At 40.6% G+C, this 72089-nt stretch overlaps 3 protein-coding genes across 3 annotated transcripts; 1 reads left to right on the top strand and 2 right to left on the bottom strand.

The window, feature by feature from the left end:
• Window positions 1–19145: 19145 nt before the first annotated feature.
• Window positions 19146–22331, bottom strand: LOC125314137. The gene is made up of 3 exons (XM_048275619.1): window positions 20927–22331; window positions 20495–20635; window positions 19146–19255 (listed from the first exon to the last, which is right to left on the bottom strand). Exons 1-3 carry the CDS (start codon window positions 22329–22331, stop codon window positions 19146–19148), a joined length of 1656 nt encoding a protein of 551 aa, XP_048131576.1.
• An 8521-nt stretch (window positions 22332–30852) lies between these two features.
• LOC125314136 lies at window positions 30853–33441 on the top strand. Its single transcript, XM_048275618.1, has 3 exons — window positions 30853–32395; window positions 32711–32827; window positions 33068–33441. The coding sequence occupies exons 1-3, from the start codon at window positions 30853–30855 to the stop codon at window positions 33439–33441; spliced, it is 2034 nt and encodes a 677-aa protein (XP_048131575.1).
• Window positions 33442–45894: 12453 nt separating this feature from the next.
• LOC115756697 (myelin transcription factor 1) lies at window positions 45895–46677 on the bottom strand. Its single transcript, XM_030696556.1, has one exon. It carries the CDS (start codon window positions 46660–46662, stop codon window positions 45910–45912), a length of 753 nt encoding a protein of 250 aa, XP_030552416.1. The 5' UTR covers window positions 46663–46677; the 3' UTR covers window positions 45895–45909.
• Window positions 46678–72089: the final 25412 nt, after the last annotated feature.

Genomic DNA, 72089 nt, shown 5'->3' with positions numbered 1-72089 from the left:
CTCTCGAACGGTTAGTAGCCGGAGAGACGAAAACCGATCTGCTTTTTAGATGGTGAGTCCTCGCATGGAGGATAGCCAATCTCTTTTAAATAGGTGAAACCCCTTTGTTACAAGGGTGAACCTCCCCCTCAGACGGTTAGTAGCTGGAGAGACGAAAACCGATCTGCTTTTTAGATGGTGAGTCCCCGCATGGAGGATACCCAATCTCTTTTAAATAGGTGAAACCCCTTTGTTACAAGGGTGAACCTCCCCCTCAGACGGTGAGTAGCTGGAGAGACGAAAACCGATCTGCTTTTTAGATGGTGAGTCCCCGCGTGGAGGATAGCTAATCTCTTTTAAATAGGTGAAACCCCTTTGTTACAAGGGTGAACCTCCCCCTCGAGCGCTTAGTAGCCGGAGAGACGAAAACCGATCTGCTTTTTTAGATGGTGAGTCCCCGCATGGAGGATAGCCAATCTCTTTTAAATAGGTGAAACCCCTTTGTTACAAGGGTGAACCTCCCCCTCAGACGGTGAGTAGCTGGAGAGACGAAAGTCGATCTGCTTTTTAGATGGCGAGTCCCCGCATGGAGGATAGCCAATCCCTTTTAAATAGGTGAAACCCCTTTGTTACAAGGGTGAACCTCCCTTTTAGACGGTGAGTAGCTGGAGAGACGAAAGCCGATCCGCCCCCTCTTTAAATGATGAATCCCCAGTGGATAGTCTAACCCATTTTGAATAGGTGAAACCCCTTTGTTACAAGGGTGAACCTTCCCCACAAATCTTCAAATCACCACTCAACACCGGACGGACGCCGACCATTGCAAAATCGCGCCAAACCGTCCACAGGTAATTTCGTACACTCAATTTTTCAACCTCGGATCAACGAATTTCAAACCACGGACAGGTGAGTTACGGGTAAGTCTCCCTCTTCTTATCTCTCTTTCATATAAATGAGCATGAATTGAAACAATTCCCCACGGAGTTAGAGCTTTAAACTGCGAAGGTAAAGCAATCGAATGTCAAGACTTATTTTCTTTAGATTTTTTCTCCCCGGTAGAGTCGATTAAGGATCCAGGTGTCACCTTGTCTTTGAAAGCAACCTCTAACCGAGATTACTTTCAAAGAGGGGCAAATGTTGACACCCGAATTTTTTAGTCGGTTTTCCTTTAGTTTTATTTTCCAAAATTCACTAAAAATTCACAAAAAAAATTAAAAAAATTAAAAAATCAACATTGGAAGCCTTGGCCAAGCTTAAGGAACCAATTTGGAACAAAAAAATAATTTTTCATATTTTTCGCATTTTTTAATATTTTCGAAAAATAGGAAAATATTAGAAAATTCATGAAAAATACCTTTGGAGGTCACAAAAATACACAAAAATGTCCAATATTTTTCTTTTAATTCCCTTTCAATATTGACCTCAAGAAAAATCAAAAATTAAGTTCAATTTTAGGTGTTCCTTTATAACGCTTAAGGTTGAATTTTCATAAAAAAAATACAAATTGAGTCATTTTATTTGCAATTTTTGCACATTTTAAGTCTAGACATTCAATTGCAGTCCCTTTGAGCTTCAATTTGATTAATTGCACCCTCAATTGCACGAATTGCGCGAATTAGACAAAAATCCCCAAATTATTTGCAATTTAGTCCCTCAATTTGCCAATTTTTGAAATTACTTTTAATTGAGGGACTAACATGGTAAAATTGGATTGGCACCCTATGTTTTCACACATTCTGAATCAATTGGCATAGGTCTCATGGTCCAAATTGATCAAATTGACATCCAATTGAACTATTCCCCAATTTGGGCAAATTGAAAAATTTGGGGTTTTTGTGCAAATTGACAAGAACTTTTGGGCAAAACCACTTTTTTAGATAATATTCAGACCCCTGAGTTCAATTTTGAAGTTTAATTACAAAAATTCCCAGCCAATTTTGTTTAATTTTGAAAATGGTGAGGAATTTATTGTCTGAATCGGTTCGGACCGGTCTGACCGCCGGTCGGACCGGTCGAACCGGTCCAAACAGTATCGTCTTCTTCCTTAAGGCATTTGCGCGCATGAACAGTGTTTGGCCGAGATTCAAAGATCAAATTGACAAGCCAATTGATGGTAATCGGAGCAATTAACTTAGGCGTTTTGTTCCCCCGGATGATATGCGTCGATTGGATCAAGCATCAAGGTCAATGGCCGCCGGAGGAGCTCCGGCGAGCCGATCAAAGTCGCGGCGGCTTGAAAAGTCAACGTGAACAAACCAGGGCTCAATTCGTGCGCATTCTTAGTCGACGGAGGGCCAAACGGACGTTGACGGAATCATAACCGATTCCGTCACCGTCCGGTGACCAAAAGCCACGTGATCAACACGTGAGGACGTCGCCGACTCAAGCTCCCGAACGCGCCTAAATTCAAAAACGAGTATAAAAGGGGATTGAGAAGATTCGAGAAGAGAGGAGGCTCATTTTGGCTCGCGGAACGAACAGAAAAGAGAGAGAAAGGAAGAGAGGTAGAGAGAGAGACTCTCGAGTGCCGTCTTCAACGTAATTTCAGGCCGAAGTTGCGTAACTTGGTCCCAAGCGATTCCGGCCAAATCAAGGCGGCGGATCATCACCGGAAGCTCGCCTGAGCTTGGAGGAGCTGATCGATACAGCTCAATCGGTCTACAACTTCCATAAACGGTAAGTCGAGCTTCGAGCGTTGTTCTTGTGCGATCATGGCATCTCGACTTCCCAAGCATGATTCTCACAATTGATGTGTGCGTTTTTATCCTCATACATCACTAACCACGTTCGCACTTCGTTTACGCATCAATTTTCTCCGAATCGCGCGAGTCAAACCTCCCACACCTCTCGGCCTGGTTGGACTTTGGCCAGGCAAATCTGGTAACTCCGGGCTCAATCGGAGCCCGAGGTGAGTATTCCGAACTCGATTTATGCATGTCTGAAGCTTGGATTTGGTTGTTATGCTCTGTATTTCTTGTTTGAGATCCGGAATGCCGTGACTGTGTGTAGCTCGGTTCTTGTGATTTAGTCTGTAGAAACTTTTGATTTTAAGGTATGTTGATCGGGACGTTAAGGTGATTCGAACGGCGGTGGTTTTGTGTCGATCCGGCGAGATCTCACCGTTAGATCTCGCCGGAGCCTCTTAGCCGTCCATTCGCTCGGCGGCGCGAGGAAGAAGACGAGCCGAGGTGGCGAGTCAACAGGTCAAAGTTCCTAGGTGGCGTCGTGTAGTTGGTCCACGTCATTGCCGACTCGGCCAAGTCGTTGGCGCGAATAGGCCGAGTCAGACCGGATCCAACGGTGGAGATAATAAGTCGTATTTGATCTGGGACCGTTAGATTCGATTTTCTTGTATTTCTACGATATTAAGATAATAGGTAGAAAATCAAAAATACAGAAACGGCGCCGTGTTTAGCTTAGGAGAAGTGTCGTCGTTTAGATTAGAAGGCCCGAATGCGTCGTCGTTTCGTGCGGCGAAGGCTTGAACGGCCCGGATCTAAGCTAGGATTAATCGCAGCCGTATGAGGCACCAAGTGATGCGGCGTCGTTTTTGATTCAGAGAGATAAATGCGACGTCGTTTAGGATAGGCGATATAGATGCGACGTCGTTTCGTTTAGTAGATAGCCGACGGCTGAGATTGATTTACAAATTGATCTCGGCCGTCCGTTATTTTCTTTTATATTCGAATATCAGAAAATCGGTTTTAGAAAAAATCAAAAAATAAATAGATGTATAAATATGCGACGCCGTTTTGTGTAGAGTGAGTCTGAGTTCGGTCAGACCGGGTTGACCGGTCATTGACCGGGTTGACCCGGTCCGGTTTATTAATAAAAAAATAATAAAAAATAAAAAAGAAATTTCCAAAAATCCAAAAAAATTGTAAAAATACTTAGAAAATTCATAAAAATTCCCCGATTTTCATAAAAAATTTCTAAAAATTTCTAGATCGATTCGAGACTCATAAATTCTGGATCGAAAATTTTTGAGACTTCGAGGGTCGATTAATCTCGATCCGGAAAATTTCCAATATTTTTAAAAAAATAAATAAAAATTCCAAAAAATAGAAAATTTAGAAAAATTCAAGAAAATCACAAAAAATGGGAAATGGCCACATTCAACTGGCCAAATCGAAATTTTGTGATTTTCGGATCCCAAACCCCAAAAATGACCATTCTACCCTTCCGGGCCATTCGCCCCAAATTTTTACCCAAATCACTCCGACACCCAAATTTGATTTTTGTATGGGCCGATAGGGCCATTTTAGACATATCAAACCTTGATTGATTGATTTGATCTATTGTAATGATTTTGATTGCGCATTAATTTTTCCGATTGTAATTGATTAGGATAGAAAATTCCCATCCGCATGAAAACTTAGAGTTGTTAGGGCCTACCTCACCCGATATCGCATCTGCATGAATTCCTAGGTTAGAAAAACAATCAACATCGGTAACCGAAAGGGCGTCAAATATGAAATTTGGCGTAACCAAGTCCCCGGACCCAAAATCTCCGGTTTTCGCGGAACCGAACGGTTTCTCCCGACCGCTCGGTAAGGTTTTCCGATCGTACCTTCCAATAAATCGATCGGTGGCGACTCCAAATTGCATGTACATCTCGCACATGCCACCCGACCACACAAGGTCAATTTCGATATTTGATAAATTTTATCCGACATCGCGATTCGAGTAATGGGTCTTGGGAGGGACCCGCGATCCCATAAAAAATATATATAAAAGGGGGATCGGCTCGTTAACCCTCGCCCCCGCCGAGACCGACCGGAGGAGGGTCGCGACACCAAACACATTAGTTTTCGGTTCCAACAAAAGATAGAGCAGAAAAAGGGGTGAATTTTCCAATTTTAATTGCACATCAAGCGCTCAAGATAGTACAAGAACATCAATGCATGTTTTCACGTAAACAACCATGATTATGCAATCAAAAGTTTGAGAATTCGTACCTTTTTACGAGCTAAATTCCAGCACGTGCAGAATGAGAGTAATCGCTCAAAACAACCTCCTTTTAGGCTCGATTCGTCCCCAAAATATCCTGATCAATCTAACATAAGTAGATGCGTGGTTTAACCTTCAAATAATAAAAAAACAAGAGCCAATCAACCTTGATTTGGGGCTGAACAGTGGTGCCAATTGGGATAGGTAGCAAGCTGAATCGGTTGGCGGGAACAACAACTTCAAAGGCTTGGACGGGAAGTTTTAGAAGTCGGATTGTCATACTATCAGCGGCTGGTGATAGATCGTTGAGTGCCGAACATTACGGTACTTGGCACGAGCTGAATGAAGCACAGATGGCGACGCACGGTCAATTGGCACAAAACTGCATTGGCTGAAACTCGGCAAGGCGGGAGTTCGACCAAAGACTCTCTCTCTCTCTCTCTCTCTCTCTCTCTCTCTCTCTCTCTCTCTCTCTCTCTCGTTTTCTCTAAAAAAATTCCATGGATCTCAAAAGTGCCGACCCCCATTAGTGTGAGCAAGGCCTCGTATATATAGAACTTTAGTTCACAAGTCATAATGGGAGTAGGACTCATTGGGGATCGTTGGATTGTCAATCCTAGCTGGAGTAGGATTCGTTGTTGACCATTAGATCATAAGGGTTCACATCCACTAAAACTCTAGCTAGATAAGTTCCCTGATCCGATAAAACTCTTTAAGATAAGAATCCTTAATTGATGAAGCTCCTAAATTTTGAAGTTTGGAAGAGTCCAAATCTCCTAGGACTCTATGCAATTTTTGGCCAAAGGAGGCAAGAAATAACCGAAAATGGCCTCTTTTGTGGGTTTAGAGTGCAATTTTGGGCCTAATTGGATTCTAGTTAATTAAATAGATAATTAACTAGAGGCTTCACTCAATTAAATGTTTGGAATGGGCTAATTTGAAGTTAAAACTAGGTCCACATTATCATAGGAATTCGGCACACCCATGAGCTAGCCTTGACCGAAATTTTCAATCTTATTATGGGCTCATCTCAAATTTTTGGGCTCCAATGAAGGTTTCTCTGAATAATGAACATTTAACTAAGAGCCTTAATTATCAAATTCAACCCGAATAGACAGAATTGAGCTCAAAACTAAATTTCATTGGCCCATTAAAATTCGGCACCTCATCTTGTGATAATTGAGATTCTCAAGTCGAGTCCGGTCTAGTCGCCGTCAAATTAAGCTCAATTGACTCACTCTAAATGCAAGTGACATACATGACTGATAGAAAATAAATATGCAGTGCGTGAAAAGTTATTTTTTTTTTTGAGAATTATGACTAATTCTCATTTTATGCTTAAATAAATGATTTGCTAAAAATCAAAATTTAGGTGTCAACAACCATTAACCATATTACTTTAACATGGGCAGATAGTGGGGTTCCAACCCACGTCTTCTTCTTGGCAAAGAGAAATTTTACCATTTGACTATACTTGCATTTTTTTTTTTTTCGTTCTTGATACCTTGATATGAAATGTCTGGATAATTTTTATCCCTAGCCATGCCAGATACCCTGCTTATGGTAATTATAATTCAATTGACGATTTATGTGAACATTATGATATACTATTATTAATTATATAATTTTCAATTCATATAGAAGTTAAACGTCTAATCGCCCTAAAACAAAGGAAACAATTTGGGGGTAATATTATTTAACAGAGTAAATAAAGTGGTTGGTCATAACAATCTCACGAATTGCTATATCATCTGGTAGTGGACAAAGTGGCAATTTGGTGAATTTAGTGAATTATCGCCAACTTTATGTTTGTTTCATGAGGATAATGGGAAGTACTATCTTGACATGGAACAAATTGCATTTATAAGATAAAGTTCCATGGCTTCCGCAAGTTCGAAATTGATCTTTGAAAAATTGAAATGTAACTACGATATAAGTTTAGAAAATGAGTCGGGTTTAACGGGTACTTATGACTGGAAATTCACATTCGGATTCGTTAGATGAGTTGGGTCCCGATTTAGAATCACTTCCGAGGGCTTAAGCGCACTGGATAACCTCCATAATATTTCAACGCAACGTTTTGCTAATAGAACGTTGGAAATATTATAATGTTCATGGAGTCATACATTCTGATTACATCAGAGTGTATGAGTTCTTTCCTTAATTGTGACTGTACTAATCCACAGGGCTAGATGTAGAGCACATTGCAGTTTTCTTTAGGGAGAAGTTCTTGTTGCAGCTTCTGAATTGGTTGAAGCATGAAAATAAAAAAGCTTTTGCCAAGTTTAATCTTATAAAGGAAACGTCCCTCCATCATCAATCCAAATAACAGCCGTAAATTTATTTCCGTGTTGAGAGGAATGATTAGTTATATTATGATAAGTGACTATCAATTGATGAAAGCTAAGATAAGAAGTATGATTAGCAACATATTATATTAGCCATGTGATCTGAACACAAAACATATATGAGCACAGAAAAGCGTCAGGATGATGAGATTGACTCTCATTCACTTTCTCTGGATTCAGACTCTGGGATTGTTTCTGGAAAATTTGAACTTCATGTCAACAGAAAAGATGAGATGATAGCAATCTGCTTAACTACGCTTTGTCCAAAAGGCACAATATACCCTCGCGCAAAAACTACGATCTCGTAAACTGAATTGCTGCAACGGCTAAGCTCGACATTCCCAACTGTAAACTGAATTCAAATCGAATAGTCACCGGTAATAATCCATTGCAAGATTGGCATACAATACACAAGAAGATGGAAAAGGATGTCATGTGTGGGAGCAGATTGGACAGCTTTCCCGCACTAAGAGAGAGTTGCCCTTTTCTTGAGGCAGCCGGCTTAAAAGCCTTACCGGTCCCTTATCAGTACGCCAAAAGGTTCCACTAGTTTCTTTGAATCTGTTGTAACGTTTGGCAATCATACTTTCCAGAAAGAGAGGCTTATGCCCGAGGATACAAAGTGTAAGACAATCTTTTGGATCTTTAGGATTAGGTGACTTTGTCATGATGATCAAACTAGGACATACAAGATACTTCAAATTTAGAAGACAATTAAGCTGTGCAGGCATAGAACTCTCCAACTATGTATAGGATGAGATGAGTCAATAACAAGTAACAAAAGTAGTATCTGAATTCTGAAGCAAGAATAAATTTCTCATGCAGGCTCTCTTTGTAGCCTCTGACATCCCTGTCGAAAGGGATGAACGGTCACAAAGGATAGAATAGTGAATTTCACTTAAACTGAATGTAAATCGCTTTGGCCAGCTCGCTTAAGAAGGATGTGCTTTTCATTTGTTACTATAAAATTATGCAGAGTGGAGTGAGTTAAACTGTAGGCACCCTTACTAATGATACTGAACCAAATTGATTCAGGCAGTTTAATTACATGACTCTGAATTAGCATTTTTTATTCTTGGAGGGAAAAAAAAAAAAAAACGAAGTGCGGTTGTGAGATTGTACTCAACAATGACTTTAGAAAGGAACAATCATCTAAAAAGGTAGAAAGTTTATGACTATAACCAGACTTGCTCTACATCCTTTTTGTTTTTCAGGTTGTTTTAACATACATGCTTGATATACATTGGAAGCACGTTTCTCAACAACTTAACAACTTAAGCTACTCGAGGAAATAAGTTTATGAAGAACAGTCGTGGTATTTGATAGATGCAGGTGAAAGGTTCAAGTCTTTAGACTCCCTTAGCAACTGTCATTGTGTCATATTGTCCTCCGGTTATGGTTGATATGGTTACAGTAGCATCCTGAGGAGCTTGGATGAGAAGAAACTCTCATGTCCGGTTCAATCTTAAACCAAACAGCTATAGTACACAATTACATTGAGTAAACTAAGCCAGGCAAGGAGAGGACAAGAAGGGAACAGAACTTACTCAAGACATTGAAATCCGCAAAACTTCACAGTTCACACCAATGGCCACTTAAGAGGAGCTAAAAACATGTTTTCTGTTTCCTATCCTCTTTCTACTGCATCAAAGAGTGCTAGGACAAAGAAGGATATATTTGAAGCCTGCCTGATGACCTTTCGAAGTAAACGTCAATCATTAAAGCAAGCAAGAATGTGGTAGGTGCAGAGTAATTCGCATTTACGTATGCAAGCTGAAAGTCGGCTTCTTTAGACTTAAGCAAGCTAGCACAAGAAGGTATTGCAATATACGAAGCCAGTATATGATGGTTAGGTAGTACAAGGAAGCAATTGGAACCATGAGAAAAAGCTATGCAGGAGTAGCATGGCGGAGATACACTCTTCCTTCTGAATTTGAAGTAGGAGGAGTGAAGCTTTCCTAATCGATTTCAATTTAAAGACTTTGATGAAGGTGGTAATTAAACTTCTGGGCTACGAATGAATCCTAAAACCAATACTAACATTTGTTGAAGGTCAACGGAATGAAAGTCGTTCTGGGAGCTGGTGCTCCAGATAAAAAGGTAAGGTATACAACATGAACTTATATTTTTTTCCCCTTCCATAGAGTAGTTAAGTGACGCAACGTTCAGTAAAGATAACAAGCAAATTCTTGCTTAAGAGAGAAATATCGAAAAGTCTGATAATCAATAATAATCTCCCCAAAAATGTCATAAATACACCTTTTATAGGGTGTTAACCCTAATCCTAACCCTACTAGTATTCGAATCATCAAAAATGAAAAATTATAAAAGTGCCACTAAAATAAAATTAAATCCAAAAAGTACTAAAAAAAAATAGAAATCTCCATCTAGACGACCCGAATCGCCAAAATTCATCGTTAGTCACGGCCAAAGGTGTGAGTATTGATCAAGACGCCGTTTCGCTTTAAACCGCCGAATTTGAGTTCGATCCAACGTGATCGACTCGGTTCGCCAATTCTAGCCGCAATACCGTTTCTCCTTCCGGTTGGATTTCTGCCGGTCCAATCGATCTAGAAACGGCTACTAATGTCATCCGCATCATTCTCCTCCACTTGAGAAAAACTCATCCTTGAGTTAGAATCAGAATCCAAGTACATCGGTTCAATGGACTCATGAAACAACAACAAATCAGCAATATTAAAAGTGTTGGATATGCCCATGCTACGTGAAAGGTCTATAACATAAGCATTATGGTTGATTTTCCTGCTGATAGTGTAAGGCCCGTACTTCTTATGTTGCAATTTGCTGTAAGATCCAGTTGGTAACCGCTCCTTACGAAGAAATACCGTGACCCGATCACCTACTCCAAATACCCGCTTTCGTCTGTGTTTATCTGCGGCTACCTTATACTTCTTATTAGCTTCCTCCAGCTTCTATCTAATTTCATGATGCACCTCTATAACCTATTTAGCCATATGATCCGCTGCTACACTCTTGTCTGCTTGCTTAAGCAATTGTACCAAATTCAGAGTATGCTAAGGCGCCTTTGTATACACAACAGAAAAAGGCAACCCGCCAGCAGAACTATGGACTGCATTATTATAAGCAAACTCCGCTTGAGATAAAGCAATATCCCACTGCTTCGACTTGTCTCCACGGATGCTTCGAATTAAGTTGCCCAGAGTTCTATAGACCACCTTTGTTTGTACATCGATCAGCGGGTGTGCTATACTACTAAAATTCAAAGAAGAGTTAAATAGCTTTCATAAAGTCCTCAAACAATGCCCTAGAAATTTACTGTTTTTATCCGAAGTAATAGATTTAAGCACTCCATGCAAGTGAACCACTTCCTTGAAAAATAATCTAGCCACACTTACAACATCAAACGTTTTTCTACAAGGAATGAAGTGTGCCATCTTGAAAAATATGTCTACCACAACAAAAACAGAATCCACGCCTCTTTGGGTTCATGGCAAATCAAGCACAAAATCCATGGACAAATCTTCCCATATATTATCAGGAACAGGTAAAGGCATGTACGGACCTGTATTCTTAGATTGTCCCCTAGCGATCTGACAAACATAACATTTTTGCACATACCTGTTGACGTTTGTACGCAAATGGGGCCAGTAAAATTGCTCTCTAACCGTAGCAATAGTTTTGTCGCGTATCATATGTATAGCTAAACCACCATCATGTAAGTTACGAATTACCTTCTCTTGTAATGATGTCCGAGGAAGGCAAAACCGATCGCCATGCATCAAATATCCATCCCGCACATAAAATTCTTGCACGGGTTGACCAGCGGTACATGACTCCCAAACCAGCCCAAAGTCATCATCATCTACATAACAATCTTTCAGCTGCTTGAACCCCAGAATGTCTTGGCTTAATGTAATCAACAAGCTAGCTCTCCCGCTCAACATATCAGCTACTACATTACGCATACCCGACTTGTGCTTTAATCCGAAAGGAAACTTTTGTAAAAATTGACACCATTACGCATACATATCTTTGCTAATCCTCTTCTGACTACTTAGATATTTCAAAGCTTCATGATTAGAATAAATGATGAATTCTTTCCCAATCAGATAATGCTCGTAAGGTCATTAAAGCCCTCACTACAGAATAAAATTCTTTGTCATAAGTACTCAACTTCTGCCTCACGTCGCCAAGTTTCTCACCGAAATAGCAAACCGGTTTGCGCTCCAGAAATAAAACAGCTCCTATGCCCACGCCACTAGCATCACAGTCTACTTCAAATAGTTTATCAAAATCACGTAAGGCAAGAACATGTGCAGTACATAATTTTTCTTTTAGTATAACAAAATTGTTATATGCTTCTTCCCCCTATACAAATTTACCTTTCTTCATACACTCTGTAATTGGGGTTGCAATAGTACTGAAATTCTTAATAAATCGCCAATAAAAGGTAGCTAACCTATGGAAACTCCTAACTTGAGAAATCGTTTTAGGAGTTGGCCATTCTCTTATTGCTCTTACTTTCGCCTCATCCACCTCTATTCCCTCATCAGTGATAATAAATCCCAAGAATAACAGCCTATTAGTCAGAAAACTGCACTTCTTAAGATTTATATATAGCTTATTAATTTGCAAAGTTGTCAAAACCTCCCTCAAGTGCATCAAGTGATCCTCCTCGGTCTTGTCATAAATCGGGATATCATCAAAATAAACTCCGACAAATTTGCCAATAAAAGATTTTAGAACCCGATTCATAAGCCTCATGAAAGTGCTTGGAGCATTAGAAAGCTCGAACGACATCACCAACCACTCGTACAGCCCTTCTTTTGTCTTGAAAGCCGTCTTCGACTCATCTCCAGGCTGAATACGAATATGATGATATCCGTTCTTCAAATCCAGCTTTGAAAACCACTTAGCTCCATGCAACCTATCTAGCATGTAATCTAATCTCGAAATTGGAAACTTGTAGCCCATAGTTATCTTGTTGATGGCTCTGCTATCTACGCACATCCTCCAACTCTCATCTTTCTTAGAAGTTAACAAAGCAGGAACAACACATGGGCTCATGCTGTTTTGAATGTGCCCCTTTTGCAATAACTCCTCAACCTTCTCTTTCAGCACTTCACTCTCCTTGGGACTCATTCCGTAGTGCGGTAAATTAGGCAGGCTAGCACCGGGAGTTAAGTCTATGTAGTGCTGAATATCGCGCATATGGGGTAACCTATTTGGAATCTGCGTCGGTTCACTAAATTCTCTCAATAAAGGTCTAATTACTTCAGGTTGCTCCCCCACTTGTAATTCAGCCTCTATCTTAATTACTTGTTTCACTACCATCGCGTGAATTTGTTGAGTCTCTTTAATTTCATGTTCAAATTTCCTTATAAGGGTAAGGAAATTATTTCCTGGAGCCTGCTTTCTTTTGTTCTTCGGGGGCAGCAATGTATACTTCACTCCATCCTTCACGAGATTATACCGATTGTTTCTCCCCGAATACCGAACATCTACATCAAATTGCCACGGCCTCCCAAACAACACGTGACATACATCCATGTCTACCACATCACAATACAACTCATCATGATATTTTCCAATGGAGAATGGAATTTTACATTGCTCGACCACCTGAATGCATTCCGCTCCAAATCTAATCCATCCTAACATATATGGGTTAAGATGCTTCTCTACGTATATTCCTAGCTTCTTCACTGCCTCCTTCCCAATAATGTTCTCTATGTTTCCACTATCAATGACCACAAGAAAGATCTTTCCCGCAATGGTGCATCCGGTTGGGAATAATTGATGATGCTGCGAATCATCCTCCCGATTTTGGGCTAACATCATCCTGCGCACCACACACTTTACTTCCTCTTCTTCCTCATCTTCAAAACCTTCTTCGTCATCTTTTGGTTCACAACAATATCCATCTTCCTCCTCTTCTCTCGCTGCCATATTGACTGTCTTTCTCCGAGGGCATGCATTAAATCCGTGCCCAAGCCGATTACACCCGTCACACTTTATCGCCGCTAGTTTAGCATAAGGGTTAAGGTTCGCAGTTTTTTGTGCTTGCGTTCCCTTATCCCTCGGCTCGTTCATAGGGCGCTTTTTTATCGCCTTATCTTCCCGACTTCGCCCTAGGTTATAGCAGTTGTTGAAGCTGCCCTTTTCTATCGAACTATTCGAATCGCTACCTCGATAATTTTCGTAACCTCTTTTTTTTCTCTCTCTTGTCAGTATCAATTCGCTTTCATCGCCATGTTTTTTGCTTCAGATAAATTTCGCAGGAATTGCACTTCAATTTTATCTCATATGAAGGGCTTCAACCCATCGGGATATTTGGCCACCTATTGTCCCTCCGTCTCCGATGCATTATTCCACTCCGCTAATCTTATAAATTCCGCCGTATACTCATGTACAGTCCGGTTGCCTTGCGGGCAACGTTGGTATTACTAGAGCATTATCTGCTCATAATCAAGAGGAAGGAACTCCTGTTTCAAGAACCTCCTCATCCTCCGCCAAGTTTGAACCCTTTCGTTTCCTTCTCGTTCTCTCCTATTTTGCAATCTCTCCCACCGTGCAGACGCACCTCCTTCAATCTACAGGCTACTAGTCTCACCCTTTTCTCACTAGGGGTCTCCATATAATTGAAGAATTTATTTATATCAGCAACCCAATCTAGAAATGCTTCTATTCTCGGACCTCCATTAAAATAAGGGATATCGACTTTTAGTTTAAAGTCGTTACCTTCACGATCATCGTAGCGTTGTTTACCATCTCTTCTATCATGATCGTCGTAACGTCCCCTTCGAATTCATCCATAATGATTTTTGTTTGCATAATCGGCACGTTCTTCATCCAAAAATTCGTTTTCCTCTTCTTCCGAACTATTTGAATAGAGAGGGTTGTTCTGCCTACGGACAGGAACAAGCCTATCGACAGGGTCACCGCGAGCAAAATCTGCACTCGGCCTTCTGCCATGTCGCCGATTCCGGTTCACATCAACGCCGAGACCTTCGAATCGATCTGCTATCTCGTCAAATCGTTGATCCATACGATCCATTAAATGTTGCTCCAAACGTTGCAGCGCGTCATCCCCGAGGATTGGGGCTCCGGTCTCCCGAGCATCGTCATGAAGACCACCGCCGATCGTCATAGGATTTGATACCACCTGACGCAAGATTCAACGAAGATAACAAGCAAATCCTTACTTAAGAGAGAAATCTCGAAAAGTCCGATAATCAATAATAATCTCCCCAAAAACGTCATAAATACACCTTTTATTGGCTGTTAACCCTAATCCTAACCCTACTAGGATTCAAACCATCAAAAACGAAAAATTACAAAAGTGCCACTAAAATAAAATTAAATCCAAAAAATACTAAAAAAAATAGAAATCTCCATCTAGACGACCCCGAATCGCCAAAATCCATCGTTAGTCATGGCTAAAAGCATGGGTATTGATCAAGACGCCTTTTCGCTTCAAATGGCCGAATTTGAGCTCGATGCGACGCCATCGACCCGGTTCGCCGGTTCTAGTCGCAATACCGTTTCGCCTTCCGATCGAATTTATGCCGATCCAATCGATCCAGAAACGCACTACTAATATCATCCGCATCATTAAGTAGTAAAGATGTTCATAACTCATGATGCAAAATCTCATTCATTTCATGCCAGGCCAACTTTAGAGATATCATCCATTGTTTCGTTAGAAGAGTAACGTGCCTGGAGAAAGTAGTTTTGAGCTGTCTATCCATGATAAATGCAACAGCCACCTGAAACGGTGTTATGGATACATCAATTGATTTCGCATCACTTTATAAATAGACATCAGTACATCGTGAACCGATTTTCATACACTTAACATTGGTCTATTGCAGTGTCGTGGCAGCTACACGGGCCACGGAGGGAGGATGGGCCTGATCGCGCTTTTCTTAAGTACTTTTTATCCAGCTCAGCTGAATATTTGTATTTTCAAGCCTGCAACAACTGGTCAAAGCTAAGAAACCATGAATTGAGAGCAAAAGGCCTACGCCAATGACAAAGCATTTGTTTCCAACGCCAGCTTTGAATTCGAAAAGTGACTGTCTTACCATATGCAGCAAACGAAATTCAAACAGACAATGATACTACTAGTGTCAAATGATGCGCATACCTATTGAACAGGGGGAAAATTATAACATCCAAGGCTCACAACTTATTCATGATTAACATAATTACCAACAGCATTCAACATAGTAGAATGCACACCAACTCTCATGTTGCACCAGAATGGCTGTTGACACCTAATTTTGGGCGTTTCCATATTATTATTATTATTATTATTATTATTATTATTCATTAAATAAGAACACGTCTAATTTATTTTCATCTTATTGCAAAATAGAAAAGTGAAAAATATATATAACTACTTAAAAAAAAAAAAAAAAGAAAGAGAAAGGGAGCCAAAAAAAAAAAATAATAAATAAATAAATGAAATGATAAGCTATTGAATATGCATATTTTCTTGTTGTACTATAGAATAAAAAATTCAAAAATCAAATTTTATTTTATTATTTTATTTCGTTCTTTTTAAAAAAAAAAAGAAGAAAAAGAAAAAAGAAAAAAATCAATTCGGGCCAGCTTGATTCGGGTCGAAACCCGAGCCCACGACTTTTTATTTTGTTTTCACGCGTAGCCCACCCACGTGCAGCCCAGTTGGGCAATTCTCTTCCTCAGCCCATTTTCTCCTCAGCCCACCATTTCCTTTTATTTCTCAGCCCATCTCCCTTTCTTATTTTTCTTCAGACCATCTTTGTTTTGTTTCCCCCCACAGCCCACCTCTCTCTTTTATTCTTCTTTCCTTCAGCCATTTCCCATACGTGAATATCTCTACACTCACCCGCACACAGTCACGTCACTTTCATTTTCACCGCACACCTCACGTGGTCTCTCACCAACCCACGTCTCCATCAACCGAATTCTACGCTCGTCCACGCATGCAAGTTTGGGGAAGGAGGCGGAATGAGCATAAAAGAGAGAGAGGAGGGCAGGCCGTTGGTTGGTCCGTTCGACTAAAAAGAGAAGTGGGGGTTCCAAAAAAGAAGAGAAGGCAGCCCGGAGAGTGAGGTTCGGTCAAAAAAAAAAAAAGAGAATGAGAGCTTGAGGGAGGAGGAAGAGACCTCTGTTGAAAACAGAGGTAATCCGCACCAACGAAGGGGAAAGTTTCGCACCACCCATCTGCCGTCGCACCTTCCCACAGTGTCGCTTCGACTTGAGAATAGGTCGTTACTCCCTCGGCCATCTAGTACTCCGTGTTGCACTTGCAAGCTCGCCGGGCCGTGGCTGTTAATTTGTCCGGTCCGGCGAGTTCTCTAGTTAATTCCCATGGCATGTACTCTGCTATAGTTGCTTTTGATAGTCAATCTTAGGCCAGCCCACGCGTTGCTTGTCCCGGTTAATCCCCTATTTTGGGTTCATGAGTTGAGATCATTTTTTTTCGCACACAGGTTCACGCTTGTTCCTCATACTCTACTGATTAGTTAAGTACTTAAGCATTTCTCTAGTTTTTTTTGTCTCGTTCCCGATCACTGTTCGGTTTTCGTCGCCTATTAGTCTGGACTAAAGGAAGAAGAGCGAGACGTATGACCAAGCTCTTGAGGAAACAGAGTGCTTTAGTTTGATTGAAAAAAAAAAAAAAAAAAAAAAAAAAAAAAGTAAAGGGCGCAGTGAACGAAAAGAGTCTTGGGCGACAAGGAGACATCTTGGTGAGACGAGCGCCGAGTGTTGTAGATACGCAAGGGAAGAGGAAAATAAACGAAGAGTTTTTGGGTGAGAAGATATGGACGATGCTTGCAACCACGCGGCGTCAACGGACTGAAGGTGGCGCGTGAGCTTGAACCAATAGTGGTGCAGTGATCGTGGGCTGGCGACGTCGGAAGATCCGTGTCGTGCTCGAGCGAACTTAGGCGACGCGAGTCCGAACTTAGGCGACGCGAGTCCGAACGATGGCGACGCGAGTCCGAACGATGGCGACGCGAGTCCGAACGAAGGCGACGCGAGTCCGAACTTAGGCGATGCGAGTCCGAACAAAGGCGACGCGAATCCGAACTTAGGCGACGCGAGTCCGAACAATGGCGATGCGAGCCCGGGCGACGCGAGGATGAATAGAAGTGATTCGAGCTCGGGCTGCGGCGACGCAAACGTCAACGCTCGGCGACGCCGGCTCGAGTAGAGTCGGTCGGGGTCCAAGAAGTCCGCGGAGTGAGAGCTAGTGACGGTGGCGAGTGGTTCCCGGCGATGCGGCGGCAAGGCGAGCGGCGGAGCTTGGTTGGCGTCGGAAGTGCAGAGTCGCCGTCCCGGTTGCGGAGAGATGGAGCATGCACGGAGGAGACGATGAAGAGTAATAAGGGGGGGCTGATTCACGCTTTTGTTGACTGATTTGGGCTTCTTGGATGGACTGACGAATTGAAGGTTGAAGAGGAGAGTGGGTCAGCGAAAAAGAAAATAAAAGGAAGAGATTTGGGCTGATTCCGATGGGCTGGTGTGGTTGAAATGAAGGCTAGTGGGTGCCGGGCTGGGCTGGCGTAAAAAGAGAGAAGAAGAAGAGGAGCGGATGGGCTGGCCTAGTTGAAGGTTGAAGGAGTGGGCAGGGTGAACGGGCTGAGAAAAAGAAAAGAAGAGTGGATTGGGCTGTCAGAATAAAAAAGGGGGCCTAAGCGGTTAGGCTGAAAATAAAAGGAGAAGGAATTCGGATGGGCTGGCATGAAAGAAAACAGAAAAGCTGCCGGGGCCCGTGCTGGTTTGGGCGTGAAGAGGCTGGGCCAAAGAAAAAAAATGTTGAAGCCCAATTCGGATGAACTAAAGAAGATTGGGCCTGGGATTTCTTTTTTATCCTTCGGGCCCGGTCCTGGGTTTCTCCCGCGGACCGGGCCGGGCCCGACGACCTGATCCAGGTCCGGGTCCGAGGACCCGACCTGCACCCGGTCCCTTATTAAAAAATAATAATAATAATAAATAATAATTAATGAAAAAATAAAAATAAAAATAATAATAAATAAATAAAATAAATAAAAATTCAAAAAAATCAGAAAAATTTCAGAAAATTAAAAAAATGGTTTCTTTGACCTTTTTATCACTAATGTGAATTTTAAGCCTAAAATTGGCGTTGATTGAAGACCGATGTCCAATCCGGTCTGATAAGCTCAATGCTTTTCCGCATTTGGCCTTTTCCTCTATGGGCTTTGGCCTTGCTTTTACTAGGCACTTTGCTTTTTTAGCCCTTTGATTTTCATTTTCCTTTTCTTCTCTTCTTTGCTATTTTCATGAGCTCCCTGGACTCTCGAGACATTTGACATCGATACCGATTTTCTGGTAAATCACATGTCTTGCCCCAATTTGGGGAAATGATCACCACTCTGGTTTAGAAATGAATGATTTCGGGCTCAACTTGGCTAATAAAGGATATTGGTGTTTGGGTAGAGAAAGAAATGCTCTTCTTCATTTTGGAACGCTTCGAGCCTCCATAAAGATTCACCTGAAGTTACCACACAAAAGTTAACGCAAGTGAAGACAATTAAATCTTTCTTACCTTTCTCCGTTTGATTTTCAACTACGATCCCCTGCATTTGCCCCGGTGTGGGGTGGTTCTTGACAGGGGTATTTTGAATTTCTCCTTTCTCGGGCTCAAAGTGGCTAGCAAGGGATATATTGTATATGGGGAAAGAATGAATTGCCTTTCATCACTTCGACCCATGTATACATTGCGAATGGATCCTCTATCCCAAGACACAAATTTTGTTCTCACTTCATTCGGTCTCAGAGTGTATTAGGGGTGTGTTTAGGTGGGGCTTGCCTTTCATCCTAAGCACTCTCGCTTGGCAATCTCAATACCTCCGCTTCATTTGGTAAAAATCATCTCATCAGATGAACTTGGGCTGCAAAGACCAATTGACCCTTTGTGTTCACTCTTCTGAGGATCCGTGCTAACGGAGGATCTTGGGATTTTACGAACTGTCCCATTCCTGAAAATTATCAAAAGAATTTGGTGCATTAGTGTAGTAATTGATGTGGCAAGGGCACTTCTCAAGATGGATGGCGATACAGTTCCTCGCTACTCCGGTCGTCCCGATTTCGTTCCGGGAAAAATGCTCTCCTCCTCTTGCAAAAATAAAAGAGGGGCAAAAAGTTCTTATTATTGCAAAAAATTAAACGAGTGCAAAAAGTTTTTTTTTTTACTTTCTTTTTTTTTTATTTATTTACAAGGGAGCCCCCCCATTTTTACAATGGGGCTCGCTGGGATGCCATCGCCGGGGGTTCGAACCCGGTCGCGTCCGGACCGCCTTCATTCCCCAACCACCAGCCTGCGGCGCTGTTGGCGTCAAATGGGGGTTTCGCTTTTATTTAAGCGATCCCACCGAGGCGGGGCACGGCTTTCCATGCGGCCTCGGGCGTCGGTCACTTGCCGGTTTCCTTTACCTAAGACGCTCCAGATTAAGTTAATCCAGTGATTTGGCTCGGATTCGTTGAGTATCACACCTAAATCTGCAACATAAATATGATATGCATGTATGCATGATATGCATGATGTTTGCAATTACAATGACTCGGATCTACACAGGAAAAGGCCATCGTAGCCTTTAATTTTATTCATGGGAAATACTTCTTCACCATATCGGCATTTACGGGGCTCGACCGGACACGGCCGTCCATCTCGCCTAAAATCAACGCGCCACCAGGGAGGACTTTCTTGATCAGATATGGCCCTTCATAGTTTGGCGTGAACTTGCCTCCCGGGTGCGGTATAAATGCCAATCTCTTCTTCAGCACCAAGTCACCGATCTCGAAAAGCCGAGGACGAACTTTACGATTGAACGACTTTGCCACACGCTTCTGGTAACACCGACCATGACAGATAGCCCGCAGTCTTTTCTCGTCGATCATATTCAACTGTTCATATCTCTGTTGAATCCACTCTGCTTCTGATAGTTTCAATCGTGACAGAATCCCGAGTGATGGAATCTCTGTTTCCACCGGTAGCACCGCTTCCATACCATATACCAACGAGAAAGGAGTTGCCCCGGTTGAAGTGCGGATCGACGTCCGGTATGCCATCGGTGCATAGGGGAGCCGCTCATGCCAATCCCGATAATTCTCTGCTGTCTTGGACAGAATCTTCTTGATATTCTTGTTCGCCGCTTCTACCGCACCATTCATCTGCGGGCGGTAAGGCGAAGAATTCAAATGCTGGACGCGAAATTCACCAAGAACCTCGTCAACCACCTTGTTGTTGAGGTTTGAACCGTTGTCGATGATTATAGCCTCCGGCGCTCCATATCGGGCAAAGATATCTCGACGCAAGAACCCGGCCACGTTCTTCGCCGTGACATTGGCATATGAACTCGCTTCAATCCACTTTGAGAAGTAGTCAATTGCCACAAGTATAAAACGATGTCCGTTTGAAGCTTTGGGATTAATTGGCCCTATGACGTCGATCCCCCACATTGAGAAAGGCCACGCCTCGGACATCCGGTGCAACTCATTGGGAGGAGCAGCGATTCTATCTCCATAGACCCGACACCGATGGCAGGAACGAACATGCTGAATACAATCGGCTTCCAAGGTGAGCCAAGAATATCCCAATCTCATGATCTTCTTACTCAACAAGTGGCCATTCATATGGGGACCACATTCACCCTCATGAATTTCAGTCATCAACTGATTTGCTTCCTTGGCATCAACGCACCTCGGGAGAACGGAGTCATATGACCTCTTGTACAACGTATCGCTGCCGAGGAAAAACTTTGAAGACAGTTTCATCGGATATTTCCTGTCGGTTGCTTCACTGCTCTCGGGAAATTTTCTAGTCTGCAGGTAGACCTTAATATCTTGATACCATGGTTCTCCATCTGCCTCTTCTTCTATTAGCATGGAATAAGCAGAATGCTTCAAGATTTCGATTCTCAATGGCTCGATGTCCGAACCTGCAGTCACTTGGAACATTGAGGATAAGGTGGCCAACGCGTCTGCGAACCGGTTCAGGGCTCTGGGAAGATACTCGAACGCTATCTCATCGAACTCTTCGATTATATCTTCCAGAAACTCGTGATATGGGATTAACTTCGGGTCACGAGTTTTCCACTTGCCTTCCGTCCGAAGGATAATGAGAGCAGAGTCGCCATAAACCTCCGGTCTTCGGATTTCCATCTCCATGGCAGCCTGCAACCCGAGAATGCGGGCCTCGTATTCAGCGATGTTATTGGTGCACGGAAACAATAACTTGGCAGCTATTGGATAGTGCTGGCCATCCGGGGAGATAAGGACCGCCCCTGTGCCGGATCCGGATAAGTTAACGGCTCCGTCGAAGTACATGATCCACCTTTCTGCAGTGACCAATAAAACACGGTCATCAAGAGGGTCTATCTCATCTCCCGCCTGCGGTCCCGCAGCATTCTCTGCTAACATGTCTGCTATTGCTCGAACTTTCACCGACTTCTGTGTCATGGTCTGCACATCGAACTCGGAAATAAGAATTTGCCACTTGGCCAATTTTCCAACCAACGCCGGTTTTTCTAGCAAATAGTTGATGGGATCACATTCGGTGGTTAACATAATCTGATGGTGAAGGGTATACTGCCGCAGCCCATGTAATACCCAAACTAAAGCTACACAAGTCTTCTCGACCTCCGAGTAATTGGTTTTAGAATCGGAGAATTTCTTGCTAAGATAGTATATTGCGCATTCTTTTCCATCCGATGGTCTTTTACGCACCAATACAGCTCCCAAGGACTCCTTGTGGATGGTCGGATAAAGGATTAAAGGTACACCAGGAACAGGCGGAACCGGAACAGGGGAATGGGTCGGATAATGCTGAATTTTCAGGAAAGCGGTCCGACATTCAATATCCCATACAATCTTTGCATTCTTCTTGAGAAGCTTGAAAAATGGCCTGGCGCTCTCTGATAGCTGGGATATGAATCTTGCCACATAGTTCAATCTCCCCAAAGAACCGCGAACTTCCTTCACGGAAGACGGGGGTCGCGGCTCGCATATGGCTTTCACCTTGGACGGATCAATCTCAATGCCCCTACTACTGACCATGAAGCCCAATAATTTCCCGGACCTTGCTCCAAATACGCACTTTGCGGGATTGAGGCGTAATTGGTATTTACGTAGGCGCTCGAATAGCTTGCGGAGAATCGCAACATGGTCTTTGCCTAATCTTGACTTCGCGATCATGTCATCGACGTATACTTCAATTTCATTGTGCATCATATCATGGAACAAGGCCACCATGGCTCTTTGATACGTGGCACCCGCATTTTTCAGACCGAAAGGCATGACTCTATAGCAAAAAGTTCCCCATGGGGTTATAAAAGAAGTTTTGCTTCTATCTTCTTCTTTCATCCGAATCTGGTTATAACCAGAAAAACCATCCATGAAGGAGAAAAGCTCAAACCCAGCCGTACTATCAACTAGCACGTCAATATGCGGGAGCGGGAAGTCATCTTTGGGGCTGGCCTTATTCAGATCACGATAGTTAACGCACACCCCGACTCTCCCGTCTTTCTTCATTACCGGGACGATATTCGCTATCCAATCCGGGTAATGAGCGACTTCAATGAAATCGACTTTCGGGAGCTTCATTACTTCCTCCTCAATCTTTTTAGACAACTCGGGCTTTGTCCTTCTCAACCGTTGTTTCTTCGGCGGTATATCCGGGTTAGTCGGTAGTGCATGCTGCACAATATCCGGATCCAATCCTGGCATGTCGGTGTACGACCAAGCGAATACATCCCGAAACTCTTGAAGAAGGCTGACCAATCTGGCGGCTTCTGTTTCCCGTAACCCCGTCCCGATTTTGGTCTCTCGGATATTATCTTCAGCACCCAAATTCACCGTCACCGTCGGTTCAGTTGTCAACGGCTCTGACTCCTCGTGGCGACTCCATTCGATCTCAATCCCTTTTAGATCATCACTATCGCTGCCCGAGTCCCAAGAATCGTCGCTCGGCGAATCCGAGTCACATGTGCTCTTATTATGAATATGAAGAATGCTATGCCCGAGACACGATGCAGAAAGGTTAATTCATTTCAATGACATATAAACAAAAAGCGAAAAAGTGTGTTTTTGAAAGCAGATTTACAAAAACATTTTTCAAATAGGTAAGCCCCGGGAAATACCCTCATATCATCGGGTCATCCGGATTTTTTTTGAAAAAGCCAAAACTAGGAAGCGTGTGAAAGTCCAGTCCTCAGGCTTATACTTAGGCTCATAATTGCATCGTCATGGGACCGGCAAGATACTTTCACACGTCCTTAATAAACATGTGCTCGTTTTATTTAACTGGGAGCCGCATTACAACATGTACTTCCCCCAAGCCAACGGCTCGAGACCTGGGGGTATCCAAAAAACGGTTAGCACATCAGAAACACAGTCCTTGGCGGGAGCGGGAAAAACATATATACATGACAAAAAACAAACAAACCCATGATCCTACTCGGGAGAGTCGGGAGAACCGCCTGACGACTCCACGTCCTCGGATGCCGGAGGCTCATCCGGAATAATCTTCTGAGAATCGATAGGCTCAACCTTGGGAGTCTGTTCTTCAAAGAAGGCGTCAACATCAGCGGGTGTGATGACGGTGTCGGTACCGTGTTCTTCAAACAGTTGTGCAATCCCTTCTAAGTTAGAGAGGCTTGTGTCATCTAACATTTTGGGCGGACGGGGAAAAAACAACTTGAGGGGATTTCCAATGGGTCAAGCTACGGAACTTTCACCCACCACCGTGCAAGCGGCATTATCCATGCGACCTTCCTGGTTGCCCCGACTTCCTCGACCATAGCGTCTATACCAGGTGGGAGATGGGTAAGGATTAGCTGCATTACGACGCCTACGTCGAAACAGACGAGCCGTGGGGCCGTCGGATCGGTTACGGCTTCCCGAATAACCAAGTCCGAAAGGACCATTATCCGGTTCTACACGAATGGGTTCGGTGATGCCTTGACCATACAATCCCAAACCTTCTCCAGGGATATGTCCGTATTGAAGCAACACTCTGCTAGACATAAGGGCGGGGCCGGATAGCGACGGAGGTTGAGCGACAACATCTTCCGGGACATGTATTGTTGATACCGGTTCGAATGTATGATAACTGGCTTCTTCTTCAGCCCTAGGCGGAATGTATGAGACGACAACTCCCTCGGGAAGTCGCATGTCCATTTCTCCATTAACCGTTATCATTTGACCGTTATCAATAAATCGAACCTTCTGATGGAGGCTTGAGGGGACAGCCCCGGCCATATGAATCCACGGTCTACCCAGCAACATGTTGAAGGAAGATGGAATGTCCAGAACTTGAAACGTCATTGAGAACTTGGAAGGCCCAATTAACACTTCTAGTTTAGCCTCACCGAGGACATTCTTGCTCATACCATCGAAAGCCCTCACGGCTTGATTCGGGCCAGCTTGATTCGGGTCGAAACCCGAGCCCACAGCTTTTTATTTTGTTTTCACGCGTAGCCCACCCACGTGCAGCCCAGTTGGGCAATTCTCTTCCTCAGCCCATTTTCTCCTCAGCCCACCATTTCCTTTTATTTCTCAGCCCATCTCCCTTTCTTATTTTTCTTCAGACCATCTTTGTTTTGTTTCCCCCCACAGCCCACCTCTCTCTTTTATTCTTCTTTCCTTCAGCCATTTCCCATACGTGAATATCTCTACACTCACCTGCACACAATCACGTCACTTTCATTTTCACCGCACACCTCACGTGGTCTCTCACCAACCCACGTCTCCATCAACCGGATTCTACGCTCGTCCACGCATGCAAGTTTGGGGAAGGAGGCAGAATGAGCATAAAAGAGAGAGGAGGGGCAGGCCGTTGGTTGGTCCGTTCGACTAAAAAGAGAAGTGGGGGTTCCAAAAAAGAAGAGAAGGCAGCCCAGAGAGTGAGGTTCGGTCAAAAAAAAAAAAAAGAGAATGAGAGCTTGAGGGAGGAGGAAGAGACCTCTGTTGAAAACGCAGGTAATCCGCACCAACGAAGGGGAAAGTTTCGCACCACCCATCTGCCGTCGCACCTTCCCACAGTGTCGCTTCGACTTGAGAATAGGTCAGTACTCCCTCGGCCATCTAGTACTCTGTGTTGCACTTGCAAGCTCGCCGGGCCGTGGCTGTTAATTTGTCCGGTCCGGCGAGTTCTCTAGTTAATTCCCATGGCATGTACTCTGCTATAGTTGCTTTTGATAGTCAATCTTAGGCCAGCCCACGCGTTGCTTGTCCCGGTTAATCCCCTATTTTGGGTTCATGAGTTGAGATCATTTTTTTTCGCACACGGGTTCACGCTTGTTCCTCATACTCTACTGATTAGTTAAGTACTTAAGCATTTCTCTAGTTTTTTTTGTCTCGTTCCCGATCACTGTTCGGTTTTCGTCGCCTATTAGTCTGGACTAAAGGAAGAAGAGCGAGACGTATGACCAAGCTCTTGAGGAAACAGAGTGCTTTAGTTTGATTGAAAAAAAAAAAAAAAAAAAAAAAAAAAAAGTAAAGGGCGCAGTGAACAGAAAGAGTCTTGGGCGACAAGGAGACATCTTGGTGAGACGAGCGCCGAGTGTTGTAGATACGCAAGGGAAGAGGAAAATAAACGAAGAGTTTTTGGGTGAGAAGATATGGACGATGCTTGCAACCACGCGGCGTCAACGGATCGAAGGTGGCGCGTGAGCTTGAACCAATAGTGGTGCGATGATCGTGGGCTGGCGACGTCGGAAGATCTGTGTCGTGCTCGAGCGAACTTAGGCGACGCGAGTCCGAACTTAGGCGACGCGAGTCCGAACGATGGCGACGCGAGTCCGAACGATGGCGACGCGAGTCCGAACGAAGGCGACGCGAGTCCGAACTTAGGCGATGCGAGTCCGAACAAAGGCGACGCGAATCCGAACTTAGGCGACGCGAGTCCGAACAATGGCGATGCGAGCCCGGGCGACGCGAGGATGAATAGAAGTGATTCGAGCTCGGGCTGCGGCGACGCAAACGTCAACGCTCGGCGACGCCGGCTCGAGTAGAGTCGGTCGGGGTCCAAGAAGTCCGCGGAGTGAGAGCTAGTGACGGTGGCGAGTGGTTCCGGCGATGCGGCGGCAAGGCGAGCGGCGGAGCTTGGTTGGCGTCGGAAGTGCAGAGTCGCCGTCCTGGTTGCGGAGAGATGGAGCATGCACGGAGGAGACGATGAAGAGTAATAAGGGGGGGCTGATTCACGCTTTTGTTGACTGATTTGGGCTTCTTGGATGGACTGACGAATTGAAGGTTGAAGAGGAGAGTGGGCTGGCGAAAAAGAAAATAAAAGGAAGAGATTTGGGCTGATTCTGATGGGTCAAGTGGTTGAAATGAAGGCTAGTGGGCTGCTGGCTGGGCTGGCGTAAAAAGAGAGAAGAAGAAGAGGAGCGGATGGGCTGGCCTAGTTGAAGGTTGAAGGAGTGGGCTGGGTGAACGGGCTGAGAAAAAGAAAAGAAGAGTGGATTGGGCTGCGAGAATAAAAAAGGGGGCCTAAGCGGTTGGGCTGAAAATAAAAGGAGAAGGAATTCGGATGGGCTGGCATGAAAGAAAACAGAAAAGCTGCCGGGCCCGTGCTTTGGTTTGGGCGTGAAGAGGCTGGGCCAAAGAAAAAAAATGTTGAAGCCCAATTCGGATGAACTAAAGAAGATTGGGCCTGGGATTTCTTTTTTATCCTTCGGGCTCGTGCCTGGGTTTCTCCCGCGGACCGGACCGGGCCCGACGACTCGATCCAGGTCCGGGTCCGAGGACCCGACCCGGACCCGGTCCCTTATTAAAAAATAATAATAATAATAAATAATAATTAATGAAAAAATAAAAATAAAAATAATAAATAAATAAATAAAAATAAATAAAAATTCAAAAAAATCAGAAAAATTTCAGAAAATTAGAAAAATGGTTTCTTTGACCTTTTTATCCCTAATGTGAATTTTAAGCCTAAAATTGGCGTTGATTGAAGACCGATGTCAATCCGGTCTGATAATTGTTGTAATTCGACCTTCGAGTCGAAGTTGTTTGTTTAAATATCGCCATTATAGATTTGGTCCGCATGTGCTTATCCTGATTTTTATTTGGCATATTTATCTGATTGAGTGTTTATAACACTGTCTTTTGAAAAATTGCTCGTTAATCGCTTTCCCTATATACTAGGTTAAGGATAAATAGGTAATTGCACGAAATGACGGAAAAACATTATGCATGATCATTTAGTACTTGTTAGATACCTGGTGAGTTTAAAATGATATGCAGAATGTGTGGTCACCTTAAGAAATATCAACTGGTTAGGTACCGAAAGGGCGCTAATTATCTAGTTAGCGTAAACAAGTCCCCGAACCTAGAAGCTCTGGTTGTGTAGGAATTGAGATAACCCTCCCGCGTCTCGATTGGTTTCTAGCCGACCCCAATAGGCTAGTGGCGACTCTTAATAGCACTTTAATTTGCTAATCAGTAAAAGAAATCCAATGTCACGCGAGGTAGGACTTGGGAGAGTCCATGCCATTGATTTATGGCAATACCTCTAAACCCCGCCGGACCCTCTCCACGGGAGGCCGAAGGCGAGATCGCGACAGCTTGGCGACTCCACCGGGGACAAATAGGTTAAAAATCTATGTAGACTTAGGCCGTAATAACCAGTTGATTGTTTCCTAATTTGATCACCATTTTGCTATGTTGTTAAAAAATCGGGTTAATCTGCTAATTTTGTAATTAGATGTTCATGCGGGTTGGGAGTCATAAGGGGCGGAGTGATTGTTCACATATTTGTTTTGCGGGGAGTCGTAGGAATGTATGTTTTCTATATGTATATAGAAGCGATGTTTGATATACCCCGCTATGCATGTTTTTCATACACAACACTTTTTGCACACACATCCAGTGGTCAAACCCGGACTGCGACCCTAGGAAATCCTTAGGAGGTGTCAGAAATAGATTGGGCCATACGCAAGTCCGCAATTGGCACGATCATTTCTGATCCCGCTCATCATCTCGAAATATGTGCCCCGGCCCGATTATGCTGTCGGCGTTTTTGGGGGCGGTACATCATTTCGTTGTGATGGGAGCCTTTAGCCATTAGCCTACCCTACCCTTTATGTGTCAAACCTCACTGTTAGCATGCGTGTGTTTATGCCATTAACGGATACCATCCATCAATCACTGTAAGTATAATCTCTACTTTGTCCAATTTTTTTCCATCTATTTCAGTTATGTTTTTGTTACGTTCATTGATTGACTGAAATACTCATATATGTTCACTCGAGCCCATATAGGTCCGTAATGGCAAGCATGGAGACGGTTGCCATCGAGCATGAGAACCCGTTAGCCGAGCCGGAGGACGCGGTCGTACCCGAGATGGCACCAACTCAGCCGGATGAAGGTTATGACCGAGAAGCCGATTCTCCGTGGAACCGGCACTACCGGGATCAAGAGTTTTTGCGAAATGCGCATGTCAAGGGAGAAATAGTGGATACCTTGGGGCAACCGAGTGGCGGATATGATTTTCCGGTTAAGTATTCACCCCCACCTTGGTTCTTCGAGGAGCCCGTCCCCGAGACACGACCTTATTGGAGCGAGTGGGGCGATGAGTTCGACACATTGGAGTCCATCGAAGAAGCGATCGCTACGATTGAAGCGAAACAGCCTGCTGACGTCGAAGAGGTCGCTCCCGATGATGCGATCGTCCCCGAAATAGTGCCAGATTTGAATGAGACGTTCATTAGTATGGCAGAGCCTGTTGTGGCAAACTTGACTATTGAAGAGAATCTGGACAATTACCAGCTTGAGGACGAAGGCCACAATGACCTCACTCCCGAAGAGTTTACTCAGATAGAACCGGATAACGATCCTTTTGGACTTGGATATTCAGGAGTTCGCAATCAACCCGACGGTCCCACCGTCCGTTTGCGTCGACACAAAGGCGTACTTGCAATTAGTCCCTATTCATTTCCCTTTCGAAGTGGTCGCCACGGACAAAAAGGTTGGGATAATCAAGGAGGTCGTGTGGATAAGGCCGCTCACTTAGCGGTAAGAGGGGGTTCTGGTAGCCAGCTCATCAAGAATACTCCCAAGCCGCTTTCTCCTCATCCGCCCGTAATGCTAGAGGACACAAGCCTCTCCAACTTAGAAGGGATAGCGCAGCTGTTCGAAGAGCCTGTTGCTAACACTAACATCACACCTATTGACGTTGACGACTTCTTTGAACCACAGACTCTTGAGGATAAGCCAATCAACTCTCGTAAGATCATTCCCGAGGAACCTTTCGCATGTGCCACCGCATCCGAGGAGGTGGAGTCATCAACTAGTTCCCCCAACTCTCCAGAGTAGGATCGTGGGTTTATCCTTTTTTGTCATGTATATATGTTTTGTTGCTTTGCCTCCCGTCGGGGAACAGGTTTCTAATGTGCTAACCGTTTTTTGCACATACCCCCAGGTCTCGAGCCGTTGGCTTGGGGGAAGTACATATTGTAATGCGGCTCCCAGTTAAATAAAACGAGCACATGTTTATTAAGGACGTGTGAAAGTATACTGCCGATCCCATGACGATGCAATTATGAGCCTAAGTATAATCCCGAGGACTGGACTTTCACACGCTTCCTAGTTTTGGCTTTTTGCAAAAATAATTCGGATGACCCGATGATATGAGGGCATTTCCCGGAGCTTACCCATTTGAAAAATGTTGTTGCAAATCAGTTTTCAAAAACACACTTTTCTGCTTTTTGTTTATATGTCATTGAAATGAATTAACATTTCTGCATCATGTCTCGGGCATAGCATTCTTCATATTCATTATAAGAGCACATGTGACTCGGATTCACCAGGCGACGATTCTTCGGACTCGGGCAGCGATAGTGACGATCCGAAAGGGATTGAGATTGAATGGAGTCGCCACGAGGAGTCAGAGCCGTTGACACCTGAACCGACGGTGACGGTGAATTTGGGTACCGAAGACAATATCCGAGAGACCAAAATTGGGGCGGGGTTACGGGAAGCAGAAGCCGACAGATTGGTCAGCCTTCAAGAGTTTCGGGATGTATTTGCCTGGTCGTACACCGACATGCTAGGATTGGATCCAGATATCGTGCAACATGCACTACCAACTAACCCGGATATACCGCCGAAGAAACAACGGTTGAGAAGGACAAAGCCCGAGCTGTCTAAAAAGATTGAGGAGGAAGTAATGAAGCTCCCGAAGGTCGATTTCATTGAAGTCGCTCATTACCCGGATTGGATAGCGAATATCGTCCCGGTGATGAAGAAAGACGGGAGAGTCGGGGTGTGCGTTGATTACCGTGATTTGAATAAGGCCAGCCCCAAAGATGACTTTCCGCTCCCGCATATTGATGTGCTAGTTGACAGTGCGGCTGGGTTTGAGCTTTTCTCCTTCATGGATGGTTTCTCTGGTTATAACCAGATTCGGATAAAAGAAGAAGACAGAAGCAAAACTTCTTTTATAACCCCATTGGGAACTTTTTGCTATAGAGTCATGCCTTTCGGCCCGAAAAATGCGGGCGCCACGTATCAAAGAGCCATGGTGGCCTTGTTCCATGATATGATGCACAATGAAATTGAAGTATACGTTGATGACATGATCGCGAAGTCAAGATTAGGCGAAGACCATGTTGCGATCCTCCGCAAGCTATTTGAGCGCCTACGTAAATACCGATTACGCCTCAATCCCGCAAAGCGTGTATTTGGGGCAAGGTCCGGGAAATTATTGGGCTTCATGGTCGGTAGTAGGGGCATCGAGATCGATCCGTCCAAGGTGAAGGCCATATGCGAGCTACGACCCCCATCTTCTGTGAAGGAAGTTCGCGATTTGCTGGGGAGATTGAACTATGTGGCAAGATTCATATCCCGGCTATCAGAGATCGCCAGGCCATTTTTCAAGCTTCTCAAGAAGAATGCAAAGATTGTATGGGATATTGAATGTCAGACCGCTTTCCTGAAAATTCAGCATTATCTGACCCATTCCCCGTTTCTGGTTCCGCCTGTTCCTGGTGTGCCTCTAATCCTTTATCCGACCATTCACAAGGAGTCCTTGGGAGTCAGATTGGAGCGAAAAAGACCATCAGATGGAAAAGAATGCGCAATATACTATCTCAGCAAGAAATTCTCCGATTCCCAAGCCAATTACTCGGAGGTCGAGAAGACTTGCGTAGCTTTAGTTTGGGTATTACACAGATTGCGGCAGTATACCCTTCACCATCAGATTATGTTAACCACCGAATGTGATCCCATCAAGTATCCGCTGGAAAAGCCGGCGTTGGTTGGAAAATTGGCCAAGTGGCAGATTCTTATTTCCGAGTTCGATGTGCGGACCATGACACAGAAGTCGGTGAAAGGTCGAGCTATAGCAGACATGTTAGCAGAGAGCGCTGCAGGATCACAGATTGAAGATGGGATAGATCCTCTCGATGATCGTGTTTTACCGATCACTACAGAAAAGTGGATCATGTACTTCGACGGAGCTGTTAGCTTATCCGGATCCGGCACGAGGGCAGTCCTTATCTCTCCGGATGGCCAACACTATCCAGTAGCCGCTAAGTTATTGTTTCCGTGCACCAATAACATCGCTGAATACGAGGCCTGCATTCTCGGGCTACAGGCTGCCGTAGAGATGGAAATCCGAAGACTGCAGGTTTATGGCGACTCTGCTCTCATTATCCTTCAGACAGAAGGCAAGTGGAAAACTCGTGACCCGAAGTTGATCCCATATCACGAGTTTCCGGAAGATATAATCGAAGAGTTTGATGAGATAGCGTTCGAGTATCTTCCCGAGCCCGAGAACCGGGTCGCAGACGCGTTGGCCACCTTATCCTCAATGTTCCAAGTGACTGCGGGTTCGGACATCGAGCCATTGAGAATTGAAATCTTGAAGCATTCTGCTTACTCCATGCTAATAGAAGAAGAGGCAGATAGAGAGCCCCGGTATCAAGATATTAAGGTTTACCTGCAGACCGGAGAGTTTCCTGAAGGTAGTGAAGCGGCTGACAGGAAATATCCGATGAAACTGTCTTCAAAGTTTTTCCTCGGCGGCGATGCGTTGTACAAGAGGTCATATGACTCCGTTCTTCTGAGATGCGTTGATGCCAAGGAGGCCAATCGGTTGATGACCGAAATCCATGAGGGTGAATGTGGTCCCCATATGAATGGCCACATGTTGAGTAAGAAAATCATGAGATTGGGATATTACGGGCTCACCTTGGAAGCCGATTGTATTCAGCATGTTCGTTCCCGCCATCGATGTCGGGTCTATGGAGATCGAATCGCTGCTCCTCCCAATGAGTTGCACCCGATGTCCGAGGCGTGGCTTTTCTCAATGTGGGGGATCGACGTCATAGGGCCAATTAATCCCAAAGCTTCAAACGGACATCGTTTTATACTTGTGGCAATTGACTATTTCTCGAAGTGGATTGAAGCGAGTTCGTATGCCAATGTCACAGCCAAGAACGTAGCCAGGTTTTTACGTCAAGATATATTTGCCCGATATGGAGCGCCGGAGGCTATAATCACTGACAACGGCTCAAACCTCAACAACAAGGTGGTTGATGAGGTTCTTGGTGAGTTCCGCGTTCGGCATTTGAATTCTTCGCCTTACCGCCCGCAGATGAATGGTGCGGTAGAAGCGACGAATAAGAATATCAAGAAGATTCTGTCCAAGACAGCAGAAAATTATCGGGATTGGCATGAGCGGCTCCCCTATGCACCGATGGCATACCGGACGTCGATCCGCACTTCAACCGGGGCAACTCCTTTCTCGTTGGTATATGGTATGGAAGTGGTGCTACCGGTGGAAACAGAGATTCCATCACTCAGGATTCCATCACGATTGAAACTATCAGAAGCAGAGTGGATTCAACAGAGATATGAACAGTTGAATATGATCGACGAGAAAAGACTGCAGGCTATCTGTCATGGTCGGTTTTACCAGAAACGTGTGGCAAAGTCGTTCAATCGTAAAGTTCGTCCCCGGCTTTTCGAGATCGGTGACTTGGTGTTGAAGAAGAGATTAGCATTTATACCGCACCCCGGAGGCAAGTTCACGCCAAACTATAAAGGGCCATATTTGATCAAGAAAGTCCTCCCTGGTGGCGCGTTGATTTTAGGCGAGATGGACGGCCGTGTCCGGTCGAGCCCAGTAAATGCCGATATGGTGAAGAAGTATTTCCCATGAATAAAATTAAAGGCTCTGATGGCCTTTTCCTGTGCAGATCCGAGTCGCCGTAATCGCAAACATCATGCATATCATGCCTACATGCATATCATATCCGTGTTGCGGATTTAGGTGTGATACTCAACGAACCCGAGCTAAATGACTGGATTAACTTAATCTGGAGCGCTTTAGGTGAAGGAAACCGGCAAGTGACCGACGCCCGAGGCCGCATGAAAAGTCGTGCCCTACCTCGACATGATCGCTTAAATAAAAGCGAAGCGCCCTTCATGACGCCAACAATGCCGTAGCCCGGTGGTTAGGGGAATGAAGGCGGTCCGGAGCGCCCGGGGTTCGAACCCCGGAGATGGCATCCCAGTGACCCCCATTGTAAAAATGGAGGGGCTCCCTTGTAAATAAAAAAAAATAATAAAAATAATAAAAATAAAAAAAAAAACTTTTTGCACTCACTTCATTTTTTTTGCAATAATAAAAACTTTTTGTACCTCTTTTATTTTTTGCAAGAGGATGAGAGCACTTTCCCGGAACGAAATCGGGACGACCGGAGCAATGAAGAACTGCGTCGCTATCCATCTTAAGAAGTACCCCCGCCACATCGGTTACTACACCGATACACCAAACTCTTTTGATAACTTTCGGGAATGGGACCGTTCATAAAATCCCAAGATGCTTTGTTAGCACAGATCCTCAGAAGAGTAAACACAAAGGGTCAACTGGTCTTTGCAGCCCAGGTAAGTATCCCTCTCCTAAAAATTTTGCAAGAAGCATGACTGTTCAAATGTTTCATCCCCATGTGGATTATATTAAATGTTCAATCGGTAAAGCATAAAAAAAAAAAAAAAATCTCTCTCATCTTATTACATTTGGAGTTTATGCTTCAGCTCATTCCAAAAAAAAAAAAAAAAAAAAAAAAAAGTCCACTTTCATTGAACTGGTGCGTCCGTTCATGCATACATGCATCTTGCATTGAAATTTCCTGCAAGTTCATTTGACGAAATGATTTTACCAAATAAAGCGGAGATATTGAGTATGTCAAGTGAGAGTGCTTAGGATGAAAAACAAGCCCCACATAAACACATTCCTAATACACTCTGAGATTGAGTGAAGTGAGAACAAAATTCGTGTCTTGGGACGGAGGATCCATTCGCAATGTATACATGGGTCGAAGTGATGAAAGGCAATTCCTTCTTTTCCCCACACATAATATATCCCTTGCTAGCCACTTTGAGCTTGAGAAAGGAGAAATTCAAAATACCCCTGTTAAGAACCACCCTACATCGGGGCAAATGCAGGAGATTATAGTTGAAAATCAATTGAAGAAAGGTAAGAAAGATTTAATTGCCTTCACTTGCATTAATCTTTGTGTGTAACTTCAGGTGAATCTTTATGGAGGCTCGAAGCGTCCCAAAATGAAGAAGAGCATTTCTTTCTCTACCCAAACACCAATATCCTTTGCTAGCCAAGTTGAGCCCGAAATCATTCATTTCTAAACCGGAGTGGTGATCATTTCCCCAAATTGGGGCAAGACATGTGATTTACCGGAAAATCGGTAACGATGTCAAATGTCTCGAGAGTCCAGGGAGCTCATGAAAATAGCAAAGAAGAGAAGAAAAGGAAAATGAAAATCAAAGGGCTAAAAAAGCAAAGTGCCTAGTAAAAGCAAGGCCAAAGCCCGGAGAGGAAAAGGCCAAATGCAGAAAAGCATTGAGCTTACCTCGAGCAGAAACAAATGTAGAAAATAGAGAAAAACTCTTTTCTTGCCAAGCAAAAACAGACGGCTCATTGGACACTCGAGGCGGGTTGTAATCCCCAGAGTCAGACGCTTTCCCCAAATGGAGCGAGATTGGTAAAGACACCAGGATGGTCACCAACTCATAAACCCCATTGAAAAAAAAAAAAAAAAATCAGAGCCTTATAAGCCTTCCCAAACCGACATTACAACCCATCCGAAGACTCTTCCGATTGGGATGTTTCGAGTTGACATGAAGACTTTACAAAGAAGCGGCCGCTTGAAGGAGTGGAGTCAATCATTTCTTGTCTTATCTTCCAGGTTCTTAACTTGTAAACCCGATGAAGGTAGTAATTTCAAATATCTCCCCAGTGTGGCCTCAAAGCATGAAAAACCCCTTGTGTAAGCCCATGACCAAACCAACATTACGGTCCCCGAAAGACCTTTCAGATTGATCAATAATGTATGCATTGCGAATATATCTGAAACCTTAGACATGAACATATTGCGAGGTCTCGAGAGTATTTGTTCCGAAAACCTCCAAGTGAGCGATTGGGATCAACAGAATATTCCCCAACGAGAGTGTGTGAGAAGCCCTTTCGGACTAAGGATTTTAGCTTGGCACGCTCAATAAACCCCTTTTCATGAAGCGAAATTGTTGTTTTTCATGAACCAAAATTTTCAAGAAAAAAAAAAAAACAAAACAAAACAAAAAAAACAAAACAAAAAAGCAACAAAAAAAAAAATCTTCATTTTCGGGAACGACGGTTCTCCCTTCAATCAATTTTCCCCATGGAGTCTAATAGTCAACGATGTCATCTAACCGAATGAGAAGCTTTTGGTATTACATTATACCAAGTAGCTTCCCCGGCGAGTAGACTTAACTCATCTGCTCATGCATTTAATGACATATACTCATCATTCCAAATATGTTTCATAAGTCCTCGCTTATGCGGGGACCCGGGTTGAACAGTTCCGTTAGCTGCAGCGAGTTTCGAATTGTGAGCAAACATATCATAGATGTTCATTGGCGTTAGTATTTGTTCGAGCTAACCTTGTTTGGACGGATATAACGCCAAGTGCTTGTGAAGAACCAAGTCACGCGAGTGTAAGTCGCGGTGGCAGAGTCCGTTCACGATATTTTCACTTCATTCAGCAAGTTCCGATCGACATGCATGCGCTAAGGTCGAGAGCTTGTCCCGTGCAATCCAGAGGACGTACTCCAGAGGCCGAAGTGTAAGTTCAGCCCCGAGCAGCACTCTCTCTTCATTGAAATTATTATTTGTTGGAGCTAACTTTTTTTGGACAGGCAAAGTGAACTTTAGCTTCCCAAAGCCCGTTTCATAAGCGGGTTTCCTCATTCTAGTGAGCATGATACAATGCTAAGCCCACCCTATGACTTTTTCAAAATAGCCTTTTCACGAGTCAAAGACTCTAAACTGAGACTTTCCAATAGCCTTTTCACGAGTCAAAGACTACGAACCGTGACTTTTCAATAGCCTTTTCATGGGTCAAAGACCCCGAACCGAGACTTTTCAACAGCCTTTTCACGGGTCAAAGACCCCGAACCGAGACTTTTCAACAGCCTTTTCACGGGTCAAAGACCCTGAACCGAGACTTTTCAAAATAGCCTTTTCACGAGTCAAAGACTCTGAACCGAGACTTTTTAACAGCCTTTTCACGGGTCAAAGACCCCGGACCGAGAATTTTCGGAATAGCCTTTTCGCGGGTCAGAATACCGTGAACTGTGACTTTTTAATCGCCTTTTCACGGGTCAGAATACCGTGAACCGTGTCGTTCCCTTTGGGGCCAAGCCCGTATCGTTTTTACGGTCGTCCCAAAGGTGTGTTTGTTTGAGCTAACCTTGCCCGAACAGGTACGGAGAGACAAGTGCCCCGAAGCCCGTTCCCCGAGCAAGTCCCCTCAAGTCTGGTGAGCCTTAAAGCCCGGAGCAAACGCATTACCAAGTGAAGGCCAAGCCCGTATAGTTTATATGGTCGTCCCAGAGTTTTGTTTGTTTCAGTTAACCTTGCATGCGCAGGTATTGAGAGGATTGGAGCCCCAGAGCATATTCTCTGAGCGAGTCTCCCCCATTTTTGGTCTTGATAGTTGCTTTGGCGGTTCTTCCCAAACACTGTCAGGTTAATTTATTGACAAAATTAGGTGTCCTTTCGTCTTGGAATGGAACCTCTTCGAGCTCCCATTCCAAGAGGGGCAACTGTTGACACCTAATTTTGGGCGTTTCCATATTATTATTATTATTATTATTATTATTATTATTCATTAAATAAGAACACGTCTAATTTATTTTCATCTTATAGCAAAATAGAAAAGTGAAAAATATATATAACTACTTAAAAAAAAAAAAAAAAGAAAGAGAAAGGGAGCCAAAAAAAAAATAATAATAAATAAATAAATGAAATGATAAGCTATTGAATATGCATATTTTCTTGTTGTACTATAGAATAAAAAATTCAAAAATCAAATTTTATTTTATTATTTTATTTCGTTCTTTTTTTAAAAAAAAGAAAGAAAAAGAAAAAAGAAAAAAATCAATTCGGGCCCGCTTGATTCGGGTCCAAACCCGAGCCCACGGCTTTTTTTTTTGTTTTCACGCGTAGCCCACCCACGTGCAGCCAGGTTGGGCAATTCTCTTCCTCAGCCCATTTTCTCCTCAGCCCACCATTTCCTTTTATTTCTCAGCCCATCTCCCTTTCTTATTTTTCTTCGGACCATCTTTGTTTTGTTTCCCCCCACGCCCCACCTCTCTCTTTTATTCTTCTTTCCTTCAGCCATTTCCCATACGTGAATATCTCTACACTCACCCGCACACAATCACATCACTTTCATTTTCACCGCACACCTCACGTGGTCTCTCACCAACCCACGTCTCCATCAACCGGATTCTACGCTCGTCCACGCATGTAAGTTTGGGGAAGGAGGCGGAATGAGCATAAAAGAGAGAGAGGAGGGCAGGCCGTTGGTTGGTCCGTTCGACTAAAAAGAGAAGTGGGGGTTCCAAAAAAGAAGAGAAGGCAGCCCAGAGAGTGAGGTTCGGTCAAAAAAAAAAAAAAGAGAATGAGAGCTTGAGGGAGGAGGAAGAGACCTCCGTTGAAAACAGAGGTAATCCGCACCAACGAAGGGGAAAGTTTCGCACCACCCATCTGCCGTCGCACCTTCCCACGGTGTCGCTTCGACTTGAGAATAGGTCGGTACTCCCTCGGCCATCTAGTACTCTGTGTTGCACTTGCAAGCTCGCCGAGCCGTGGCTGTTAATTTGTCCGGTCCGGCGAGTTCTCTAGTTAATTCCCATGGCATGTACTCTGCTATAGTTGCTTTTGATAGTCGATCTTAGGCCAGCCCACGCGTTGCTTGTCTCGATTAATCCCCTATTTTGGGTTCATGAGTTGAGATCATTTTTTTTCGCACACGGGTTCACGCTTGTTCCTCATACTCTACTGATTAGTTAAGTACTTAAGCATTTCTCTAGTTTTTTTTGTCTCGTTCCCGATCACTGTTCAGTTTTCGTCGCCTATTAGTCTGGACTAAAGGAAGAAGAGCGAGACGTATGACCAAGCTCTTGAGGAAACAGAGTGCTTTAGTTTGATTGAAAAAAAAAAAAAAAAAAAAAAAAGAAAAAAAGTAAAGGGCGCAAAGAATGTAAAGAGTCTTGGGCGACAAGGAGACATCTTGGTGAGACGAGCGCCGAGTGTTGTAGATACGCAAGGGAAGAGGAAAATAAACGAAGAGTTTTTGGGTGAGAAGATATGGACGATGCTTGCAACCACGCGGCGTCAACGGATCGAAGGTGGCGCGTGAGCTTGAACCAATAGTGGTGCGATGATCGTGGTGGGCGGCGACGTCGGAAGATCTGTGTCGTGCTCGAGCGAACTTAGGCGACGCGAGTCCGAACTTAGGCGACGCGAGTCCGAACGATGGCGACGCGAGTCCGAACGAAGGCGACGCGAGTCCGAACTTAGGCGATGCGAGTCCGAACAAAGGCGACGCGAATCCGAACTTAGGCGACGCGAGTCCGAACAATGGCGATGCGAGCCCGGGCGACGCGAGGATGAATAGAAGTGATTCGAGCTCGGGCTGCGGCGACGCAAACGTCAACGCTCGGCGACGCCGGCTCGAGTAGAGTCGGTCGGGGTCCAAGAAGTCCGCGGAGTGAGAGCTAGTGACGGTGGCGAGTGGTTCCCGGCGATGCGGCGGCAAGGCGAGCGGCGGAGCTTGGTTGGCGTCGGAGTGCGGAGTCGCCGTCCCGGTTGCGGAGAGATGGAGCATGCACGGAGGAGACGATGAAGAGTAATAAGGGGGGGCTGATTCACGCTTTTGTTGACTGATTTGGGCTTCTTGGATGGACTGACGAATTGAAGGTTGAAGAGGAGAGTGGGCTGGCGAAAAAGAAAATAAAAGGAAGAGATTTGGGCTGATTCCGATGGGCTGGTGTGGTTGAAATGAAGGCTAGTGGGCTGCTGGGTGGGCTGGCGTAAAAAGAGAGAAGAAGAAGAGGAGCGGATGGGCTGGCCTAGTTGAAGGTTGAAGGAGTGGGCTGGGTGAACGGGCTGAGAAAAAGAAAAGAATAGTGGATTGGGTTTGCGGAATAAAAAAGGGGGCCTAAGCGGTTAGGCTGAAAATAAAAGGAGAAGGAATTCGGATGGGCTGGCATGAAAGAAAACGAAAAAAGCTGCCGGGCCCGTCTTTGGTTTGGGCGTGAAGAGGTGGGCCAAAGAAAAAAAATGTTGAAGCCCAATTCGGATGAACTAAAGAAGATTGGGCACTGGATTTCTTTTTTATCCTTCGGGCCCGGTGCGGGTTTCTCCCGCGGACCGGGCCGGGCCCGACGACTCGATCCAGGTCCGGGTCCGAGGACCCGACCCAGACCCGGTCCCTTATTAAAAAATAATAATAATAATAAATAATAATTAATGAAAAAATAATAATAATAATAATAATAATAAATAAATAAAAATAAATAAAAATTCAAAAAAATCAGAAAAATTTCAGAAAATTAGAAAAATGGTTTCTTTGACCTTTTTATCCCTAATGTGAATTTTAAGCCTAAAATTGGCGTTGATTGAAGACCGATGTCCAATCCGGTCTGATAATTGTTGTAATTCGACCTTCGAGTCGAAGTTGTTTGTTTAAATATCGCCATTATAGATTTGGTCTGCATGTGCTTATCCCGATTTTTATTTGGCATATTTATCCGATTGAGTGTTTATAACACTGTCTTTTGAAAAATTGCCTGTTAATCGCTTTCCCTATATGCTAGGTTAAGGATAAATAGGTAATTGCACGAAATGACGGAAAAACATTATGCATGATCATTTAGTACTTGTTAGATACCCGGTGAGTTTAAAATGATATGCAGAATGTGTGGTCACCTTAAGAAATATCAACCGGTTAGGTACCGAAAGGGCGCTAATTATCTAGTTAGCGTAAACAAGTCCCCGAACCTAGAAGCTCCGGTTGCGTAGGAATTGAGATAACCCTCCCGCGTCTCGATTGGTTTCTAGCCGACCCCAATAGGCTAGTGGCGACTCTTAATAGCACTTTAATTTGCTAATCAGTAAAAGAAATCCAATGTCACGCGAGGTAGGACTTGGGAGAGTCCATGCCATTGATTTATGGCAATACCTCTAAACCCCGCCGGACCCTCTCCACGGGAGGCCGAAGGCGAGATCGCGACAATGGCGAGTCGAGAAGAACACTGTAGAAGTTTAATCTGTTCATAATCGGGAGAATCCAAGAAGAAACCAGAGCTTGAGTTAATTAAAAAGCTTAAGCTATCGACTTTTTGGGTCAACTGAATTGATTGTTTCCTCCTTTTCACTCCAACTTATTGTGGATACTTCTATTAAGCTTGTACTAAAGAACAATTTGTGAATGTGAGTTACGCAGTGCGAGGAGTACACTAGGTTATTGCCTTGACCGATGCCCATGAGTAGTTAGCCTTTGCCGATGGGTGGCAAAACTTTTACACTAGTAAAATGTTTCTCGTTAAGCTGACAAGGGTCGGATTCTACAACAGAGCCAGTTGCTTAGTCAAGCATGGAAAGAGTGTTCTTGACACAAGAACCCGGTTTCAGGTTGATGCATACAGCTGCACATCAGGAATACGTGGCAAAGTCATCTCTCATTGTGGAGAATGTGTACATGACAATGGATTCATAGCCAGGTCAGGAGCAAATTCTGCAGCCAATTAATCTTCTAGAATGGAACACATTGAGCACATCTGCAGAGGTAATTCCGAGCACAGCTCACATATTCCAGGATCATATCTTAATGCTCTCCTCTGTATACTCAAACCTATGCCAGATGTTCTATATACGCTAGGTTTAGAACCATAGTGAATGTTGCAAATAACAGTGAAATTCCCTTCCAATTTTGGGTTTCAAAAACTTGGTTAACATGAAGCCAAATTCACCTGTTTTAGACAAAGAATAAATGTTGTAGATCCATGCCATAGCTGAACAAAAACTTACCATGCCGATTACTTGAGTAGTTGTTTGCCCCTCAACCGGACTGAAAGAAAAGAAAAGGGGAAGAAGATGGTCCTAAAGTAGTTGTTCGCTCTGCATCATGTTACGGAGGATGGTGTAATTACTCCAATTCCAGTATACTCAAAACCGGAATTCAGAAATTTACTCTTCCTCTGAACAGAGGAACCCTGTTTTGTTTCTCTGCCTTTGAGTGGTGTAATTAAATTCATGTTGAGGGTCAATCTGATTTTGGTGTGGACTGAGCACGGCTGAGTTGAAAATTTCAGTGAACTATTGTTACTGAGCTATGCTGCATATACATAGGTTGAGAGTTCTATGCCATGGTCAAATTTAGAACACAAACTAACCAGCTGAACATATCTGTATTTGGAGAGTCACAGATGGCAAAACATCCGAGCTGTTGATTTGGAGAGTTCAGTAGAACTTATGCAACAATAACTAAAAACTAGCTTCAGTAACATTGCAATCTGCATACTCATCTATAGACGTGCTGGAAACCAGGCCAACTTATATAGAGACATACCCAGTAATACGGCCGCCATTACAAAATTCAACTCTAAGATCGGAAGCAACTATGAACATCCAAATCTATTTTCAGGAGACCTATGTATATAACAGAAACAAATGGCCAACTGAGACGCATTGCTCAGTACCTATCATTCACAGTTTGTGCCAAGACAGAACTAAGAAAGTCAGATATTGCCAATGTACCATAATCAACCTTACCCATTCGAAGATATCACCACAGTGGGAACACACTCTACAAAATTAAAGACATAGAGCCAGGCCTCAAAAGAAGTATCCACCAGGAATTGAATTTCTGGGCAAAAACAGAGTTAGTTTGATTGAATACAATAAAGTTCCATCAGTAATGTCCTTTCCTAAAGATCAAAACTTTTCCCGTCCATCACCAAACAAGAGCAATACTAATTTCAAGATTAAGTCTAATTCGCCTTGTGAAGAAGGCTGAAGTGGAACTTGCTAGCACTAGTATCCCAGTATATCCCCACTTCGTCGCCAGCCTCCAAACCCCTACGTTTCACGAACTCCTTGTTCCAATCCTCCCTTGAGGACATAGGACTTAGATGATGCCCAATACATGAACACCAGTCTATGCTCAGAGCACGTATCTGCATCCCTCACGATGACGTTGGTCCCCTTGTCGCTTTTGACTTGACTCGCTGTCTCCTTGCTTATCCATCAGAGCAAGTGGCTCCTCGCAAAGTCCTGCCCGATCAATAGCCTCGATAGGTTTCCAAGATTGCTCTGGGTAAGCTTCTTCTTGATCTTATATGGGTCGAAGAGTAGCACCAACTCCGTAGAAACTCCATTGCGTCTTTCTTCCTCTGTATCACATCCTGAGGCCACTTTCTTTGCCTTCTGCGTTCTGTTGTACTTGGCCTTCTCCTCCACAATTGATGTTTCAACTTCAGTGAGTGAATCCATGGATTTTCGCTTCGGTTGGGCGGGAACGATTTCAGGATGGCCGACTTCCTTCGTGCCCAATAAACCCTTCAGAGCAGGCGTAAGGGGGAAGAAGTCGCGAGCGACCACCGCTGCAGATGAAATATCGCTGGCCCCTTCGTGACTCTTCTCCTCATCGTGCAGGTAAGAAACGCACGAGGAAGAAGAGTCCATCAATGGTGGCGAGTGGGCCTCGCCTCTCAGGTGGTCACCAATGGGTTCCTTCTCGTGACCGTGCAGATAAGACACGCACAAGGCAGAAGAGTCCATCAACGGCGGCGGCGAGTGGACCTCGCTGGGGGTGAAGAAACCGAAAAGCTTCATGGGGTTTGGATGGAAGAAACAGAGAAACTACCTTCGCAAGAACAACAGAGGGCAACCAGCGGTTTGGGAGAAATTCAGAGAGAGAGAGAGGTAAAGAAAGAAAGACAAGTTTGGAGAGAGAGAGAGAGAGAGAGCAGAGAAGCGACTAGGACAGAAGAGAGTCGGAGGTTAGAGAGGGAGATATATAGTTTACCGTTGGAAATTGGAATGGGATGGCAAGCGAGTGACGTCATCAGTCTTCGCAGTCAAGTTTTGAGAGTGCACTTGGATTTTCGCTTCTGTATTTATCCCCTTGCGGATACTGTAATATCACGAAATCTTTATTTATGTAAATAATGAGTTGAAGATGATCTTCTGGTTCTAGCTAGATTGCTGTGCTACGAAGGAGCTTCTAATTTTTTGTCAAATTAATTTCACTATGTAAATTGATAGAACCTTGGAAAAAAAATATGAAATCTTTTAATTTTTTTTAAAGAAAGAGATTTCTAAATAAAATCGTCCTATCATTTTTTTTTTTGTGCGTATGGATCGGAAAAGAAAATATCACAAATATTATTTTTGGTAAGGATGGACATTTTCTTGAAAAAATAAATAAAGTAAATAAATAAATCCCTTCTTTATTCTAAAGAGGCGAGAGCCATGCCTTTACATATTACGGGAGAATTGTCCAAATAAATCTCTTTTTTTTTCTAAAGAGGCGAGAGCCTTGTCCTCACATGTGACAGGAGAAGTGTCCAAAAAGTCTTAAATCTATTGCATTTGTGCCAATTCGGTCATCAACTTTTCAATTGTGCCAATTTAGTCTTAAACATTTTGATAACTTGCCAATTCAATCATAAACCTTTAAATTATATCAGTTTAGTACTAAACTTTTTAACAAATTGTCAATTTAGTCATTCCAACTAATTATTCAAACAATAACTTTAAAATTAAAATGGCAAAATTTCAAAAGATTTAGGACTAAATTGACACAATTTATATATGGACACAATTGAAAGGTTTATGACTTAATTGACAAATCATCAAAATGTTTAGGACTAAATTAACATAATTAAAAGATGTGGAACTGAATTGGCTAGTTGTCAAAAGGTTTAGGATTTTTTTGATATACGAAAACTGGTTTAGGTTTCTGTCTTCGTTTTCCAACGAACATGAAAACAGTACAAACCGAAAACTAAAAAAAGTAGTTCTCAAATTTTTCATTCCAAAGGAGAATGCGATCTGATTGCAAAATGAAAACACATCTTTTGGGAGAATTGCCCAAAATGCTTTAAATCTATTGTACTTATGCCAAGTCGGTCTTAAATCTTTCAATTGTGCCAATTTAGTCCTAAACCTTTTGACAACTTACCAATTCAGTCTTAAACCTTTAAATTATGTCAATTTAGTCATAAATCTTTTAACAAATTATCAATTTAGTCCTTCTGGCCAATTACTCAAATAACAAGGTTAGGACTAAAATGGAAATTTTTCAAAAGATTTAGGAATTGACACAGTTTCAAAATATTTAGGACTACATAGACACAATTGAAATGTTTCTGACTAAATTGACAAATCATCAAAATATTTAAGACTAAATTGACACAATTGAAAGGTTTAGGACTGAATTGACAAGTTGTCAAAAGGTTTATGATTTTTTTGATAATTTTTCCCGTATCTGAACATAAAAAAGTTACGCAACCAAATAAAGTTTTAAGACATTATGTTTAGGTTAACAGTTTTATTTTCATGAATCAAGCATGTTTTCCATATATGTTCCTTTTGTTTGAAAATATAATTGAAAAGGCTTTCGTGAACCAAACAGGCCGAGCTTCCTTTTTTCACCAAAAAGGACCCAAAAAAAAAAAAAAAAAAATATGTGTTTATAGTTGCCTTTTGAATTGACTGGCTGGACAACCAGGGTTTAGGAGTAGCTTTGGTCACCATAAAACTGATTCATGCTGAAAATGTCCGAATCAAACAATCAGACCGACTACAATCGCGTAACTCAATTTAGTCCACCTTGCAAAAAATAGCCAAGTCTAGTTTAATTTAAGAAATGTTAGAGCATGCATCATTTGTCCATCCTTAATTTTGTGATTTTATTAGTCCAGTCTCTCACTAAACATCAAATTTTACGGCGGAAAAAAAGGGTTGTAGTTTTGTTTTTTTGGTGCTAACAGGACATATTATAATAACTAATTATTGTACACAGAGAAAAACCACAGCTCTACGCAAGAATTCCCAAAAGAGCCTGAACTAAATGGTCGCTAATCACTACTATACTCCCTAGATAACCAACAATAACATGACAAAAATCTACGTAACGCAATAACAGTCTGTGGCTTAAGTCCTAATCTCCGTGCGTTCAGCCCGATGTCTCGTCGTTCGGTCGGGAAGTGGCTCACCGGTCGTGATGCAACATCTTGTGTTGTCGGGGCGGCCCAAACCGCTACCTTAAAGGGTTCAAACTTCTTTCCCTTCTTCTTTTTCAAAAATTCCCTCTTCTTTAACCTCTTGAAGCTGAATCTGCCTCTTGAGTTTCCAAATGAACTCCTCAACCCTCCTGTTCAACTCCTCATCCGACATCCTCGAGAACTCATCGTTCTCTTCAGCAATCGTCCCCTCGCTAGCTTTCTCGGTCTCGCTCGCCGCTTCGCCATTAACTTCCACTTGCTTCTCAGCTTCATCATCTTGAGGACCATTCTTCGCCACCTCTTCTTCCTCCTCTTCTTCTTCTTCCTCCTCCTGGCTCTCCTTCAAGCAGGGCTCTTTTTCCGGCTCCCTCTCGTCCGCTGCTGCTCGTGTTTCCTCCGAGACGACGCGCTTCTCTTCTTCTACCACGGAGACATTTTCCTGGATGGTTTCCGGGTCATGCGGAACCGCGGGAATAAACCTGCCGCCACTATTGTCCTTCACTAGGCTAGTGCGCGCAAGGTACTCCTCGTAGAGGAGGTCGCGCCTCCCCTTGCCCGATGAGGAGAAAGATCCATAGTCCGCCGCGATGATGAGGATGAGGGTGTTGGAGATGAAGAACCAGAACTTGCTGTTCTTGAAGTTCTGGGATGGGGACAGGTTGAAGATGTAGAAGATAGAGATGTAGAAGAAGACCGAGAAGACGAACGCCAAGAACGACATTCCCTTTGCCCTTCGTTTGCGTTCCTTGGAATTGCGGAATTTTTGTGGGTTTTGGATCAAATCTAGTGTGGGTTTTGCCATTTTTCAGGGGGTCCAATTTTCGGGTGGAAGAACTTGTTAGGGAAGGAGTACATACATATATAGTGGGGGTTGATCAATTTGTGGGAGAAAGGCGGCAAATAATAATTGAGGCATCGTGAATTTACGGTTTTGGTCTTGACTTGGGGTTTGGATTTACTTGTGTGCCCCTCACCACGTTTTGCTTCTGATACAAGGATGATAAGTATTGATTATGGAAGCATTACTTCAGCCGTTTGAAGAGATAATTACTTCCAATATCATAAATTGAACGGTTGGTTCAATCCGAAACACGCTATAAAAGGTCTATGCTGAAAAGGGAGTTTAGAAGAGAGCCTTTGAATTTGGGGCAATTTAAATCTTTATTTACTCTAATTTATTATAGTCGTTAGCTTTTCTGTGACGGACTCAATTTTTGACCTTTTTTTTTTTTTTCCACATCAAAGTAACATTACAGATACGAAAGATTCTCTCCCTAACTTTCTTGTCTTTGTAACGTAAAAGATGTTGTCAAATATTAGGAGGATGATGATCCACAAGCGATGTTTGAGGGTCAATAGTAAAGCCTATCTGATCATTTCAATAAGTGCCAAAGTTTAATTTATTTGGCACATATCAAATTAAGCACACGTGATAGTCATAATTAGCTCTAATTCTCATTCGATTAGGTAAAAGAATCAGTTAATTTGCCAGCCAAAAGAGCACTTCGTTTCCAAAATCGTCAGAACTTAAAATTCAGTACCTAAACTCTTGGTAATATCGTACTAAATAACATCCATAGTTTCTAAAACTCACTATTTGACTCATTTGTTTGGATAATCCCCATGTGATTACCTCCCTCAAGTCAATAAATTCGAAGATGACCGGAACAAATCCGGTACGGAAAAAAAATGTGGGAATTATTCTTCCTTTCCTTCCTCTTTTTTCCGATCAAGACAAGTGGCAATTTTGGGGAAGGTCAACTTCGCATGCCAACTGGCAAATTGAGTCACTTTGAGTCATCTCGTCCGAGGCCTAATGACCCCCTCATAATTAAACACTATGACTCAACTAGCAGCAGAACATTCAGACCACATCATTATGAGGAAGAAGACTTATGTATTGAGTGCTGAGAAACACGTCCACGTCGGGTGGCCATGTAATGTAAGTTAAGGATAGGTCACTAACACGTGACTAAGCATTTGGGTGACACGTTACAGGGCGGTTCCGAAAACGACATGTGGTTTCTTATGAATGAATGATTAGTGACTAACACGGGATGTTAATGATGCTCTCCAGCTCATCTTTATCCGGTAAATAGGGGATGATTGTTCAAAAAACCTTAAATCTATTACACTTTTACGAATTTAATCTTAAATCTTTTAATTTTGCTAAATGATTCCTAACCATTTTCATGTTTTGCCAATGTGATTCATCCAGTCAATTTTGGCAAAAAATTGCTGACAAGAATGTCGGGTATCTTACATGGCACGATCAGCACTAACGTAAATAACTTTAATAATATTTTAATATTTTTTGAAATGTTTATTAATTTTTTTCCTTTTTTAGTTTTTCTATTTTCTTCATTTTTTTAAAGTTCTAGAGACCCCTCGTCTTATTTGGGCGAGGGCGTCACGGTCCTCACTGGCCAAGGGCAAGGGCCATAACACCTTCACCTGGATCTTGGCTAGGGCCCGGCGGTCTCACCCAAACCAAACGAGGATTGCTGGCACTCACCAACTAGAGCTGTAAAAAATAATAAGAAAATAAAATAAAAACGAAAAAGTAAAGCTAATATAATAATAACAAATTCAAAAAATATTATAGTATTTTTAAAAATGGTCTACATCAATGCCAACTGTACCACATAAGATAACCGACCGGCCACACCTGTAATTTCTGATCAAAATTGGCCTAATCGACTCAATTGATAAAACGAGAAAAGGTTTATGATTGAATTGGTAAAATAAAAATGTTTACAATAAGAAACAATGTCTTGTTCTATTCTCTGCTATGATAGTTACAAAACTAGTGGCTGAGAATTAGTTTAGCAGGTCTTGATATCATTAGCAAACTGATGGCGGATGATGACCATCGAACCCATCTTTAATTAAATGGCTTCCGAATTTTGTTTCATGCTTGATGCTCTTACACTTGTAACAAATGATGTCTTGACATTGGACCCACCACAATCGGTCTTCCACGACAAGCCGCCGTGCTTAGATTCCAAGCCAACTGGGTACCCGCCACGTGTACGACAGCAGTGAGATGGGGACAATTAGATTGCGAAACAATCCGGGGGATTTGATGTTAATCTCCTAATTTCCATTAACAATGATTGCAATTATCGGATATTCGTGTTGACTATAGTTAGATAATGAATCATCATCCTTGAATTTTGTACTTTAGTTGCTAGGAAGTGATCTCTTAATTTTTTTTTTGTCAATTCAATTCTAAATTTTCTATAATTATATTAATTTAGTCCATTTTGCAATTTAGCTTGCTTGTGCTTGAGATTGACGAGATTTTTGCTTGTCAGTTTTTGAAAAAATTTCACCTGCTCTCTAATTTCCGTTTTTAATCGAACTTGGGAGCAAGAGCTCGTGGGGTGGAGGATTGAAGAAAGAAGGTGTCTCTTCCTTATTGGTTTGCTCATTGTCGCTTGCGTGATGGAATCGTTTGTAACATTATCGAGCAGATGAATCATGTTGGTTCTTAATAGTAGTTTGCAGTAGCGAGAGGAACACTCCAAAGACAGCTGAGTAAAGAAATAGATTTCGTGTCGTGGGATTAATGTTTTTCAATTAAGGAATGGATGCCATGAATCGTGGGGGTTTGACTTTCTGCGGTCTTGTTCTCATCGTTTTGCCTCCACAAGCAATTGATTCTTCGGGATTGTTTCCAATTTCTCACTGATCAAAAGAAAAATCTTACAAAATTTAATCTAATAAATGATGTTGGTAAATTTATAGAGAGTTGATTTATTAATAAAAAAACCTCTTCTTCCACAACTTTTCTTATTCTATATATTTATTATAATAATTTGCCTTAACAACAACTCATTCAAAATATCTATGACTTCTCTTTCATGTAATAATAATTCTGTCCTAGAAAATTGAGTAGATAATTAAATAAGGAAAAATTTACTTTTTCCTTTTTTCCATCGCTAAAAATAAACCTTTCTCCAAGTTTCCTTTTCATTCTAAAGTATCTATTTTCCCTTAAGGAGGGTTGTCCTCTTTTGTGGTTTTCTACACTCGTTTTCACGGTAAAAGTTCAGCTTATTTTTCATCTCTAAACATTTATCTCTTGGTAAGCCTAAGATTCAAATAAAAAAGAATAGAAGGACACTATAAGTACTAAAGTTTGTATACGGCCCTCACTTTGATGCCAAGTTTTTTTAATTACTTAAGTACCAAATTATAAAAAAAACATTATTTGTATGCCAACTTCGGTGAGCTTTGCCTAAAATCTTATGAGGCATTTTTTTTAGTTAATAACCTAATCCTACGTGGCTTGTAGGAGAATCCGAGTCAACAATGAAAATAACTTAAAAGTTAAAAAAAATTAAAAATAAGCAAAAAACCAAAAAATTTTAAAAAAATTTAGGAAAAAGAGTTTGGACTCCTGGTGATCCCTGCGGGCCGCAGGCCCTTGCTCAGACTTGGGTGAGAGTTGCAGCCCTCCCCCGAATCCGGTGAGGTTCACCGGCCCTTTTGTGCGGTTGGTGGGGGTCGTCAAACACCGACCGGGACTCGATGACCTAGTTGACCATTCCTCACCTCATCATGCATTGCCCGCGATAGTGGGGTTGCGACAACAGCGGTGAGGGCTATGCAAGCCTTCGTTGCTGCCAAGTCCAACCCTTTTTTTAATTTAATTTTTGTATTTTTTTACCTTATTCTTTAAATTTAATTTAATTTTTTAAAAGTAATTTAGCTTCCCACGTGGACTGAGCTTTTTTTAAAAAAATTCCATGTAATATCAACAACATTAATAAAAAATGCCACGTAATAAGTTTGGCTAGAATCTCTTACATTTGGCATTTAAGTGATAGTTGTTTCTCCGAAAATTTTGGTATTAAAGTGAGCGTCATATACAAATTTTGGCACTTCTTGTGTTCTTCCGCCAATAAAAAGGTATCATAAAGAATATCCTCTAATAATATTGCTTACTTCGAAAACAATTTATGATAATAAAAGTGAGGATTTCTGTTAATTTATAATTATTAAAATGTAAAGTAAAAGACAATAAAATATCTAACATATGAGTAGATTATTTCTTTGAATTATAACTTGCTTCTTATTTTTCCTTAAGGATGTCCGTTAATTTATAATTAAAATACAAAGTAAAAGACAATAAATAACACACCTATGAGTAGATTATTTGTTTGAATTATAACTTACTTCTTATTTTTCCCTAATTCACCTATGCCATGACATGAATATGTTTCAAAATTATCCAAAAAGTCTTAAATCTATTATATGACAGCCAATCTAGTCTCAAACCTTTCAAATATGCCAAATTAGTCCTTCAAAACTTGCTAGTTTAGTCACAAACCTTTAGATTGTGCTAATATAATTTTAAACCTTTTGGTGATTTGCCAATTTAATCATGAACTTTTTAATGATCTGTCAATTTAGTCCTTCCAATCAATTTTGGGAAAAAAATCAGCTTCGGCCTCTTACGTGGCATGGCCATCGCAGACGAGGATAACTTTTTTAATTTTTTTCTTTTTCTATTTTATTTTCATTTTTTTTAATTTTATCCCTTTCCCTCTCCCCCGGCCATCGACAGTGACTCTACTGGCCTCAAGCACAGGCGTCCCTCACTTAAGGCAAGTGATGGCTGCCCTCCCCGGAGGCCAGCGACCTCCACCAGCCATCCACGAGGCCTGGTCCAAGCACAATGAGTGATGCACCATTAAAGAGAACTAAGCATTCACATCAGAAGGATCGACCAATATCCTCAAACGACCCTTGTAGGAGTAGGAGCATTGTGAAGTTAATGGTTCAAATAAGTCTCCCTCTCCTGCCGATGAGCAGAACCTATAAATAAATAATATATGACAACCTTAACTCAATCGTACCAAACATTAGTAACTAGGAGGGGATTCTTTGCATCCATGAGAAATGACCACTTGGAATGATGCAAAGCGATGATAAACTTGGAATTCACTTCACCAAGTAGAGCTTCGAACTAAAACTTTCTGTTCACAAGTGGCCTCTTTTGTTCGACAAGAGGTTTGGATTGCTACGGCTATCTGTAGTATTCATATGCCACTAGAGAATCAAAATTCCTCCGAGTATACTTCGCTTAGAAGAATTCCTCTCGAGCAGGAAGCACATTCTCGCTTAGGAAAGTTCCGATTGCGGGACTTAAACACATATTGAGACATTTTTAAGCAGGACAGAGCACCACTTTCTAATCTACTAGAGAATCATTGATTATAATCAGGACTAAATAATTGAAGTTGGGCGAGAGGAGAGTATACACCAATCTATCAGAAAGGACATCTCATGGAGTCACCTATCCTTTCAGTTTCCCGGACGATGAATATTCTCAGATCCCTCTCGTCACTTTATTAGTCTCTAGTTCTGCTGCATTTGAGTAACTCATATGTCTTGAAACATCGACTTTAGAGTCCTCGAGTCTTCTATGATTTAACCTAGACAAAAATTCTGATAAGAAAAGGGGGTAAAAAGATATTTAATCTTGCCTTTGGGTTTTTTCAGATTCGCTTGTATCTCAGATTGAGGTTCCATGCGTTTCAATTCATTATGAGGCAAATGGGCGGGGGGTTTCAGATTCTCATTGATGGGATTACTTGGTCTTATTGAGTTTGGGTTCAAGTTAGGCAAAAATGAATAAAGAGACCTCTTCATACTTAATTGTGACCACTATTTACTCGGTGCTAACAACTATCCATCCAATGTGGTTGATTAATTTGGCCGCTTACATTGGTACATCGGTGTTAGGGAGTGCCAAGTCTAAGCCCTTTAATATATCATATTGAATTTATCTTCACTCAAAAGCTTAAGCCAAATAGTTATGAGCCAAATAAGATATATGAACCCACATTTACTCAAAAACTTAAGTCAATGAGTTATGAGCTAACTGAAACAATATTAACTACTCAAATCTCTCCCTCACGTGTGATCATTCTGCATCAAGACATCTTTTTCTAGACTGAACTATGAAGTCTGCCATCGGAATAAATTTAGAGCCCACACTTAGTGGAACCATCGGCTTTGGATACCTTTCGCTTGGGGAGATCATGAAAAGGGAGCCCAAGTTTAAGCCCGTTAATATATCTAATTGAATCCACCTTCATTTAAAAACTTAAGTCAATGAATTATAGGTCAACCGAGATATACTAACTACTTTACTCAATACCAATTCTCCGATGTGGGATTTCTCTAGTATAATTCATATGTGTATCCTAACAATTGAAAATGTGCAAGAGAAAGAAAAGGACGAAAGGAAACAAAAAAGTCGAACCGAAGGGAAAACAAAACGACGAAACGAGAAAAATGCTAGAACAAGTAAAGGAGACAAACAAAGGACGCCCAGTCAAAGGCATCAATCACAAGTGAGTCCCTCACTTCCTTTTCATTTATTAATTTTTTTTTTATGGTGTTAGTCTCCAATTGTGCTGCATTTGAGCAACTCATACGTCTTGAAACATCGACTCTAGAGTCCTTGAGTGTTTCTATGATTTAACCTTAAAATTGAACTTCATGCATGAAATATTTTTTAGTACAAAAACATATTCAGTGGAAAATTCTAATAGGAAGAGAGGGTAAAAAGAGATTTGATCTTTGTCTTGGGTTGTTAGTCTCCGATTCTCATTGATGGGATTACTTGGATTCAGTCAGTTTGGGCACAAGTTAGGCAAATATGAATAGACCTCTTCATTCTAAATCTTGACCGCTTGCAACCAAATATCCATCCAATGTTGTTAATTCGCTCCTTACATTGGTACATCGGAAATGTGCAGGGAAAGAAATGTAAAGTAAAAAGACGAGAACCAAAATAAATAAATTAAATAAATAAAAGGGAAGAAAAGGAAAAAAAAAAAAAAACGGGGCAAAAATAGAAGAATGCTAGAGGAATAAATGGAGAAAAATATGACTCTTTGTGAAAGTCATAAATCATAAGTAAGTCCCCCGCTTCTTTTTCATTGAGTTTTTATGGTATTGGTCGCCACTTCTGCTGCGTTTGAGCAACTCATGTGTCTCGAAACATCGGTTTTAGAGCCCTTGAATGCTTCTGTGTTTAACCCTAAATTTTACCTTTATGCATGAAATATTTTGAAGTACAGAAGCACAATTAGAGGAAAATTCTGATAACAAATTAAATGGGGTAAAAAGAGATTTGATCTTGCCTTGGGTTGTTTCAGATTCGCTTGTATCTTGGATTTCGAGGGCCAGGACATGACAAGATGATTTGATTTTTTGGTTTGTTCTATCTGTAACTTTCATCTTTCTGACTTTTGCTCTGCTTCTTTGCAGAGCACGGGAGTCGAACCTCGTATTTATGATACTAGCGTCCCCATCTCAATTCATTTACCAGCAAGCCATGTACCTATTGACGATGAAATAATGAGAGTAATTGGCGTTTAAAGGCCAGTTTCTCCGACAGATCCATACATCTTTCGGTAGCTCAATAATATTTTTATCTGGAAAGCTTCGTATGGCTTTTTTTTTTTTTTTTTGTGGGAGGTGGGGGGTGGGGTTTTTCAAGAAGCTTCAAGCTTCGTATGGCTTGAAAAGCTCGATTCTTAGAATCTAGACATAGACAGCGTGTATAAATGTTATTGGCATCCTGAATATAGCAGAAAAAGAACGTGGCTTGGCCCCACTAGTTCTTTGACGCCTCCGAGAAAGTAAGAAAAATAACATAAATGGTCTTTAAACTTTGATCAAATGTGTAATGTAATTCATAAATTTTTAATCTATTTAATATAGTCCCTAAATTTTTGGTATAAATTCAAACTAGTCTATGAATTATATGAAAATGTTCAATATTTTTTTTTGAAATAAAAAATATTCTATGTTGCCCTCCATTAATTTAAGTTCAGGGATAATATTGAATATTTTCATATAGTTTAGGGATTAATTTGAATCCGTACTGAAAGTTTTTGGACAACATTGAATAGATTAAAAGTTCAGGGATCACATTATAAATTGAGCTAAAATTTAGAAACTCATTGAACACATTAAAGTTTTAGTAATCACATAACATATTAGGCCAAACTCAGGGAGATCATTTGTGTCGTCATTGGAGAAGTTATTTTGTGATAAAAGCACCCTACACACCTTATGTTTGTAAACGAGATGATTGCTGCAAAAGCCGTCATTACAATACATCGCTCTTTATTGATCTAACCTTCTCCGATAGTCGACGCAACAGAAACGAGAACAAACAAACCTAGATCATACTAGATTCGCAAAACTGAAGTTGCACTCCCATCAAATGCAGGAAAAGAGGCCAAGCTCAATTTGCTATATAATTCAATAAAAACTCAAAAAAAAAAAAAAAAAAACTTATAACCTTAGAGAAATCGTAACCTTATCAGGAAACCTAATATACGAGATAAAGACAAAAATATGCTAAGTGGAACTAATTAGACAGCTAATAAAAAGTAAATAAACTCATCTAAGATATCATTTTATGTCATCGAAGATTCTAAGGGACTGTTTGGTAACGCTCCCATGTTTCTTTGATTCTATTTTGTTCTCGAGAATTGAAAAAGAACAGAAATCTATTTGGTAATATGACTTATTCCTTTCTGATTTCTAGAATAGATCAGTAATCGTGGAACAGATTTGGAACAAAAACAAGAAGAAAAAGAATTTACTTTTGTTCCCGATAATAGAATAGAAAAAAAAATTTATTTCTACTCATAATTATTCTCGATAATAAAATTATTATCAGACAGGCCCTAAAGATATCGAAAACTGAGGAAAATGAAGCTAATCTCATTTGGCGGAGAATATTCAATCCATCATATGAGAGAGAGAGAGAGAGATCTTAGGCCTATCATGGCTATTTGTTGAAATTTGCTTCTATTAGCCGTAGAAAAGTCATCCATCGACTAACCAAGAGATCAAGTCATATTTTGATTCTAACTCGCAGATGTGTCTTTTCTGCCGACAAAGATTGAATTTGTATGTTAAATTGAGAAAATCCACAAGATATCATTGAAGACATCTTGGAAAATGTATCTACTTCTTGAAAATCAGATCTCACTAGCTGTCCCTTTTATCAAATGTCCCGAACTTCCGAATGTCTATTCATAATCATAGCATCTAAGTTACGTCGTTACACGGATTGTTTGAATAGTCCAACAACGCAAGCCGTTGAATTGTTGAAGTGAAACTCGAAAGCGTAGAATACTGTCATATTCTACTGCATGTTTGCATAGCTGGAAATCGCAAAAATTACACAATTAATTATAAACCTATTATACGTATAACAATTCAGTTCTAAACTTTTGTGCGAAATTTCAATATAATCATTCTAATTTTTGTTAGAAATTGCTAGCGTGATAGTCCAGTCATCATTAGCGGTCATACATGATACATTGCCACATTAACAAATTTAAAGTGAAAATTGAACCCAAAGACTATATTACAATTTCACGCAAAGATTTAAGACTTAATTAACAAAATTGAAAAGTTTAGGACTGAATTGGCATATGTAAACTAAGTTTAGGACTAATTGGAGAATTTCTCCATCGAAAACACATGCTCTTAGGCCATTGTAATGCTGGAACTAGATGTCGAGTTATATGATATGTTGTTGAGCTATCAAAGTATCACAACTAGCAGGCTATCATTTACGATGGTGGCTTTGACAGAAATGCCATAGAATGTGTTGCAATTACTAGTGATCGCGGTATTATTTTCACCCCTTTTATGATTAAATCCACCTAGCTTATACAAGAAATTCAAAATTATTGTCAACCATTCCATTGCAATTTAAAGTGGTGGCCCCAAATTTATTTAATTTCATGTTTTTAGTTTTTCTGTTTCTATAAAGGACTTAGTTACCATAGAGAAAATTTTCCCATGTATATCTCAAGGCACTGTATTTTTTTAAAATTATTACATTTTACTTCCATAGAAATAGGTTTTTTTGAGAAGAAAAATTTCCAACAAACCTTGTTCTTGCCGATTTAGTCATAAAAAAAATGCAACTAGGTTTCGGAATTTTTTGATAATATTTCCTAAAAATAAATGCAAATTTATTAATTGCATTTATTGCTAAAAGATCAACTTATCATACTTCTTTTGCTAATAAATTAAGGTTTTTTTTTTTGTCTAAGCTAATAAATTAAGTTAACCAAGTACCAAAAATACAAATCTCAGCTATCAAATATAAATCAAAAACAAAATCATAAAGAAGAAATTAAAAGTTGAAACTCAGTAAGTAAATGCTCATTGTAGGTGTATGTCAGATTGTCATGAGCCTTTTGTCGATCAAACTTTTGCTAAAATATTAGTTCTTGATCTGTTAAAAGAAATTCTAACTAACCAATAGAAGGAAAACAAAACAAAAGAAAATCACATATTGAAACTTGGATAATTATCAGAGAGAAACTTAATACAGCCGAAATTTAAAACATTTAATATGCTTGATTCTTTCATAAAAATAGGCTTACTCAAAATCAAAATGTAAAAACTATAACTTCAACATACATTACTCATTCTGACCAAAAAACAAAAAAAAGTACACATGACTCATAATCTAGTTTTGAGAATCGTATTGCTCCAAATCCGTGTACGGTTCTCTCAATCATCCATATGCATGTCTCCAATTTTTCGTATAACTATTCACCGTGAGAAGAATAGAAATTTTGTTTTTGGGTAATTTTTATATGTCTCTTATTTAATTCGAACCATTTCCATCCCATCCTATATTCATTTTCGAATTGAATTTTTCTTTTCATTGCATAAGAATCCATCCGATTCCACTTAAAAGGACACCTAGAGTGGCAATAATTGTGTACGGCACTCACTTTAATACCAATATTTTTTTTGGATCACTTAAGTGCCAATTTTTTTGAAAAATGATTATTTTAGTGCCAAGGTCGACGAGGCTCGCCAGAAATCATGCGTGGCGCATATGTGGCTCACTGGAGATCCCAGTTAGCAATAAAAAAAAGTAAAAAATTAGTAAAAAAATCAACCTAATAAGCTAAAAACTGAAAAAATAAATGAAGAGTTCCTAAAAAATAAATAATACCTAAAAAAAGATCCTAGGGAGGGCTGCGAACACCTAGCCCAAATGCGGGCGAAGGCCGCTAGCCCTCACTAGTACTCAGCGGAGCGACCCTCGCCTTGCCGGCCAATAGCCGGGGGTTGCCGATCCCCGGCCGACCAATCCCCGCTCAATGCCAGCAATTGTCGACGATGGTGGGTAGTGGTGGAGTGGGTTTCCAAGCCTTCGCTGCTAACATAGATTAATTTTTTTTAAAGTTATTTAGCTCTTTTTTAAATTTAATTTAATTTTTAAAAATATTTTAGCTTATTTTTTTAAAAAGATATTACATGTGGCATCCACATGGACTGTTTTTTTTTTTAATTGCCATGTGGATGCCATGCGGACTGACTTTTTTTAAAATTCCACATAATATTAAAAAATTTTTTAAAAAAAGGCCACGTTCTTGTTTATCCGGAATTGGAACTAAAGGTATCGTTTTTATGTCGGAATTGATACTTAATTGATTGTTTTTTCTCCGATTTGATACTTAAGTGATCCAAAAAAAAAATTATTGGCACTAAAGTGAGCGCTGTACACAAATATTGGTACTCAAATATCTTTTTGCCATTTTATTTAATTGTATTGAATATTGTACTCCATCGGTAGAAAAACAAGGTGTAGAAATAGAACCTCTGTTTATATCAAAGTTTAGTGTGCAATATGCACATGGATAGAAAGTAATAAAATCTTCCAAAGAATTACTTAGCAAGAGTGATGGGGAATGTCGGAATCTTTTATAATTGTCACTTTGCAACATTAAAACTCATGAAACCTCATCTTGTTTTTTATTGAACAAAACTCATGATATTGAATACGCTTTAAATGAGGCAAGTCCAACATCCTAATTGCAAGCAAACATTGTGGAGAATGCAACATAAGTGCTCTGCAACCTCTCGTTATCTAATATCCTAGGTATATGTTGAGAAAACCTTTTTTTTGAATATTTTGATTCTAACAAAACTATTCTTCTTTAGAAAGAATCTAATTAATGCCAAATAAATCTTTTGTTATAGGAATGAGCACATGAACTAAAAGCTTATACCGTTTCAAACCTAGCGTTTAGATTCAAGGTGTAGTCGTCATGAATTTGCTTCTAAGATAGTTAAAGTCTTTTATTCAGATGGATGAAGATGTTGCCTCCGAAGACTTAATCTCGACAAGACTTATGTGACACATCAGCAAGGACTTTACTTGGAACTCGAGTCACTGTTCTAGTCGTTTAGATTCAAAGAGTTTTCTTCTTCTGAAGACTATTTCTGAATTATGTTCATATTCTGCAATATCCTTTGGCTAGATTCTCAAGACTCACGTTTGACAAGTTTCCAATTTGACTACGTTATTCATGGAAATCTGTAATATTTGATTGACAAGATTATTCTCCAATCAAATCAGGAGAATATCTATGATTGGATATTGCCTTCTAGGAATAAGATTTGTTGGAGATTTAAATTAACTCTATTTATAGAAACTAAGGACTTAGTAGTATGGGCGACTCAATCTGAAGGGTTTAGACTCCACTCCCACGGCTACCATATCTTTCCGGATGCGCTTTCGTTCAAACAAAATTGATGATGTCCAATCAAGGATTGAAGAATGATCCTTTGAAGACCTATCCAACGACTAGTTTGGGGGTAAAGAAATATAAAAGGAAGATCTATGGTGACTGGTAAAAGAGAGTTAGAACTTACAATTCCAAAGTACCAAGTTATTCAGATTCACATATTCTTGTTCCGGAGAGCTAAAAAGTACATCATTTAGAGGTTGTGTAAAAGTGATTGAGTGTGCCATCTCCTGTGACCTTTAACGATTCATATAGTGGAATCTAGTCAAGTGGCTGTCATTGAGGGAGAGTAGACATAGGCTTGCTAAAGCCGAACCATTATAAACTTTTTGTGCAATTCTCTCTACCCTAAACTCTCTTTATTGTGTTTAGATTATTGCACGTCTCTTTCTTGGACTTATTCAGTGTGTTTTAAACATCTTTTTAATTCCATATTAAGTTTCATAACTATTCAGAATCACCTATTCACATCCTCTAGGTAATATTATTAGAAACAACAATTAGTATTAGAGCAGGTTGCTCATTATCTTGAAGTGCTTTACTTCAGAGCTAATGATCTACTATGTCTAGCAACAATTTCTCGGGAGCAGGTGATGCACATTTTAGCAAATAAACCACCTTACTTTGACAGAAAGGATTACAATATATGGTGTAACAAAATAAAGCGATTCTTCAAGGCATTAGACAATCTAATGTGGGATGTTGTAGTCAATGGGGTAGTTCCTGTTGTCACGGCAACTCTGCTACCACAACATTATCTTATGTGAAACAAATAGCAATACCGATGCTACAGCAACATTATCAAATGCTGAAAAGCACAAAAACAAGGACTTGATTCTAAAGATGTTCATGCACTTTTCTGTGCGCTATCCACTCCTTTATATAATTATGTTGCAGAAGAAGAATCATCAAACGCTATATAGGACAGACTTCGTGTCACATATCAAGGAACCGACAGAGCAAAAGAAACAAAACTCAGCATTCTTCTAAGTGATTATTAAGCTTTCAAGATGAAACTCGATGAGTCAATTGCTGATATAATTGATAGGTTTCAAATACTAGCAAGTGTTCTTGCAAGGCAAGGCGCTCCTATGGCTGAACCAGTGCAAGTCAAAAAGATCCTTCGAAGACTAACAAACGACTAGAACTACATCAAGCAATCCATATAGGAATGTCAAACAATCAGACCTTTATCCATTGATGAGCTCGTCGGAACTTTACAATCATATGAGACAACACGTACCAACATAACAAGAGACTTAAAACATAAGAAGTCAATTGCTTTAAAATCCGAAATTGAATATGAATTGCTAGATTGAGAAGATGAAGATGATGAAGAGCTTGCATTCATGGTAAAAAAATTTAGAAAGATAGCACGAAAAGGTAGAAACTTCAAGGGAAAGAAATCATTCAAACAAAATGATTTGAGACAGTCAAACAATGGCAAGCAAGAAAACAAAGATGTAATATGTTTCCACTGCAAGAAGGCAAGACACATCAAACTAAAGTATCCACTTCTAAAGAAGGGCAAAATCAAGTATGAGAAATCCAAAAAGGCATTGAAGGCGGAAATTCTAAGTGATTATGAAGATAGTGAGAATTACTATGCGAACATATGTTTCATGGTCAAGTCAGATTCAGATATTGAGGCATGTTCTTTTGAAATACCAAATGAAGTTTGAGAATATATTGATGAATTGTGCAGAAATTACAAAGAAGCTCTTAAAAAGGTTTTTGAGTTGAAAAAGAAAGTTTCCTCTTTAAAACAACAAGATCTTCTTAAAAAGACAAGATTGAGTTTTTACAAAAGAAATTTCATCAAATCAAGGAAAATTATTATTTGTTTTTGAAAGAAAATGATTCTTTGAAAATCAAGATTGAAAATATTTCAAAAAGATTTTCTCAGAGTTCAAAAACTTTGGGAAATATTATTTCTAAACAAGTTCTTTTCAATGATAAATCTGGTCTTGGTCTTAAAAATGAAAGCAATCTCAAAAACAGATTTCCTGAAACAAATGACAGAATTTTGCAAAAAAATTCCAAGTATGTGTATCGACAGTACTTTCATAAATAGTTTACAAAACCTTATGTGCAAAAATTTTGTATAAACAATGGTGGTTCAGTTCATATCAGAAATAATTGTATGGAAATCGGGAGACCTATTAAAAGAAATTTATCAATTGTGACTAACATAGATAGACCCAAGAAGACCCGGGTACCAAATAAGTAGTTAGTTACTTTCTATTTGCAGGTACCAAGGAAGAGAAATGACAAATGACTTTTGGACAATTGTTGTTCAAGTTTGGACAATGGTGATCCAGAAAAATTCATTTAATTATTAGAATACAATGGTAGAGGTGTGTCCTTTGGAGGAAACAACAAAGGAAAAGTAATAGGCAAAAGAACTGTGAGAGTTGGAAATGTAACGATCAATTGCATCTCTTTAGCCAAAGGATTGGACTACAACTTGCTCTTTGTAAGTCAACTCTATGACTCTCGATATCAAATTTGTTTTCAAGATACAAAATGCTCGGGTATCAACAAAGACAAGAAACATTGTTTCACTGTTTGTCGTCATGAAAATATCTATCTTCTGGATATTTATTCTGAAGACATCAAATGTCTTATATCTATCAAAGATGAATATGAACTATGGCATAGCGAGCTAGGCCATATTAGTATCAAGCATTTATCAAAACTATCTTCCAAAAAGCTAGTTTGAGGTTTATCATAGACAAAGTTTGAAAAATCATGACTTTCCTCAGCTTGCACTCTTGGTAAATAGGTAAGAAGTTCTTTTAAATCAATTAACCAGATGACAACTAAACGTGCATTACAACTACTTCACATGGATATCTTTGGACCAAATAGAACTCTAAGCCTTGGACATAAGGAATATTATCTAGTTATTGTTGATGATTATTCAAGATTTATATGGATTTTATTTCTTGCTCATAAAAAATTATGCTTTCTCATCTTTTTCAAAGTTTACCAAAAAGGTTCATAATAAGAAAAGATATGCTATTTCTTGCATCAAAACCGATCATGGGGGAGAGTTTGATGAGCAAAGTTTTTCTGATTTACGTGATGAGTTTGGACTTCAGCATAACTTTTCTACTCCTTGCACATCTCAACCAAATGGGGTAGTGGAAAGGAAAAATTGTTCTTTGTAAGAAATGACAAGAACTCTTTTGCTAGAAAGCAAAACGGCTTCACATTTTTGGGCGTAGCGAGTTTTAATAGCCTACTACATTTTAAACCATGTTTCTTTGAGACCAACTCTTGAGAAAACCCCTTATGAACTTTTCAAAGATATAAAACTAGATATTGCATACTTTCGTATTTTTGGGTATAAATGCTTTATTTTGAAAAATGCTAATGACCGTATTGGCAAGTTTGATGAGAAATCAGATGAAGGAATTTTCTTAGGATATTCAAGGACGAGCAAACTTACAAGGTCTATAACAAAAACTCTCGTGTGATTGAAGAATCAATGAATGTCAAGTTTGATGAAAATATTTAGAATCAAAATGATTAGTCCGAACATGCTCAAGTTTTCACACTTCCTCAAAGTTCGAACCGAGTTGAAGATTCTCAAGAGAATGCAGCTTCTAAAAACCATAATGTTTCTGAAGAAGCTCAGAATCAAGGAACAAATCGACAAAATATAGCAGAACCTAAGGAGATGCAACCTGAATTCAAAGAAACAAGTGATGCTCAAGATGAAAGATTCAACAAGAACTGGAAACATAAATCCAGTCATCCTAAGGAACTTATAATGGGAAGCTTGGACGATAGAATCAAAACTTGATCAAAGTTCAAGCAAGTAATGAGTAACATAGCACTTGTTTATGAAATTGAACCAAAAGGAATTGAAGAAGCTCTTGCCGAAGAAAACTAGATTAATGCTATGCAAGAAGAAGTTCATCCATTCGAGATCAATGATATCTGGGAGCTTGTATCAAGACCTAAGAATTGTCTAGTAATAGGAACAAAATGGGAATTCAAAAACAAACTGGATGACAAAGGAAAAGTGATCAGAAACAAAGTAAGATTAGTGGCAAAAGGATATTCCCAAGAAGAGGGAATAGATTACAATGAAACCTATGCGCCAATTGCTAGGTTAGAAGCCATAAGGCTACTTCTTGCTTAGGCTTGTTACAATGACTTTAAACTTTTTCAGATGGATGTAAAAAGCGTATTTCTGAATAGATACATCAAAAAAGAAATTTATGTCAAATAACCCCTCGGTTTCGAAGGACCGAGAGGAAAAAATCTCGTCTATACACTGAATAAAGTCATATATGGATTGAAGCAAGCACTACGTGCTTGATATGAAAGGTTAAAGTAGTTTTTTTTTTCTGAACCAAAGTTTGTTGAAGGTAATATTGATACTACTCTCCTTATTCAGAAGCGGGGTAAAGATATTCCTCTTGTTTAGATTTACATTGATGACATTATTTTTTGTTCTTCCAACGAACGTCTATGCAAGAATTTTTCAAAATTAATGTAGGATGAGTTCGAAATGAGTATGATGAGAGAATTAACATTCTTCTTTGGACTTAAGATACATTAGACCAAGAAAGGAATATTTATTTATCAAGAGAAATATGCATTGACAATTTTCAAGAATTTTGGCTTGAAAAACTGCAAGAAGACAGAAATTGCTATGTCACATTCATCCAAACATGACAAAGATGAACAAGGAAAACTAGTGGATTAAAGCTTTACCGCAGCATGATTGGCTCAATTATGTATCTTATAGCTTCAAGACCTGATATATTATATAGTGACTGCTATGTGTAAGATTTTAGTCAAGCTCAAAGGAATCACATCTCTCAGCTATTAAAAGGATCATCAAGTATATTTGGACTTATCCTAAATATGCATTATGGTATTCAAAAGAATCTGATTTTATTATGAGAGGTTATTTAGATGTAGATCACACCGGGTGCAAGATTGATCAAACAAGTGCGCCTAGAACGTGTCAACTCATGGGAAATATGTTAATATACTCTAAGAAGCAAAGTACGTTTATACTTTCCACAGCAAAAGCAGAGTACGTATCTCTTGAAAGCTGTTGTGAACGGTTAAAGCAACAGCTAAGGGATTGTGGAGTTGAAGATATGAATGTGGAAATACAATGCTACAACACAAACACCATTAATCTAACTAAGAATTCCATTCTTCATTCAAGGGCGAAACACATTGAGGACAAGCATCATTTCATTCGCAATCATGTTCAGAATGGTGATGTCCACATTCAATATGTCTATACAAATAATCAACTCACAGATCTATTCACTAAACCTCTTAATAAAGAGACTTTCAATTATATTCGCAATGAATTAGCTATTGTTATTCCTTTATATTGAGGGTGTTAGAAAATAGGTATATTCAGAAGCACAATTGTAGGGCACTGATTTAGAAGCAAATGTCAGTTCTTTCATTACTCTTTATATCTTGATTTCATGGTGTAGCAAGAATTTAAGGTAAGTTCTTTCACAATCTTATCATATGTTGTTGATTGATACAATATATATTATTTTGAATTCCTTTAAATTTTATTCGAAATTGATTTTATTTCCAAAGATAACCGTTTTACAGTTTTCTTTTCTTTTTCAAAATTTAAAAGGACATGAACCATCGGCTTTCTCTCTCTTTCAAAACATCTATATTATGTTAGATATTTACTGTTCTTCTTACAGAACCCTAAAATACCCGAATCTCGGTCTCTAAAAACACTCACTTTCACTCTATTCAAAACTCATCTTTCGTTTTCTATAAAAAAAAAATCCAAACTTTTTCATCAATGGCCCCGAAATCATCCTCCTATGCGAAGAAAGTTGTCGAAGAAAGTGAGAGGCAACGGAGGAAATTGTCTCGTCCGACAAAGGGTGCTAGATCTCGCGACACAACTCCAATTGATATTTCAGCGTCAAAACACGAAGACGATAGGGACATTACTCGAAGAGACACATGTTTGTTTGAAGCACAGTATGATGAAAAGGTTGCCTTAGCTCTTTCTATCATACCCCTTTATGATGCATTCAAGACTCATGGGTCAGGAGATGATATTATTATAAAACTTTTAAGGATTCATAAGTTTGCCAGTGAGAAGGATTATCTTGCAATTTGGAACTACCTATACAAGCTGTAACACCTCTTGTTGCGAGTATTTCTCAAGATGTTTCACGGAAAGGTAAAGAAAAGGTTGTGGTGTCAGTTATACCCAAACCTTAAAATATTCCGCCGAAAGGGATTGTTATACAAGAGCTTATGATGGAAGAAAGTGACTTTGAGTTAAAAAGAAGGTTCGACGATGACAATGACGTCGTGATTAAAGACTTTAAAAGGAGAAAGGGTTTTGTCAGGGACCAAAGTTTTAAAAGCAAGCTCTTTTTGTCCCAAAAACATCTTGAAATATATGAGGGTTTTGAAAGATCGTGGGGTAATGCCTCATAGAGTATTCGATGAGAAATACTTTGACAGAGTTGATATTCCTGTAAGAAAACATCTCGAGAAGATGAAGTTGAAGGATTTTGCAACTGTTAAAGCAGCTATCTTTCCTGATATGGTGGTTTAATTTTACTCAACTTTGGCTTTTACTGATTCAAATTCTCTGTTTTATTACCTTGGAGATGATCGATATAATTTGCATATTTCTGAACTTGCAAAGATTATGGAGATTAAGGCAAGAGACTTCAAGCCAATTGACATTCAACCTGAAGTGGCATATAGTTTTTTGATTGGAAAGGAAAATTATTGGAGGGAGTCAAAGGCATACATTGCATATAATGATTTTCCTTTAAAGCACATTGTGATGCAAAGACTGATATCTCAAAATACAAAGCCAAGTTGATGTGGGGACTGTTAACAGGGTATGATTTCTTTCTAGCTCACACAGTTCTCCCTCATATGTACAGAACTGTGCAAAAATTGAAAGGACAACTACCGCATGCTGGGTTAGTCTTTCAAATTTTGAATTATCACAAAGTCTATCTCCCTACTAAACTAATCCAAAATCAGAGTCAAATCATGGTTGCTGGAGAGACCATGATCCAGAAAATGGGATTCAGGTTGATAAACAGAGTCTGGATGAACAAGAACAGAGAGTTTGTTCAAGTTGAACTAGTAGAGAAGAATGAAGAGGCAAAAAGATCTGCCAAGAGGAGGAAAACTGTCACAAGAAAAAGCAAGAAGACTATTGTTCATGATGAAACTTCTAAAGAAGAAGAAGAGGTGTCAATAGATGATGAAAGAACTCCTTCAGTCTCATCTGAAGACATTCCTAGTGCCAAGTCTGATGATGGTAATGCTGTTGGTGAGTGTGCTACTAGAGATGCTGAGAGAATACATTGGGTAGAAGAATCTTATGGATAAAGAAGAAGATCTCCATAAGACTCACGTAAGTGAAGGAAGTAAGGAATTGGATGATAAAGAGACATCTGTTGAGAAAGCAAAAAGAGAAACAAAATATGCTCAGGAACAGTACATTAAGATGTGGAAAGAGCACATGGATAACAGAGAAGAAGTATCAAGGCTTGATGAACTTGTTCTTAGTTTGAAGGAAGCTGAATCCTTAAAGTCTATTGATATGAAAGTTGTGGATGAATTACTTGTTATTGGTGAAGAGTTTGATGCAGTGGTTCCTGATAAAACAGCAGAGATTCAAGAGGAGAATAAAGAAAAAGCTGAAGCCTCGACTCTTGTTCACAGGTAGACTGAATCTGTTGCTCAGATAAAGCAAACTGTTGATCAATGAGAGCAACCCAGATGAGAGAAATTTGATATCCAGGGGGAGCGACCTATAGAAAAGGAATCCATTGCTGTCAATGCTAGTGTAGAGATCCTAGAGGACTAACAGAAGGAGACAAAATCTCCTGTTATTGGAAAGGAGATTTCAAATGCAGCCCCTACTCAGACTCAGGGAGAGATTAATTAGCAGCGAATTCTAGATGCAACCTCAAAGGGAAGTTGTTCTGAAAAGGGCAATGCTCAGATGACTGATGAAGGTAGAGCACCCACACCTGTCAGGAAATTAACCACAAAGGAAACTCTTAATGCCTTTTTCAGAGAACTGTTAAATACGAAATCTTTCCAGTCTTGTTCAAAAGGATAAGGAGAAACTTCAGGTTGAGGTGTTACAGAGAATGGACACAATTGAGAAATTGATCGAGAAGAAGTTAAGCACTTTTCAGAAAATGCTTGACAAATACTGCCGCATCTTCTGCTCTGAGATGGCAAGTTTGGGGACATATACTCTGATCTGAGATGAAAGAATTACTCAAGAGTTTCCAGAGTGGCAGGCCTTCGGTGTTGCTGGTACGTCCAGAAGAAATCAAGCTTGGCCGGAAGAAGGTCCACAGGAGGGTAACAAGGGACTAGAGGATGTTCCTTATTCGTTTACAAAACCAACTCCACCACCTTCTATTTGAATTTGTTTCACAAAATAGCTGGTGTTTGACTTGTTCTTTTGTCGAACTCTGTGTGGCTTATTATGACTTAAATTATCATGTCCTTATTATGGGCTGATGGTTCTGCTACTTAAATAAAGCCTGGTTTGTCTGCTAACTTGCTTGATTATCCCTATTGCTAATAACAAAAAGGGGGAGGAGATTGCCTCAATATTATTGCGGGATTGCAGGTGTACATATTATTGTGGAGGAATATGTGATGAAGCATCTTACATAAAGGACTTACATGAGGATTTAGCGCTAAAATGAAATATCATTGATCTTCGCAACTGACAACACTTGGTGATATTTTCCAGTTTATATGTGCATATGTTGAATTGATATATTTTTCAGATACACATCTTTTTGAAAAGATTCACATGGCTATTGACACTTGATTTTAATCCCTTTTATTTTAGAAAATTAATTAAAAATATCATAAAAATTCATAAAATTAAAAACATCAACTTTGGATGCCTTGGCCAAGCCTATACAACCAATTTTGAGCAAAAAATAATTTTCATTTTCTTTGAATTTTTAGTATTTATTTAATTCAAAAAGACCGCAAAAATAGGGAAAAAAGCATTTGTGCCTAGAAAAATCCAAAAAAATAGTCAATATTTTTATTTTTATTTTTATTACATTTTAGCCATTTTAGTTCACACAAATTCGATTTGAGTCATAATTTCTCTAAATCATGAGATTTCATGCCTTAATCGAGCTAAAAAATGAGTAATTAATTAAGCTTTTTCCCATCACTTTTTAGAGTTTGTCATGACATTTATTTCAAAAGTTTTTTAATTTTGCCATGGTCAAACCTATTTCACCTTTTTTAGGCATAGTCAATCTCATTAGTTATCGCGCTGATCGTCTTCTAAATCAAGATTATCAAAAGAGGCTTTAGAACCTTCTTATGTCAAGAAGAAATAGACAAGAGGACAAGATAGGTGAGTTGCAAAGGGGATAATGGATATTCCCTCTTGTAATACAAGGAATTTATGGAGATTGTCAACCTAGGGAATTGTGTATGATGACTCATAGGACTCTAGAACATTTCCTTATTCTTACCTCATGTTGGCCGAAAATCCTAAGGGGGGTGGGGGCTCATTTGGTGAAAAAAAGGCTCTCTCTCTCTCTCTCTCTCTCTCTCTGCTGGCTCTCACCACCCGATCCTGCTATCTTTGTGCTCCCTCACCGCTTCACTGGCACCTCCTCTCGGCCAACCACCACCACCGTCTTCCTCTCTCTCCCTAACCATCACCCTCGCCAAGCCCCGTAGGAGGCCGAGAGCCTCTCAGCTCCATCACTGGCGCCCATGCCGGTGGTGCTCCCCCAACCTTGCCGAGCCCATTTTCAACCCTCACCGGCAATTCCTCTCTGATTCTAGCATCCTACGATGGTATTTTGTCATTCTAGTGCATCCACTTGGTCCATAAAGGTTTGTGAGGAACGGTGACGGGGGTGGATTCAATATCTTAACTTACGAACTAGCATGTGGATGATGGATTATTAGCCTAAATATGAGGTGAATCGGAGGCTTTATTTAATTGATATGGCTGATTAGTTAGTGGATATGACATTGCTATGTTGTTTATGCATGCCTTTGGGTGTCGGATGATTATATGGTGCATTATGACATGTTTGTGTTCTCGGGTCAGAGTGTCCGATCTTTCTATAATGTAGATTTGAGGGTCCAAACATGATTATCCTGTGGATTTGTGTTCTAGAGATTCTTAGAGCATGTTTCGAGCTTTGATTTGATATATTATGGCCTCAAAATAGACACCGTTTACTATGTCAAAAGGGTCGGTAGTTTGAAGCTTGAATCTTTGAATTTGTGGTTTTGAATCTGAGATGGAGTTTTCTAACCTGACCTTTGGTGCTTTGTGATTTTCCATGGATTTCTCTAGAATTTTTTTTTTCATAAAAAGGTCTTCATGAAAGTCGTTCATAACATTCTTATGCATAATATATAAAAAAACCCAAAAATTTTCATGCATGTGTCATATTTTAATGCATTTAATGAAATCGTATATTTCTGTGACTATTCTGGAGTTTGTGTCTCATTCAGTACATGTCCATCTTAAGTTGCAATAATGGCTTGTTTAGAGTCTTTGTTTCCAAAATCACAAGAGATAAAAGTTGCTCATTAGTGTCTTATTTAGTAGACTGAAAATTTTGATGCATTAATTTGATGTTTTAAGTGTGCATTAGTGCTTAATCTCGAAATTTGCCTTTTCTATAGAATTTGATATTTTGCTGCTGAGTGCTCATGAAAGATGATTTTCCATGTTGAAATGAGGGCTTTTTCAATAAAATTGTAAAACATGAAAGTTGTCAATGACTTGTTTTCCCATTCATACAAAACATTTCAATGTTTTTTTCATGCATTTTACTATTTTTCCTACATTTTATGATTACCAATTTTGCCTTGAACATGTTCATGGACAGTAGGGTCTAACTTGCATTTTTCGTGTTAATGCATTAGAAAAATTAAAAATTGATCTTAATGAAGTTTAATCAGCATGTCTTAAGCTTTCTTTGAGTGCTTGAATTGTCTTAATCAAATATTGTCTTCACTGGTAATTGAGCCTAAACGTGATCAATTCAATTTCCTAAGTGACCCTTGTGTAGGCTTACTAAGTCTCTTGTGATTGTTTGGCGTCTAAGGCTCGAAAGACCTAAGCGCACAATTTAATTAGGAGGCTTTGCATGTGATTTGATAGATGGATGTTAGGATTGATGCATGACACGTGGGTAATCAAATGGGACCCTTAAAACCGAACCTTCCTTAAGCGAGTCGACGGGATTAAAATGTGTAATCACGACGTGTGCATACAAAGGCCGATCCCAAGGCCATTCTTGAGTGGTTCAGATTGTCTCATTGACTTATGGATATTAATGTGCTTTGTGAATGCGATCATGCACGTTGATTGAGTAGTTTAACATGCTAAATTGTTTGATGTTTGGCCCGATACCATGGAGAATGGACGTTTACAACCGATGTCCAATCCGGCCTCGCTTTTGTCGTACCCCTCGATCATGTCTCGGGTTTATTCACTTGGTTTGTAATTATTAACCCGACGAGTTGTAGATTTTCTTTCATTTGTCCTTAGATTAGTTTTAATTCTTGCATGCATTCTTGTTAGCCCTTTGATTGTTTTGGATGATTTTATCTTTTTTAAGGATACATTCAAAACCTAGAGAATGCCATAAAAAATTTCCTCCCGCAAAACCATTTTCCATGAATGCCTAGCATGGTTGTAAAAACATGATTAGTGATTAGAAGCAACTAAACCTCGCATGATCACCTTAGATAACAATCAATCTCGTGGTAACAATAAGGGCTCTAGTAGAAATACTAGGATAAACTAATCCCCGAACCCAAAAATCTCTGGTTACGTAGAATCGAGTGACTCCTCCCAAACGGTTGATAAGGGTCTTCGATCTACCCTCCTCAAAAGATCGTTGGCGACTTCTTTGCATGTACACGTTGTACATGCCACCCGACCACACAAGGTCAAATACGAATTTCCGATGTTGCGACTTAGTATGAGCTTGGGAGGGCCCAAGTCAAGGGTCCGCATTTGAGGCTCCCTTGGCAATTCGTTAGCTCACCTTCCCCTCGATAGAAGGAACCTCCATCACTCGAGGGCGGGTCGTGATAGTGGTATAAAAGTTTACACTTTTGTGAAATCTTTCCTGTGCTTATTTTTAAAAAAAAAATATTTAAAAAATCTACTTTTATTGAGTAATTTTTGTTATCATAAAAAAGGAGGAGATTGTTGAAAAAACCTTCATTTTGAATTTTTGATTCTGACAAAACTATCCTTATTTAGAAAGAATCTAGTTAATACCGATAAATCTTTTATTGCAGGAATGAACACGTGAACTAAAAGCTTATACTGTTCCAAACCTAGCGTTCATACTCAAATTGTAGTTGTTGTGTATTTGCTTCTGAGATATTTAAAGTCTTTTATCCGGTGGAGGAAGATGTTGCCTCTAAAGACTTAATCTAGAGAAGACTTGTGTGACACGTTAACAAGGACTTTACTAGAGCTTATAGGCATTGTTCTAGTCTATTCAGAATCAAAGAGTTTATTCTTCTCAAGACTTTTTTTGAATTATGTTCGGATTCCGCAATATGCTTTAGCTAGATTTTG

This window comes from Rhodamnia argentea, chromosome 3 (assembly GCF_020921035.1).
Source record: "Rhodamnia argentea isolate NSW1041297 chromosome 3, ASM2092103v1, whole genome shotgun sequence".
NCBI classification, from domain to species: Eukaryota; Viridiplantae; Streptophyta; class Magnoliopsida; order Myrtales; family Myrtaceae; genus Rhodamnia; species Rhodamnia argentea.
The sequence above is the reverse complement of the archived record's forward strand: the minus strand, read 5'-3'. Positions and strand labels throughout refer to the sequence as shown.

Bases quoted from the DNA above. Each gene is read 5' to 3' on its own strand.
- LOC125314136 (XM_048275618.1), top strand. From the start codon at position 30,853: ATGATCGCGAAGTCAAGATTAGGCGAAGACCATGTTGCGATCCTCCGC. The intron at 32,396-32,710 runs GTGAATGTGGTC...CCAATGTCACAG, and splicing joins GATGACCGAAATCCATGAGG to CCAAGAACGTAGCCAGGTTT. The intron at 32,828-33,067 runs GTGAGTTCCGCG...CGGTGGAAACAG, and splicing joins GGTGGTTGATGAGGTTCTTG to AGATTCCATCACTCAGGATT.
- LOC115756697 (XM_030696556.1), bottom strand. From the start codon at position 46,662: ATGGCAAAACCCACACTAGATTTGATCCAAAACCCACAAAAATTCCGC.
- LOC125314137 (XM_048275619.1), bottom strand. From the start codon at position 22,331: ATGGTCAGTAGTAGGGGCATTGAGATTGATCCGTCCAAGGTGAAAGCC. The intron at 20,636-20,926 runs GTGAATGTGGTC...AGTGGATTGAAG, and splicing joins GATGACTGAAATTCATGAGG to CGAGTTCATATGCCAATGTC. The intron at 19,256-20,494 runs GTGAATTTCGCG...GATAATTTTCAG, and splicing joins GGTGGTTGACGAGGTTCTTG to GAATGGGACAGTTCGTAAAA.